Consider the following 72089-nt stretch of genomic DNA (forward strand, 5'->3'; position numbering starts at 1 on the left):
TTATTATGTAAATGATGTGCATGTTACTGCGAATGACCGAAATCGGTGGTTGTTGACTTTCACCGGTGAATGTTGACAATTACATAGTCTCTTTGGTGAATGTCCGAAATATCTATTACATCCAATTTGATATTAATTTATTCGTGGATATAATTACATTTATTCGATATTTTAATACTTACTGACGATAGATAGAAGAAACATCAGTGTTTGGAGTATCGGGCAAATACATACCAGGCAATGGCACTTGACCTTAAAGAAACCTCAGTGTAGGATATACCGGGCAATGGCATTTGACCTCAAAAAAACATCAGTGTAGGGTATACCGGGCAGTGGCACTGAACCTTGAAAAAACATCAGTGTGGGATATACCGGGCAATTGTATATCGGGCTATGGCCCTTGACCTTAAAAAATGTCAGTGTAGGGTATACCGGGCAGAGGCACTGAACCTTAAAAAAACATCAGTGTAGGATATGCCGAGCAAATGTATACCGAGCAGTGGCATTTAACTAGACCTAAGTATGACTAGACTTTTGGTAAATGTCTGAAATATATACTAGGTCTAGTTAAGTGCCACTGCCCGGTATATAATTGCCCGGTATACCCTATACTGATGTTTCTTCAAATCTATCGTCAATAAGTATTAAAATATCGAATAAATCTATTTATATCTACGAATAAATTAATATCAAATCGGATGTAATAAGTATTTCGGACATTCATCAAAGCGACTATGTGTTTGTCAACATTCACCGGTGAAAATCAACAACCACTGATTTCGGTCATTCACAGTAACATGCACATCACTTACATGATAACCTCATCAGGACATTTATTTCATACTTTGCCGGTTTCTCATTTGGCATTCTATAGAATGCCTAGGCAATGTGTAAAATATAAATCATTTCATCCTTTTCCGGCTAGTTTTAGGCATTATATAGAATGCCTAGGCATTCTATATAATGCCGGATTTCATACTTTGCCGGTAACATATACACTGAAAAAAAAAAAACAATTTAATAGCAAATAAGAAAAATTTAATAGTAGTAAGGTCGTTAACAATAAAGTTTTTATTTTTGATGATGTAGAACTAGATGACTTAGGAATATATGAAATACTATGCTAATGTGGACTGTAATACATAGAACAAACTAAAGGAGAAACATCGACGAAACGAGACTTGGGAATATATAAAATGCCATGCTAATGTGGACTGTAATACACAGCACAAACTAAAGGAGAAACATCGACGAAATGAGACTTAGGAATATGTAAAATGCCATACTAATGTGGACTGTAATACATACAATAAACTAAATGAGAAACATCGATTCAAACATCGGCTCAATGAACATCGAACCTTCATCAGGAACCAAGAACATCGTTTATCTATCGCGAAACACTGTGAAGGCCATAAGTTCGAATTTAATATCGTCTGTAAAAACTCTATTGTTTATGATCTTACTGCTATACTATGAGAGCCAAATATTTCGAACATTTTTACTCTTCTGTCATTTTATCTTTTAACTGTATATCTATCTCTTTAGTATGACGTAACCTATATCGGATTAATAACATCTCTGTCTTTACCTTTCCTCTCATTTATCGTACTGATGTATTGAATGATCTGGTAGTTTTAAAAATAAAACATAATAATGTATTGAAAATATGTATATTTATAGTTTTTTTAAATAAATTTTGAACGTTAACTTATCATTATAAAGTGTATATATATTACAGAAAAATGCATTAATGTGATATGAAATTTAATTGACTCTTATGCAGATGCTTTCGGTAACGTGTATTACTCTCTATAAATTCTAAATTTACTTTTTGACATAACGATTGTGTTTTAAGTATAATTTGACATTAGTTTTCTTTTCATCAAACAAAAGATAACGAAGCAGCGTTTGTATTCCTTATCTTACAACTAAATTTAGAAAACTTGCCCTCAATTACATAATAGTTTAATAAATGCAATTCACTCTCATTACTTCTTACGTGACAAATATTCCTGAAAATACACCTGCATATTGGATTCCAAAATTTAAATCTGAATCACAAATACAGTTTTTTTCCTGTGTACACAATTTCGCATGCACAAAAATACAATTAATCCACTTTATTATTCTCGATCCTGTCGCCTGCAGCTGGCAGAAATGCAAAGAGTTGAAATTTGACATGCAATAAGAGCCAATTTTATTCATGAATTTAGCAGGAATTTTTATCTCAAAATTTCAATCTGTTTCGAAGTATTGTTTTTAATTGCTTTTTTAGAGAACTATTCTCTCTTGTTTGTTTTTACTGTTGTTTATTGATGTAGAAAATTTCATTTATTTCGCTCAAAGCCTATTTTACATGTTTGCACACGAGTTGATATGGAAAATAACAACAAAATAATAAGAAAGAGAAATATTACATGCTGCCAAATATTACGTCTTGAAATTTATACTATTTTTTTTTTCAAATATAAAAAACTTAATCCAAGAAATCAAGAGAGAGATAAAAAAGAATTATTTCCAATTTAAATTAATGTAATAACGTAAGGTTATCGTCACGAATCCATAACGAGTAAAAAATTTTCTCTTTTATTTTTTCTATTTGTGTCACACATTCAGTTTTTTCAGTCTAAGTTTATTTGGGGCCGTAAACTTTAACTCCGGTCCGGAGGGGCTGGGGATCAATCCTCGACTCCGCTAAGACCCACCAAGTGCATGCAATATACGCTCTCGTAAAATTTGTGGAATCGAAAGTCATGTGGATGGTTTACTGAGCAGTACCATGGGTGTAGGAATCTGAAAAAATTTCCTTCCTCTTCAGATCTATGTCTAAATTGAGGAATTGACCTCACAATTTGTGATGGCATGTCTTCGGATCGTCCTCAGGGATGTTTCTTGGACTGGCTCCAATAGCCCATTGTGCGATGTAACTAAAGTACCTATCTAAATTTATTATTTTTTCTTTAAGTTCATTTTATAATTTTTCAAATCTATAAAATCATTATTTCGCTACGATTAACATATTAATAAAAATAACAAACATATAACTATAATAATTTAATTTTATGCTATAAAAATGTTATGTGTGCTATCTAACTACAAGTCCTTCTGTTTACGGATATAATAAAGCATTCTGTTGAATAAAAAAAAATATTTTATTGAAAATCCATTTACTTAAAGTAAGAAGCACTCGGTAATGTAATAAGTTACGTAATTGGCATCATAAAGCTGAATTTAATAACAATTCAATTGGAAAAGAAAACAATAAATCTAGCTTGACTCTTCGTCACAGCTGGTTCGTTACAATTAAAAATTTTATCAAGGAGAGTTAGCTTTCCGTGACATCATTCTTACGTCTGCGCTGATCTCTCTGTTGATAAGTTGATATAGCTCAACTTACTAGCTCAGGTGACCGAAAATTCGAATTAACAATTGACGAAATTATCGTTTTTTTTAAAATGTCGATTTAAAAACGATGATGAATGAAAAGCTATCACAGCTGTTGGTGAGCTAAATACCTGGCAGCAAAGTAAAGCCAGGTCTTTACTTTTTCGTCGCCATCACATCGTTTATACACCGATGGCCATCATCGCTTACGCACCGCCATCGCTTACATCGCCACCATCACTTACATCGCCATCATCATCGCTTTTACGTCGTCATCTTGGTGACTGTAACTCTCTTGTGACCTCAGCTCTTAATCTAGATTTACGGAGTTTCTATTCTTAACAGCGACTTTTCATTGATCATTATTTCATTTTCTTGAAGATAACTTTTAATGAGTACAAAGATATTTAAGATAAGTAAAAAGGTGTTTAAATTGTATTCAGTTTGATTCTGTGAAAGTTTTATATTTTATTAATGAGTAATAATGTTAATAACATATTTTTAACGAGGAAAATCCTTGCTATAATTGTTAATTTATTGAAATAGACTCATTATTCTTTTATAAAATAAAGCTAAGTTCAACTTTCTCAGTTCAATTAGTATAAAACAGATCGAATTTTCATGATAGACATTTCCACAGACATTTCGTTAAAACTAGAAAGGCAAAATTTCACAGAAGAAAACAAACAAAATAATGGGCAATTAAAAATATGACTGGACATTTTCTTTTTTATCCTTTTCTTATTATAAAATTTTATCGTACTTTGTATCATTTGAAGTCCATTCATCTCTGTCTGTCGAACTTTCGGTCGTTTTTTGTTGCGGTATCCAACAGAGGTAAGCGATATAATTTAAACCTAATTTTGACTTAATAGAACGCGCAAATGCGTAACTGCCTGTATAATTAATTTAAAAGTTTTAAACAAATGGAGTAAAAAGAAAAGCGAAATAGCAGATGGAGTGCAATGATACTTCATTTATACTAGTCAACGAAATGGCGACTGTTTACTCATGTGATGATCGGAGACAGCCAATCAAACTCGAAACTGCACAATGGTCGCTAGGAAAAGAGTGACGCTACCGAAATTAGCAAAGCAAGTAGCCTCTTTGTTTTGAAAAAAAAATTGTAAATGTATTTCTCTGTGCAATCGCAAACTAACAATTATAATAATTTACCCCTTAAATTTACCCTGTTCAAAAATTTACTCTAGTTCAAAAAAAAGAAAAAGAAAAAGAAAAAAAAAAACACGTAATATAAATATTTTTTAAATTTTTCAAGTAAAAAAAAAAAAATGTTTTTCCTAATACAATTTTGCTGTTCGTAAAATATATTTAAAATATGAGAGAACACTGAAAAAGAACTGAATAATTTTTTTTAATTCAACGCATTTGCGCATTACTCTAAAAAATTCAATAAAATGCACTTTCCTTTCCTTTTAACCGTTCCTTTCCTTTCAATACAACACAGTTTTAAGGGCGGCAACACAGTTCGTGTAATGCGATGTTATCAAGGAAACTAATAACATGAATTTTTAGACAAAAACGTTATTTTAAATAAGTCATAGGATCGGAAAATGATTTCAAATTTTTACCCTACCATCCCGTAAGACATGGTGCCCAGTACATCATTAAAGTCAAATATGGTGCAGGTGGGTGACCACTTTGATCAGCCTACGAAGGAACTAAGGGTTCCTTCTTTAACTATTCTACCGTAAAGTGCTTGAATTCGCGCTACTAAAGTTGGGAAGTCATCCAACACCTTCTAGATGGTAGAAGCCCTTTACGCGTATCACTTTAGTAGTCTAAAAGAACGAGCATAAAATGCACTGTGTTCTTACAAGACATATATCTTTACATTGGGACTACTGCACTTCACTGTGGGGGTATAAGAAAGATATCCTTACGTTCGGACTACTAAACGGACTGCACTGTGGTGGAAAATTAAGAAAAATGTTGCAATGTTCGGACAACTATACGATCAAATTTTTAATTTCTTGTGACCGTTGGGAAGACATACTCCTTTTTGGAGGATGTCGAGCCATCCTCTTTGCAGGATGATCAAAATTTGTGATGACATGTCTTCGAATCATCCTCAGGGATATTTCCCAGACCGTCGCCAATTACCCATAGTGCAGTTTGTGACATAGTGTGACATAAAAAAATTACTTCCTCTAGTGTGACATAAATAAACTACAACTTTCCTCCACCTTATGAAATTCTACCATGTAATAGCGATAAGGTAAAGAAATTACTGTGTTAAATTTCTCAGTGTCTACTCAATCAAATATTCAAAAGATACGTTTTTCAGGATTACCTCCAAATTCGTAAGGGTAGACTCGTTAGTACTCAATTAGTTAAGTACTATATAAATGTGTAGGAAACATCGTAAGTTGTTTTACTTTTTAGTTAAAAAGCTTACAAATTTTAAAAAAGAGAAGAAATCAATGAGTTTTTTTTATCAGTAAGATCAGTTCTAATCAGTAACAGTTCAAGCAATAAGAACAGTTCAAAAAAGATGTAGGCATAAAACTGATCCTTTATTTTCTGACAATAACAATGGAGTTCAAATTTAATTAGCAACACAAATTCTAGAGCAAATTTATAATTCTTGTCTAGAGACAGGAATTAATGTAAATTAAAGTGTTAAGTTTTCTAAAAATATTGTAAAAATATAAATTTTTGACCTAGAGGACCAATTTATGAAATTCGTTTTAACTGACATTTTAACTAACAATGTATTACCACCAAAAAAAAATTAATGGTGTCTAGATGTTTCGAAATGAAAATACGGAGATAAAGCTTAATTAGGCCGACTATTTGATAACATCCTTAACAAATGACAACGCTAGATAAGTTATATTTTACCGTGTGAAAGATTTTTAGAAAAAGTAATTCAGTACCCTTCTATACATGTTCAAAAATTAACGTACGAAGCTGCGCCAATATATTTTAAAAGTAGAAAACAAGTATTTGAAACTTATTTACCTATCCTTAAAATAATTTTTAAATATTTTTAAATATGTACTTAGGTTTTTATGAAATCTATCTGTATCAAAATGTCAATATCCTACACGTGAAATATTGAAATGTCTAAATATTGATTTATAACAAACGAAACGTCGATAGTTTTTCACATAAATTTATTTATTTAGTTGATATGATGTTTCAATGAAAAATGTTATGGTGTTATTCAATTAGAAAAGCATATTGCATAAGCATAGTGAATATTTAGCGCAATAAATATAAATATCAAAAGAATGACTGCTATAATCTTTTTTAACTTTCTCTCTTTTTGAAAAGTGCTATCAAGTATTATTTATTTTTGGCCCTGTGGCAGAATTTTTTCTGACTTTCTGCGACAAACCTAATTAGAACCAATATCTTTCTGCAAGATATTTTTATCGTTATAAATGTTTGTGTAATGAATTTATAATAATAGATGAAATTCGTGTTTATAAAATAAGTCTACATGCATAGAATAAAACTGTGTAGATTTTTTTTCTTAATTTCATAATATAAGTTTACATTTCTTAATAAGTTTAAATTGTTTAAGTATAAATTTGCATAATCTTCGATAATAACGAGAAGTTATAAATGTATAGATCTGCAGACAAAAATACTTACTAGAGCATAAATAAAGATTACCCAGAACCTGTAATAAGATAGAACTTATAGAAATAGCTAAGAATGGACAAAAAGATTAAATTTATAAAACAAGATAACTGAGTTTGAAGTATCAGTTTAAAACAGTATGATTTAATGTTTCATTATAGTAGTTATATCAGGTACAGAAACAAATCTGGTGAAAAAATTTATATTGAAGTTGAGTAATCAAAATAATAAAATAGTATTGACTATAACCGAATTCTAAAAGCAAAAAAATTAAAGCAATGTTTGTTTCAATTTTTTCTACATCTAATTAATTTTATCTAATTAATTAGATTAATATTGTACTGACTTATTGAAAGATTTTTTTTTAAAAAAAGGAGGTAAATAAAACTTTTTTCGTGATCAGATTAAGTTCAGAACGAAAACACTACACAGCGCTTGTGATTTCGCACTGTATTGTGTAAATATATAGCACTGATTCCACACGAAGTATGCAGAAGCAGTTTCCGACTCAATATGCTCAAGTCTATTCAACATCTCGAATAGTTTAATCCCGCGAATAGTTTAATCGATCATGAATAAACCCACTCATTTGACTGTTTTAAGAAAATACTTATACTTATCCGAATGCGCAGTTTGTAATACTGATATCCAGTTCTAATCTTGCAATGGTCTTGGACAATTTCAATGTTTTATTCAAATATGTTTTTTTTAAACATATCTCTTCAATTGTGAAAATTTTAAACATGTTTAAGTCGGAGTTGCATTCGGAATTGAACATTTCTACTACCAACTCCACAACTTTGATCATAAACTTTCTAAAGAGTTAGCTAACCCACCACATAAGAGTAAATTGAAAAAAAATTCCGGATCACATTACGGTATAAAATACTGATACTTTGGCTGCATCTTCCATTTTAAATCAATTTTACCGTAAAATCCATTTTTCCTTAAAATATAATACGATATACACTGAAGAGCCAAAAAAACTGGTATACTTGCATAATATCGTGTAGGGCCCAAGCGAGCACGCAGAAGTGCCGCAACACGACGTGGCATGGATTCGATCAATGTGTGAAGTAGTGCTGGAGATAATTGACACCATGAATCCTGCAGGGCTGTCCATAAACCAGTGGGAGTAAGAGGGGGTGGCGATATCTTCTGATTTTGGTTGCCAGCGGAAGTGTCTAAATTCAGAAGAGTGCTCTTGGATCCACTCCCAGACATGAACATTATTGAACATATTTGAGCTGCCTTGCAACGTGATGTTCAGAAGATATCCCCATCCCTCTTACTCTCACTGATTTATGGACAGCCCTGCAGGATTCATGGTGTCAATTATCTCCAGCACTACTTCACACATTGATCGAATCCATGCCAAGTCGTGTTACGGCACTTCTGCGTGCTCTCAGGAGCCCTACACGATATTAGGCAGGTATACCAGTTTTCTTGGCTCTTCAGTGTATTATACAGTAATATTTATGTAATTAAAATAATTCAGTGATTTTATGGTAATTATTATTCTAAAAATATCGATATATCGAATTTTTGGTTCTGTAGCATGCGCCGATAAAATGGATTTCATTGTAAAAAGTACCGGCATCCTGATTGCCGGTACTTTTTATCGTATTTTTTACCGCCGGTATTTTTACTGTACCCGGATTTTACAGTTTATAATACGGAATATCTCTCATTAGTTTAAAACGCATAGTGGAACTTTGAAACATTAAATTTTAACGTAACAATTAAATAAAAATTGTCCTCCAATGATAATTCAAAATACGCAACGAACTAAAAATTCAGTCAAAGATGGAAAAAAAAATTTGAAAATAGTTTTTGTTATGTTGTTGTAAAATGTAATATAATTTTACGTAATGTTAATGCAATGTACTGTAATGTAATGTAAATGTAATGCAATACTGTAATGTAATATAATACAGTAATGCAATGTAAATGTAATGTTAATATAATGTAATATTATTTTAAAATGTGATTGAAAAAATGGCAAAAATAAGTCACTTTATACATCAGTTAAGGAAATTACAAACATTTGAAATAGTTTTCTATGTACTTAGTATTTTAATTTGTTAATTAGCAGTTATTAATTAGCAGTTAATTGTTAATTTGTTAATTAGCAGTTATTTGTTAATTAATTTTGTAAATTAATTTGTTAATTAGCAGTTATTTGTTAATTAGTTAGTTTTTATTAGCACTAAAGATTTTAATTATTTAATTTCACATAAAATATCAGTCAGTTTGGGTTTTTTTAAAATTCAGTTTAGAACCTATCATTTTGAAAAGTTAATTGTTTTATAAAATTTCCTTCCATTAAAAGAAATGTTTCACATGAGCCGGAAAACGATAGAAAAATATTTTTAAAGAAGACTTAAGAAGTAACTTCTTAAGTGTCATAAAGAATAAAGAAAATGAAAAGTAAAACACATAACCATAAAAATAAAATAAAACTTTTCATATGAAATAAATGGAGGAAAAAAAATCGTTGTGTTTGTGAAAACGGTGCCTTCGCGAAAGAAATGGAAATCTTCAGATTTATATTTTCTGTAAAATAATCTTGTAGATGCTGCTTATGTTCAAAAATAGAAAATTATATATAAATAACTGCCACTTTCAGATGCCTTGAAATCAAGGACAATGCATGCTTCTTTTCTTTGCTCAGAGTGACCTTAAATATGTCTTTTTAAACATGATTGTGAAGAAGCGACATTTCTCGAGCGTGTTATGTCTACACAACAACAAAAAAAAATTCAAAAACAAAAGCATGAAAATAATCAATACAATTTATTGCCTCGTTCTGATAGAGTCAATATTTGTCAGTCGAGTTTAGTTTCCTGATCGTGATTGGCTCGACGCCAGACACAGCGTTTAGAGCAGTGCATCATTTAAAGTGGACATTAATAAAATATTCATCAAATTTAGCCTTAATTGATATATTGCTAATACATTACAGCCAAGGTTGAGAAACTCTGAAGGAGTGGAAAACTGTTCTTTTTCTAAATAACCGTGCTATTTTTCGAACATGTTTTTCTAATGGAATATATCTAAGGGAATAAGTACATTTTCTATGACGGTTGTCGAAAATTCAACTTTTCTGTCCATTGTTTATTTAATGAAACTAACTGAGTTGACAAATTTCACCCATGTATTGTTATTCAAAAAGGTAAGCAGTAATTTTATTGTCTCTGTTGTGGAGTTGGAGTCGAAAATTCTTTTTGCAGCAGTTGGTGCCGGAGTCGAAAAATTTTGCTCGACTGTAACTCCGGTTAGTAAAAAGTTGCTAGATTAAGTGAAAAAAGGTTTTTGATCTTATGAAAAATATTTAGATAAAAACTTACAGTTATGTGAAAAAAATATTTGTTAAATGATTATTATGGCAATTATATAAATTATGACTTATCACAAATTTTATTAATCAGGTTTTGAACCTACCTTTGATCGAAATATAATAACAATATAAAATTCGTTAATTATTGTTTTTTGATTCATTTGTTGCGGAACCAAATTTGTTTAGTTAAGATTAGATGCAGAATATAAATATAATGTATCGATTTAGTAGTTTCCTTGTTCATAAAAAACTCTTCTTGCAATAAGATGTTTGTTTATATATGAATGAACATATGAAATAATAACATTCATCGCCTTACTAATAATGTTTTAGCACAGTTACAATATTTTCTTTTTCAAATTTATTTCAATTCTTATGTTCAATAAAATGTAATTTTAATAAAAATGCTTTTAACTCTAATCATACGTATATAAAGAAATGTATAATTTGAAAGAGATAATATTTTTGAAGCAACTTATGCGGAAAGAAAAACTCTGGTAAAATTTAAGTACTGTATGGTAATGACGTTTCTAGTTTAAAAAAAAGCATAATTCTGGTTAACAAAACCAAAATATACTATATATAAACTATTTATTTGGTAATTTTTCTGTTCATATGGTAAAGGTTTATCTGAAATAATGGTTTTCTAAATAAGATTTCGTATAACCACACATCTTTAGTAAGAAATTCAAAACTGAAGGGTAAATATAACTGAAAAAATATTTTTTATGCCATACTCGAAGGTATCATAATAAAGTTACTATATTGTACCACATTTACCTAATTTTGTCACATATTATAAACCATATTTCGAAATTAATTTTACCGAAAAAATTAACAAATTGAAATGGTTAAAATTACCGAGATTTTTATTGTTCCCATAAAGGCAAAAATACGGTAAATTTTACCATATTGTGTTAGTTTGTACCATGTTTTTTTCTCAGTACAGGTGTATAAGCGGCCCCCTATTTTTTTTTTTAGATTTTTGGTAAGTCGGGTGTATAAATCGTCGGGTGTATAAATTCATGGATAAAAATATCTTAAATTAAAAAAATAAATAAAAAAAAACAGAATTCAGCACAGCTCCTGATAGTTGCTTTAACTTTTCTGAAAATATTTCCTGGTTAATGCTAAAGCTTTGACTTGCCACATTTTGTCTAGACTTGGTCCTCTATGTCTTAGTTAGAATTGTGTATCTTCAACATCGATTAACTGTAAATGACCAATCTAAAATGAAATAAGTTAATTTATGAAGTCAGTATCACTTCTTTATCATTATCATGCTTTTCGTCTTGCATTTTTAAAGAAAATTAAATAAGGTTCAATAGCTTTTGGCATTATTTTATAACCATCGTTGAACAGCCAGCCGAATTTTTTGGTTTATGACTACTAATGTTCAACTCCGAAGTCTAATAATTTTGAACCCGATCCAGAAGACAAAGGAGCTCCAGGATCAAGTATTGGATGAAATTTGCCTACGTGGCAGATTTTTTGGTGGAATTAACCAGCATTTGCGTTACAGTGTGAGGAAGACCACGAAATCTCCCACTGTTAGACTGATGGCAAGGAGACTCTAACCCATGATCCGGCTATCATTGAGGATATTTTACGTCAGCACTGTGTCCTAGCAGTGGTCGGTGTAAACCGGGTGCGGTATTCGTATTGACCAGCCACCGCTTTGATTCGAACCCGGTTCACCTCATTGGAAGGCAAATGCTCTATCCCCTGGGCCACCATTGTTCTTTTTGGCATTATTTATATGTATATCCGTTGTTGAACAGCTGACCCTATTTGGGTTTACGGCTACTAATGTGCAACTCCGTAGCCTTGTAATTTTGAACCTCAACCTAGAAGGCAAGGAAACTCCTTGATTAGTACCCCAAGAGATATGATTTGTTATGGGAACATGACATTGCCCCAGGACCCTACCAACCAGGCTATCACGTCCTTTTTTGGCATTATTGCATTTAACAGTAATTTCTGTTTTAAAAGTAATTTTTCAAGAATTGAGATGAAGAAGAGAGATAGAAATTTGGTCCTCAAAAATTGCCCTCTTTTGAAATGCATTATAGGATGTCTAAACAGAGTCAGGAAGTAATAACTTAGCTGGTGGTCATCTTACATCGCTTGGTAAAATTAAGATGTTAAAAATATATAGAGAAAGCAATCTTCATTTTTCGCTTTCCTATATTAACTAATACCAGAAATAGATTAAAACTTTTTTTGCATAATATTGCTTACTAAAATAGCCAAAATTGTATAACTAGTTAAAAACATGCAATTTTTGTATCCATAATTTTACCATTTTGTCGGTGATTTCGAAATTTTTCGAAACAGTGGACGTCACGTAATATACCGTACAAGATTTTACCGTATTACTTACATCTTAATAAACAATTGTATTTTGGTTCGTTAGAAAATTCCAGTCTTTTCCTTTTTTAACCATCTTACTAAATTCGTGATATTCGCTTGGTTGACCGTTTTTTTAAACTATTTTGAAAAAATATTAAAGCATTGATAAACATTAAAAAACGCTGATCATAATGTGCATCAGCATTTAAAAATACAGTAGGCAGTGCGTACAAAATACTATAAAAATAATACAATAAAATTATAGTTCTTAATGAGTTTTTCATTAAAAACAATTCTGTTTAAATAAAATAAAAAAATTTTAAGGCATTTTTGGTAACTAAATGTTTTTGTTTTTATTTATTTACTATTTGTTTCCTGCAGTTTGATCTAAAATGCATTTCAAGATATTTTTTTCATAAAAATTAAATGCAATGAAAGTTTCCATTATTTTTCGGAATCATCCGATGAAACCGCTGATTTTTTCGGCTTGATAATAAGCAAATACTAGGCTATTAGATATAATATCATCATTCTATCGTTATTTTAATCTTGTTAAGATAAGCACAATATGTCTGTTCACAAACCGCAGATAAAACTAATATTAAAATTATTTTTATTTTTTTAAACATGATTTTTCAAAGTAATAATTACAAAATTGTTTGATTTTATTCATTTAATCAACTAAATCATAACCAAGCATAGTTAAATAAACATCATTAATGACTACATTAAGATAGCACATACTTTCAACTTCTCGTATTTTTAGTACGCTATCAGAGTTTTAAATTTTAAAATTATGGTTGAATAACAGCTCAAGTCTGCGCATTCAATTAGCCGTAAAGTTTACTGTGAAGAGCATTTTTTTACTTTAACAGTTTTGAAACCGTTTATAGCTAGTATGGTTTAAAGAAAAAAACATGATTACAAAATATACGGCTTTTTAATCATTTACAACTAGCATGGTTTCAAAACCGTAAAAAAATTTAACTGGACTTTGGAGACAGTTTAGCAGCCTTGTGGTGCTGCTATCTATGGGTGAATTAAAGTATCATATTCTAATAGCCCAGGGACATAAATTGAGGAGTGCAGGACGCTGGAAACTCTTCATGTGTTGAACTAAATATTGCGGTGTCAACTCTGGGACTAAAGAACACTGGGACTTATTTATGGTTATTTGACTATTTTGTTTGAATATGGCAAAACAACAATTAAATAAATTTTTATTGCACTATTTTTTTCGAAAAACAGTGCGCACCGGAAAGCTGTAATTGCCGCCGGTACATTTAGGTTAGTTTACCCTGATTCATAATTACAGGGGATTAAATTAGATTATTACAGGTTTCATTCGATTTAAAGTTATTATCATAATACTATTTTTCTTAATTTATGGCAGATGGTGATTAAAAATAATCTTAATATAATTAAGTCATTATGATTACAATTATTTCATACTCAATTTGTAAAGAATAAATTTAAAATTTTCAAATAATCATTAATTTTATGTTGAATCATTTAAATAATATTAGAAAATGCGATTGACTTCTGCTCAGAAATATGATGCTTAGAAAGTAAAATCTTAAATTTGATGAGAAAAAAATTCACACAAAAAATTTGTTAATTAAATTAAATTATGGTATTAATAATTATTGACAATAGTTATATAAAAAATTATTCATTCTAATTTTCAACACTTTCTTCATATTCCAGGATGCTTTTAAAATGTATTTCTTATCATTATGGTCCTGAAACAAAAATCACAAAAACAAATTTTTTTTTAGAATTTTTCATTGTAATTGAAAATTATAAAATCATTACCTTTTTACATAAAAAATTACTTTGGGAAATCAGAAAAATATAAAAAGATACATAAATATTATTTCTTTTATTATAAATGTTTACAAAATGTTGACCAATATACTGGACCGTGGGTTTGAGAAGGATATTGCTCGCAAACAAAATACAAGAACATAGTTGCAGAAACTGGTGTAGAAATTATTGTAGAATAATGACAAGCAACAGACGGAATATGCTCAGTTAAGATTTTTTTATGTCATTACGTTTGAATCCATACTTTTTGAAAGACTTTCATGTACAAATTTTTTTATGCCGAACATTTTAAAATCACCTCGCTTAATACACAATTTTACAGTCAACGCCAACATGGATCAATAAAAAAATCATACATTTTTAAATAAAAATTAATGTTTGATTGTCACAAAAACAAAACAGAATTAAACATTAATAATGGAAGCAAAAATGTATGAATAAAGTAAAAATGGACATATTTTAGCTTCGGCTAAACTCAAAATGACGGAAAAAAACAAGAGACAAACATGATATATCAATGAGGAAAAGGTAACAAGTATGTACGGGAAGAGAACCACAAGTGTTAAGATGTAGAAATTAAATTAAAATAGATTTACAAACATTATAGGAAAGAATAGATTCTAGAAAGATCATGAACTACATTATTAGAATTTTTGAAAGTATAGAATGATTCTCAAAAATCAAACTCAGAAGTTGAATGATTTTAAAAGAAAACTCAAGCATATAATTAAAAATAATTTTTAATTAATTAAAAGATTATTTAATTTAAAAGATATATCTGAATAATATACCTAAATAATAATAACTTATACTAAATAAACATAATAACCAAATCATATAAATACCGAACAATATAAATATGCATAAATATACCATATGCGTCATAAAAAGGGGCATGAATGTACAGAAAACATTTTACTTTATTTTTTACAGAGATTACGTGACCAAGTCCTTTTTACCGACTTATTTTTTAATTTTAAATTTTAATTCATCCAAAAATTACTTAAGTTTAAAAGGCTCGTATGTAAAAGTTTTTCCTTTAAGGGCTTAAGCACATTATATTAGCATATAATATTTTTTATTGCAATGTTTGCACTGAAATTTTTCGCATTTTCCCCCATCTATCATGAGGTTTGGTTTATTGGTACAACATACATTTGCAGGTTTGTGTGATCAATTAAGGCTTATGAACCTTTGCCAAGTAGAAGAGCAGATAGCACAATACAGAGAAGGACATCACAAAGAATACATTCAGGGTTACGCGGGATTCGAACCCGCTACCTCCACGCTTAACAGAGCGTTTGGCGGGTGATACAGCTCTGCCAGGGAGGCCCCTATCATGAGAATTAGGTTATCAAATATTGTCACGTAGCTTAACTATAAATGAAGCTTTCCCTCATTAGGCAGACAAAAATTAAATCAAATCTGAAGTAATGTAATCAATGAAAAATGTAAGTCGAACATATGTTACAAGCTGAGAATCATTTTTTTTGGTCTTTAGTCATTGCATATATATAATAACATAAATATTAAATCTACGCTGTGGGTATGGTGGATCTACTTCGCTGACCACGACTTTTGACATGCTTCGTTTCCCTCATCTAAAGCTAAGAGCCAGATCGAACTACTCTCTCTTCCATTGCTACGATCTTGGGTTCATGGTTTCACAGCCAGGGAAGGTAGGTACTTTATTTACATCGCGCTAGAGCAGCACAATGGGTTATTGGCGACGGTCTGGGAGGCATCCCTGAAGATGATCCAAAGACGTGCCATCACAATTTTGATCCTTTGCAGAGGGGAGTGCTCACCCGGTTCCTTAGCCTGACGATCTGCACTTGAAGTTGATCACTTTACTGTAGAACAGTTCTACGAGGACAGATACCGCACACCCTCTGTCGCAAAGCAGGCTGATCAAAGTGGTCACCCACCCGCTTACTGACAGCAGCCAATGAGACTGGACTTCAAGGTTTTACTGGGAAGCGTGTTTTTACAATCAGCCTTCTGCGGGACCACAGGCATAGAAATACACACCTAATTGGATGGTTGAGGAGCGTAGTAAGTAAACTGGATTACTACTGCCATCATCTGCCCTTCAATATTAATTGTGTTAGAGTGCGCATGCTCCAGTATTGTTTCTGGATCGTCATTCAACTTCATCTTCGAGTTTGGTATCATTGGATAGCTCTTAAAAAATATTAAATGGGTCTGTTTTGTTGTTTTTTTTATACGATACAGATTTTTCGAGATATTTTTTGACCATTTCTGAACTTTTTTTACACCCTGTAAATTGAAAAGTCAAAGAAGATTAAAAAGCAAAAAAGAAATAAATATCAACTCTTTCATTAGTATTCTCTAAAAAAGATGAAAAAGTTATATTAAAAACGCCTGAGATTTGGGAGAGAAGTAGTGTCTTTCCACTAAATACTCTCAAGCATGAAAACAGCTGGTTCGATTTCTGCATGTATTGTTTATATTTAGTTCCTCTGTTAACACTTTATATTTTTAGATGCTCTTTTATTATTTATGTTCTGTACTTTTCAATTTCATAAAAGCTTATCAGACGATCTAACAAAGTCAGAAGATTTGTGTACGACTGAATAAGAACTTAACTCCACACAAATCTGCATATTTATAAATTATAAATCAAAATTTCGACGAATAATAATATTGACGAAAAACGATCTGTAAAAGATTACGAATAATTACGAACCAAGAATTAAACTTATTGTATTGTTTTTGAGCAGTTAGGGTTAATCCTTGTATTTCAAGCGTCTCCGTATCATATAAGGTCCCGCAGTGGACTGATCGATAAGACACGGTTCCCAGCAGATCACCGAAGTCAAGCATCACTGGCTGCGGTCAGTGTGCGGGTGGGTGACCACTTGGATCAGTCTGCGTAGGGACCGAGGGTGTGCGGTATTGGTCCTCGTTAAACTGTGCTACCGTAAAGTGCTCGACTTCGCGCGCAGGTCGTCGGGCTACCGAAGCGGGGGTGCCATCCCCTCCGCAGAGGATCAAAATTGTGATGGCATGTCTTCGGATCATCCTCCGGGATGTTTCCCAGACCGTCGCCAATAGCCCATTGTGCAGCTCTAGTGCGACGTAAATTAACAACAGCAACAGCAACAGTATCATATAAGCCAAGTAAACAATTTCACGTCCAAAATGGTTATTTTAGAAGAACATGATCGTTGCAAAACTGATTGACTTTTAAAACTTTTAATTTTGTTCCTTTGGCTATAAGTGAACAATTGAAAATAAGTGTTTTACGAAATAAAAGATTGGGATATAATTTTTTTTATCTACGTCAACAGAATTTTATCTATCAATATTTTGACAAAAAAATTCAATGGTTCAATATTTTGACAAGGTAGATAGGTTTTTTATTTACGTCGTGCTAGAGCTTCACGATAGGCTATTGGCGACGGCCTAGGAAACATCCCTGAGGATGTTCATCCACTGTTGAGGGGATGATCCCTCCACTTTAGTAGTCCAAATACCTGCGTGGGAAGTTAAGGACTTTATGATAGAACACTTAAACGAGAACCGATAACACCCTCGGTCCTTACTCAGGCTGATGAAAGTGGTCACTCACTCGCTTGTTGACCGCTGTCTGTCTATACATATGCAGGCCTGTGCTGTAATTACAGAAAAGAACTTATGAGACCTATTTGATTTGAAGAACAAATTATAAAATCTGTTCTTCAATGAAAAAAATACCTCAGTTAAGAAAGTTACTCTGCAAATGGGAGAATGCAACTTCATCATTAAAGCCTAAGCTAAATTTTCTAAATTTAGAAAAAGCACTGCCTATCTGACCGACTGATCTCGAAATTCCTCCAAACGCTCTGTAGAGTACTGCGGTTGAAGCTTAAAATATATTTTTGTGATGTCCTTCTCAAAATTGAACTATATGTTTTCAGCTTAATGCTTATAAATCGTAATTTATGCCTGCATATGTATTAATAACAAGATATAAATAAATATTAAAAAACATTCTTTTAAAAAATATATTTATACTAAAAAGCTCTGGGTAGATAGAGAACTTAAACAAACAATTTGTGAAATTCACCATTATTATTTTTCACCAGATTCTTAGAAAAATGAGCTTAAGGTTGGTTATTTTAACATAGACCTGAACCAATGACCTTCTCAGTCACAATCCAATGCCTCTATTCTTTATTTACAGGCAAGCATACAGACAAGCTTGTGTTCTAAAGTAGGCAGGTGATACTGATCAGATAGGGATACCCCCGATATCTTCATGTCCCGCAGTGGACTGATCGTTAAGACACGGTTCCCAGCAGATCACCGAAGTCAAGCATCACTGGCTGCGGTCAGTGTGCGGGTGGATGACCACTTGGATCAGTCTGCGTAGGGACCGAGGGTGTGCGTTATTGGTCCTCGTTAAACTGTGCTACCGTTAAGCGCTTGACTTCGCGTGCAGGTCGTTGGGCTATCGAAGCGTGGGTGCCATCCCTTCTGCAGAGGATCAAAATTGTGATGGCATGTCATCGGATCATCCTCAGGGATGTTTCCCAGATCGTCGCCAATAACCCATTGTGCAGCTCTAGTGCGGCGTAAATGAACTACAACTACAACCCCAATATCTTCATATTGCCGTCATTCAGATACATATTTTTAAACGCATGTAAACTCTTCCTTTTTTCTCATTCATTTATTCATACTACCCAGTTAAGAAAAGAAAATCACAGACTGTGGCACAAAACGTTGCAAGTTCGTACCCTACAAGAACAACTAGGTGAGCAAACTCTTAATTGATGAAAGGCAAGCTTTATAACGCAGAAATCCAAAGGCTTGTGCACTTCATCAAATTCTTTGATTTATTGGTAAAACATGCAGTTGCGTCTTGTGTGCTCAATTAAGGCTTAAAAATCATTGTTAAGTGGAAGGACATCAGGAGTATCAGCGGAATTCGAACCCGCTACCTCCACGTCACGAACATCATTTGGCGAGCGATACCACTGGTTCATAGAGGTTTCTTAATCTCTTTGACAGATCTAGAAATAGATTAAGTAATATTACGGCAATCCTTAAAAAAGTCCTCCGAAGGCAAAGTTCTCCCAACACTTGCTCTAGGAGTTCCCTTGCCTTCTGGATTGGGTGCAAAATTACAAGGTTACAGCGTTGAACATTAGTAGTAATAAGGACGTAAGCCCAAAAAAAGAGAAATAAATACGAACTCCGCACTCGGCTCGTCTTGACCACTGTGCTGTCGTAAAATACTCTCAATGGTAGACAAATCATGGGTTAGAATCCCCTTGCTGTCAGGCTAATCGTGGAAAGTTTTCATGGTTTTCCTCTCCATGTAACGCGGACAGTTCCATCAAAAAATCCTCCATAAAGGCAAATTTTTCCCAATGCTTGATTTAGGAGTTTCCTTGTCTTCTAGAATGGGTTTAAAATTACGAGTCTACGTAGTTAAACATTGTTAGTCGTGAACTCAAAATTGGTTCAGCCTTTCGACAACGGTGATGAAATAAAAATTTATGATGGTTTTTCTTTTCGGTTTATGTGGGAATCGAACCTGGTGCCTTTATAAGCCAAAGTGTTTGATTGAAAGAAATTTCCCTTCATCTACAGGGGCTCTTATTCAAAGTCTTATGAATTTTACCTCTTTTTTATCGCCATTCCACCAAACGCTCTGAAGCGTGGATGAAGTTTTCGAATTCCACCGTAGCCCTAGATATATTTTTGTGCGTCACTGTACTTTTGTACTTCGCGTATCTGTATCTGTTTTTCAGCTCAACAAAAGTTTATACGCATGTATATGTAATTAAAAAATAAATAAATGCTTTTCTCAAACTTATTTCACAACTCATCGGAAATACAATGATATGAAATGATTTTAAAAAAGCAGTATCCTTGGTGTAGTTCTAGTGAAAAATTCAACATTGAACTGGCTGAAGACATGTTTTTCTCAAAAGAACTGAAAAAACTGTTTAATCCGTCTGACATAGGTTAATCTTTTGAGTTGATCAAATTCAGTCAGTTCCAGTTTCATGATTAGAGTTGTGAGTTGGTAAACATCCATGCAATAGCAACAGAAGTGTTCCACTGACCGGAGAGTATCGTCTGTTCTACTTTCGCCTGCGTGTTAATTGGCTTATCAGATCTTCGCGCAGAAATCAAAACAGAAGTAAAGTTTACTTAAAATTGCAAGAATGAATGTAAGTAAAAGAAATATTTAAAATTTATGTTTCTCCAGTAAAATGAATCTATAAATAAATTAACGAAACTTGCTTTTAAAACAAAACACATTTAATGTTTCATTACTTTTACGGAAACATTTCATGCTAACTCGTATTAACCAAAGCATTAAATGCTTACTATTATTAACTTTTTTATAATATGTTTCAATTTCATGTTCGAAAAACTATTTATGTTTTTTGAAACTAAATATTTTTTTAGCGTCTTAGGTTTTATAAAATGTTGTATTTAAGAATAAGTAACTTATAACAGTAATCGTTAAACCAGGTTATTTTGTAACAAGTAAGGTGGTTTAAGAATGCTCAGATTTTCTGGAGTTAAAAGGCTTCTAATAATATTGAACGTAAAGATATTTTTATATATATATATATAGTATTAACCGGGTCCGAATCTCACAAAACGACAATTGAGAATTCGAATTTGTAATTTTAACTTAATGATTCGAATTTTTTTGAAATTAGAATAAAATTAATAAAAGAAATTATTTACCTGCAAAATTATTAATCTCTCCTTTAGCGGTAATTTTTTATTCTGTTTCACTGTTTAATTTTTTTTTTTTTTTGTTCGATCAGCAATAAGGGCATACCTTTCTTCAGCAGGAATGATTCGGTAACAGATTTCACCAAGGAAATATTAAAGCTCACTTGAAATAGAGACACACACAAAAATTATCAATTTTTTTAATTGTAAATTAAATTGCACAAATATTATGTGAAAAATTGCAATCTTAGAATGGGCTGTGTCTTTTCGTTTTCAAAATGTGAGGAGCTGTTCTGTGGTCCCTGGCTTCTTCTGCTGCCGACGGAAAACTTTGCAGAATCTCACCAGAAGTACAAATTTACGGTATTATTACAGATAACTTATCTAACGTATATTTTATTTATTGATTACAACCTTAACTACTTTTATCTTTTTTTTATATATCATGAAAACCAATAATTTTGCACTTTGGTGACTTAATGGCAGTTTTTAGTGAAGTGCTGATCAATAATGAAGGTAATAATCATGATTTAGATGACAAAAGGATGTAGCCAATGTTTATTCTGTTGTATAATAATAAGAAACCGTTATATCTCTCAGTTTTGCCCTGATAAACAATAATATTGCATTTTAGACAGACTTTTAGGCAAACTTTGGTTACATATTTATCAATAATGAAAGCAGTGATCAGGATAGAGAAAACAAAATAACCTATAGTCCATGTTCATTCTGATTTCAACACATTGGTAGCCGTTAACATAATTGAAATAACCTGAGCCGATGGATAAACACAAAATTAACAATGTTTTTCGGCATTTTTACTCAGTATCTTAGCAAATTGTACCCTAGGAAATATGTTTGCATCTGTTTTTATTCAAGCTAAACAATTGTAAAAATATTCCACATTGTCTAAGTTTGTTTGATAGAAGATAAATTTAAGTTTTTTCACTTCTAACTAAAATTTCGAATAATTTGTTCGATGCTGATTTCAATGTTAAAATAATAGTCAAATAAATAAATAAAATAATTCAAATAAATAATAAAATAGTCAAATTAAAATAATAGAAAATCAGCTTTAGGGTGTACAGAAACATTAATAATCTGTTCAAAAAAAAATTTCCATTAACCATTCTATATGCATTTTTGACAGAATAAATTATTATTTAATGCTTTTAGATAATACAAATTGTTTTTAAACCAGATTATTTTCAAAAAGTTTCTTTTTTATAAAATGCATAGAAAAATGAAGAATCTGTATCCAAAAAAGAATTTTGTGGAAAAGTATTTTAAGTAAATTATTTTGAGTAATGTTATGTTTATAGGCTATCACAACATGTTCTTAAATGTCGAAACAGAATATTTTAAAAATGCCATCTAATACATTTCTCTCATTGCTATTTGAATAGTTTATTAAAAGAACGTATTAGAAGAAATTTTAGTAAATTTATAAAAGTTAACTTTCGAATGTGTGTTTATAAAACATTTTATTTAGAAAAATAATTGCTATACGGCCGATATACAATTATATGTTTGACAATTTAATAACGTAGTAAATAGATTCTCCTCGAGAGTTATTACATTATGAAAATGTGCCGTGTTAAAGAAAGCTTTTCATGTCCACTAGTAAAATAAGCGTGGTTACAGTTTTCAGTGACATAAACAGTCTCCATTACCTGATCTTAATATTTCTTCTACTAACATCTGAAGAACTTAGTAGAAGAACATGTTAATTAACAATAAAGTGAATGATAGAATTCAGATTTAGAATACATAGAATTCTTAAGATTCTGCACAACAAAATCGAATCATCTTTTTGGTGGCGAACTACTCGATATAAATTTTTTCAGAATAAATTAATGCCATATGTCGAAACACTAAAACTTCTTATTATGTTTTTAAATCCACTAAGATTTTGAAGTTTTATATACGCTTTAGTGTAAGAATTATGAAAAGCTAATGCATTATTTAATATTTAATTTTTCCTTTCAGTGGCTAGTGTTTCATAATTATGATTACAGTGATAGAAAATTCGAGATGTCTAATCCCTACTCAGGTATGTATTTTGTTATAATACAATTTCTAAAAATAAAGACTTTCACATTACTTTTTTAACAATCATTAAGGATGAATCCCAAATCAGTAGCTCCTAAAAGGCGAGAGGGTTTATGGAAGGGGCCATAGGGGCTCCAAGACCCTGGACTTTTTCTTTTAACCAATTACGATTTTCGAAGCAATTATCTTTACATACTCCCAGTAATCCGTAATTCAATTTATATTTTGGTTGTTTATATGAAATTATTTATACGTTACGTCAATGAAAAGAATAGTAAAATTTTAAACAATATTTTTTTTAATAATATGTATACATCGAATATATTACGAAACAGATTTGCTTTAAAAAAATTTCATCGGTATTTCTTATTCGAATTTTTTCAAAATAAAATAACCAAATTAATAGCCATGTTTCCCTAATAACCATTCTCAATTTTTTTTCTTCGAAACCTATTATAATCATGTTCTGCTTATGCCTACATCAAGAATAAATTCATATGCTGCACCAGTATTTAATGACTATAGGATGAAAATATTTAATTCTCAACATTAAATATTTTTAAAATAACAAGTAGTTTTTCTTTGGTTAGTGCAGTGCGCAAAATAATAATCGACCAACCAGAATAACTTCTGGTCTAATGATCGGATTTTCACGTTTTAGAACTCAATCTTAAAGGTTTGAGGGGATGATCCCAAATATGCTTAGTAATTAGCGCAGATGATATTTTAAGTTACGAAATCAGACACAAAAATGCACTTTCTCTGAATAAACATACATTTTTTATTGATGAATTCGGATTTCTGACCCCAAAAAGTAGGGGGCGGTAATCTGGAAAATATGGTCCTCGTAGTTTGATCAGGAGAGCGATCCAAATTTTGAAGCTCTTTATGTTAAATTCTACTTTTTGGGTATTTCGCCAAATCTCGCGAACTCGAGCAAATAGAAAATATTTTGCACACAATTATAAAATTCGTTTATATTAATAAAATTTCATGTAAAAAATAAATTTTAGTAAATATTTATTACTTTACTTAATAACATTCACGACTTTTAATGAACTTTATTTCTTAAGTAGTTGTTCCGATAAAAGAAACTCGATCATTAAGAGTTCCACAGAAAAATTGGGAACCACTGACTTAGTAATTTCCTCAATATTTCCAATGGAATTCGCAATTCTTTTCAATATATCCCTAAAAATCTATATAAATAGTTTTTAATTATCAGCTTAATTAATTCATTTGTTTATGTATTGCACTAAATATTTCTTGGCTTAAATTCCAGCAAGATACTTTAAGATAAACTTTTATCTTAAAACTAGCCTCAAATTATGAAGTTCCTTATCTCTAAAAAAATCTTAAATAAACTTTGATCTTTTAACACTGCAATTATGATCCGCCTTCTCTGCTTCTCTTATCACTTTTTTGACGTAATGTTTATTACAGTTGTATTTCCAACAATATACATCAATTGAAGGATGAATTAGTTAAAGTCATTTCACCTGTTTTGTTTAATGTTTTTTTAAGTGCTAAATAATTTCACTGATTTTCTTGGTAAGTTTCTAATTACTCTATTTCATGTAACTTTAAACTATTCAAAGGTTACTTTTCCCCCCTCATTGTAGATTTAATTAATAAATCGTATGAAAAACGAGCAAGAGTTTCAGATTTAAGATATTTTTGATCGGTATAGTTCGAAAATTACTATTTTGTAGATTTATATTTTTAAAAGAAAATTAGGATCCCTTTGTAAAGTATTAACAACTTTTTTTAATATTATCTGTTCTCTACAACATATTGGTAGAATACTTCAAAAGTGATTTTTTTTTCATTTAAAATTACCATTTGGAAGAGTTATATTCTTAATAGAAAATAAAAATAAATAACTGTAAATTATAAAGTTACTTTATTTATTTAAAACTGTGTTTATTTAAAACTGTGTATTATCTGTAGTAAAGCATATTTTGAAAATAATTGCTTGAAAATTGTTTATCTTTCACATAAATTTGCTATTTTTAAGCTTTATTCCTTTAATAGAAAATAATAATGATTTTCTTTGCAATTTATGATTTTTTTGCATTGAAAATGCTCTTTTTTTTCAAACAGTGTAAGTCCATTTTGAAAAGAGTTGTTTGAGAATTATTCTTTTTCAAATAAAGTAACTAAGTCGAAGAGTTATATTTTTAATCGAAACAAACTACTTCTTTGTAAATGATAAAATACTTTTTTTTTAATATTTAAAGTTTTAATTGCTTTCTGTAGACATTGTGAAGTATATTTTTGAAAATATTCCTTGATTTTTTTTCAATAAAATTACCATCTTGGAGATTTATATCATTCCTAGAAAATAAAGATTCTTTTATAAGTTATTAAAAATTGTTTTTGAATGTTTCCTTATTTCATAAGTTGAAGGATATTTTTAAAAGAATTATTAGAAAAGTGTTTCTTTTTTTTGAATATAAAAGATAGTTTAAATATATTTTTTATAATTTATTGTTTAAAATGCTTTAATCAACATTTTGAATTTAATTTCTGCAAATTACAAAACTATAGCATATCCTCTATAACATAATACAAAATTTAAAATTAGTACTTAAAACATTTTTCAAGTTGCAAGGAATATTTTAAAAAATAGATAATAAATCGAAATTTAATTTATTTGTCTTGATCAAAAAGGCAATGCCCATTCTGCCCAGTTATATGGGCTTATAAATTAATATTTTTATATTACATATAATTACATTATATATAAAATTATTTGCATTAAATACAACAATGCTAATTGAATTGATTTAAAACATAAAAATAGCTTTTGTAAAACTTATCAATTCTTTGAAAAAAATTGGATTTTTGAAATTACTAACTGAAATTGTTTGCATATGTTATCAGTGTTTTATATTGCAATAGAAGTTTTAAATATCACAGAATAAAAGTTAAACTTGTTATTCAGAATTTAAAAATAAATTAGTGTTATAATTAAAATTATATTTAATGAATAATAATATCAAATTACTTTTTTTATTTTAAATAAATTAACAATATTATTTAAAGATTTGTTTCAAACCGGCCAGCAGTTTTTCACATTCTGGTAATCGTATTGAAATTTTCAAAACTACATATTTTATTCTTTAGCAGATGTAGAAGTAGATTTCCAGGTTACAAAAATGAATAGTAAATTAAAAATATTTGTGTTAAAAATGCCATCAGTTTTCTTTATTGAGGTATAAGTATTTTAAATATTACTCTAATCTTTATAACATTATTACATTATTTTCTTTATTTTAAAAGTAACTTAATTTAAACTCCTAGTATTAAAATTTCTACATATTGATATAATAATATATTCTNACCAGATGGTAAATTACTTTCGATTATCCTTAGGTCACTTTGTCACTTTTAATTACAAATCGATTATCTTTAGGTTTTCAAATTAAACTAAATCTTAAATAGTTTACAAACTAAGGTAGACAACGTTAAAGAGCACAAAAACATATATTCAAAAATATAAAAATATATAAAAATATAAATAAATATTTTTTATTTCTTAAATAGTTTGTTTTAAAAATAATTCAGCTCTTTTGCATTTTGTGATAAAGATAATATATTTGCAATTTTAAAGCTATTGCGCATTCTTTTTAAGAAATTGAACAAATTAGTTGGTGTTTTTAACTTTCTTATTTTTTATTACTTAATAAAATATATCTGAAACTTACGGAAAGAGCCTATACTAACAGTTCAATTACATTATGAAAAAATATATATTTTTAGCTACATTATAAGGTGTAAAATTAATCTTTGGTGTTCATTTGAAGTTTAGAAAGGAATCTTTTAAGAATTCAGTTATTAAGTATTGAAGTTTTTTTGTAAAATGCCTTTTTTTTCTCTTTTTCTAGTAATCTTTTGTAAAAATAGGCAAGATAAGAAATTGCAATTAATTTAATTTCCAAAATCATTTATTATTTCATGTATTTCATTCTTGAACCATCAATGCTTAAATAAATTAATAAATTAAATTATTATTTATCATGCCTACAAAGAAAAAAATCCAAGCAATTTAATAGTATAAAAAATTAAAAAAACATTAATTAATGAGAAATGAAAAAAAAAATTTAAAAAATCTTATTATTCAAGTGATTAAAAAAAATTTAATTTTAACTTTTTCAAAATTCAAGAAACTCGAACTTACATTCTTTCTTTTCACAAGTTGCACAATTTCTCAAAAAAATAGCAAGTATGTGAAACTGTTTCCAAAATAAATATTTTTTTATCAAACGCAATACAGTTAAATTACAATGTTCTTAAAAATAATTTTCTCAGTTTAAAAAAGAAACAAATTTTGTTTTACGAATTAAGAAATATATTTGAAGTAAACATTAAAAATACGTTATTAATAATAATTCACAAAATTTTTTTTAATTTTGAAACTGAGTAGTGTTAAATAAAATAATCTTAAACATTAACTTCGTTACAAAAATGATTAAAGTGCTTAATTTTGATTGTTTTCTAGTTCATATTTAAGAGAAAATAATACGTTACAAAACTAAACTATTTAATAAAACTTATCTAACCATTAGCACTTTCTAGCCATTAAACAATTAAATTTAATTTCCAACTTAATTCAATTTTAAGCTCAACAACTACATTTTTCTTAACACGATTTTTTGTTCTAATTTCATTTTGAAGTGTTTACATTCTAAGAGGCAATCAAAATAAATATCAAAAAAAAATTTATTGACAGATAATATTATCGTAAAAATTAGATGAATTGAAGATATATTTGTTATGACTACCAAAATATCACGTATTGCCATCTAGTGAACTATTTCGAAACTACACGTGTAACACTGTAATGAAAATAATTCTGATTTTAGTTTGAAATAAACTTTTAATCTACACATTAAAATACAAATACATTTAAAATTAATCTACACATTTAAGAATACAAATAACAAAAATACCTTCAATAGATAGTAATTCTTATATTTGAAGGAAAAAAAATTCATTTATTTTTATTTTCTTGAAAATCAAATTCAATAGATTTCCTCTACGTTGTGATAAATTTAATAAACAAAATCGGAAAAATAAAATGAGTACAAACTAAAATATAAGTATACAAATTCTGTAAAACAAACTTTCTCAGTTAAACGAGTTAAAAATGAATATTTAATATAAGAATAAATATTTGAACTGTCTGAAATAATTCTGTAATCAAGAAAACACTTAACATATAAATTTTTCACAGCTTTAGAATTCAAACTACAGTGATTGTTGATTTTAACGTAGAGTGCACGTAAGGGAAAAAATGAATTTAAATAAAAATAATAACCATAGAAATAAAAGGATTTTTATTATTGTATTCCATTATAGAATAAAAATGTAGAATTATAAAATACATAAATTTCAGATAATTTTAAACTTAATGAATTTAAACAGAATCAGTCGAATTTGACATTAAAGGGCACAAACTTCGGACCACTGTCCTGGTTGAACATTTAGAACTATATTTTCCATAATGCAGCCACGTAAGATTTGCGTAGTATATTTTCAGTGCCGAAAATGCAAAACTGACGGAAAAAAAACTCAAAAAACAGAACAAAGAAAAATAATTTTTATATCGGATTCTATTACTTAATTGAAAGTTAGCACCAATTATACTATATTTGACATCAACCATTAAAATCATTCAGATTTTAACTTAGTTCGTTCACCACCGCCCATTAGAGTAGCTCAAGTGTGACTTTAACAGCCAAAACCAAAAAAGCAACAAAAAAAAATATTTGCTGTTTTAATATACATAAATTTTTAAAAAAAATCGATACTGACGTCATTTTTTGGGTATTGTGACCCTTTAAAACACAAAAACAGTAGTATATTTTTTTTATGATTGGTATGTTTTCATAGTTCCTCATTTCATTTCAAATATAAGTAATTTTACGTATTACTATTATTGAATCTATACATTAGCTTGTTATTATAATTAATATATCAGGACAAAATGCTTACAAGGCATGATTTTGATTAAATATTTCATTGTTGTTTCAATGAATTCTATTTATCATTATTTTTGAGTTTTACAAAATATGTATTTAAATTATTTTTTTTAGATTTTATTTTTTTTATTACATATTCATAACATAATACATGTATAAAAATCTCTGTTTAATCTTTATTTTTTCTTCTTCATATTCCTTTTTCTTTTATGAAAAAATCTGTTACCACGAAATGTTGCAAACTCTAATTTACACTAGTCATGCAACCTCCTAATTTTCCGTTCAACGAATTTCCTACGGTAGATGTAAATCTCTCTTTCCCAGTTTTTTGTAGTCAGGATATCAATACTTGATTATTAATTGTAGTTTCATATAAAACTATTGAAATTCTAATTTCTTTCATTTTAAGAACATTTAGTATGTGGGTGTGATAATTAGGAGTCTGAATTTTAAAAAAATTGATTTTTTTTTTATCACTTAAATTTGTTTGTCACGTCGAACTAAATGACACTGGAGAACAAATTTTTTGCTGCATTTATAAAAATTCTTTATGCTGCGTTGTGTGAAAATATTAAATTTTAAATTAGTTTTGCTCCTATAGCTACAGTTTTTTATGAATGACATTTTTAGTCTATTTTTTGTCGAAATGTATAAGTTAAAACTGTTATATATTACAGGAGTTGCGTAAATGTGACAAATTCGTGGGGAGTTAAGGCGCATTTTTAATATTAAAATTGCATAAGAACCTGTACCTGGAAATGTCATCGTACGGGGCTAGTGGAGCTTCCTTGTTATAAACCGGTTCAGAAATACGCGAAGAAATAGATTATATTAAAGAAGCGCTCCTAGCGGCGCATGTCGATATTTCCAGGCATGGGCTCTTATGCTATTTTAGTCCTGGTGAGGTAAATTAAATCTTCTAGAAGTTTGTCGCAACATTTATGTGACCCTCTGCAGTGTGTAACTTTTATCAACAATAAAATTGACAAAAAATGCCATTTAGAAAAATCTGTAGCTTTGATAGAAAACCGATTGCAGATTTGGAATCATCGATACAAGAGTATCTAAGACTTGTTGAAAAATCTCATGCAATAGAAAACAAAACAAAAATGTTCCTAAGTGTATTAATTTATTGTACTTTAACCCCTGAGGAATTTACTTCAAATAAATACAGGTCTTAAGACCATTCTCACTCAAGCTATCTTGTTTTCCTGTACCATTCCCTGCTTATTTTATAATCAGGATTAGTTTTTATTACTGATTTGCTTCATTATTTGCAGTGCGTTAAATGATTTGATTTTATCATAGTTCAGCTGCTTCCATCTTTTTTTTTATTCAAGAAACCAACGTCTGTTGTCTTCACAATTTTAACTCATCAAGTTATTTTGTGTTTGACCCCTCCCTTCTTGTTCTCGTCGAATTAACTGAGTAAAGTTTCTTCATCACTTTCTCGTGCCGTGATATTTCCGTGTTGGAATGTTTTACAGTAACTCGCCAAAAATAATAAAACAAGCTATTTCTCATGCCTGTTTCTCAACTTTTACTCCAGATGGCAGTACCAGGCTGTTTGTAATGTGTTTAGAAATGGTTAATTTTAAACTTGATGACAGCACTCATCAAGCATGTAAGCTAAAATAATTGACTCCAAAATCAAATTTTAATCCATATGTTGCACAAACACTTAGTTTTAAATAGTTTTCATGCATAAAAAATAGGCACTTTTATGACTGCTTTCTTCAAATTATGCGCCCATTACTCGGTTAAAAATAAAATGCTTTCAAATTATTTTTTTTCCTGAGATGAAAGCTTCGGAAATATCATTTTACGTATTTTTTTTTTAATTTTTAGTTTATTATTTATAATAAATGTCTTTATCTATCAATAACTCTTTGCAATTATATATTTAATTACTTGTAATTCTTAAATATTTTTCAATTACTTATTAATTTTAATAGATTTTTAAATTAAATTATCAATTTTAAATGCTCATATCAATTAATTTTAAATATTAATTCTTTATTTTTAATTATCTTACTGTTGTTTTAGGCCCTTATTTAGGGAAGATGAATGCTGAAAAAGATGAAAGTGGTACGCCTACAGTTAGTGTGACTAATTCTGAAACAGTGGACAAGAATAAAAAGTTTACGGTACAGCTTTTTATTTTTTTCTTGTACCATACAGTATGTACAAATTTCTATCAGATTAGACTTCAACATTATCTTTCGTATTTGCCTCAAACATATTAAAGTGTCAAGTTGAACTTTCATTCTCACTTTCAATTAAAAATTAACTGAATTAAGTTCAACTCAGTACCTCATTAAAAAAGTTTTTTTCTCTTTTCATTTTTTAATAAGCTAAACCTCGTGTTATATTTACCTGTTTTATGGATTATTCTATATGTACTTACAAAAACTTATCGCAGATTGTAATGTAATGTAGAACTTAATTAATTAATGCAGATTTTTTTTCAATATGATATATTTTTAAATTGGCACATTTCCTAATAACGTTTGCGCATTTTTTATGCCACAAAAAAGTAGTTTTTTTTATAATATGTTCTAAATAACATCTCAAACCTTTTTATTCTGGACACAGCTCAAAATGCGTGTCAAACAAATTGGACACAGAAAAATATGCTCATTTTCAACATTCAACTCAAATTCAACAACTTAACGTGTAATTTTGTAACGTGTAATATAAAGTCAAATTGAAAAACATATTAGTTAATCTATTTTCAGACACTCTTAATGTCGTGTATCTAATACTATTCTGTTATGTACTTAAAGCAGCTTCTCCAAATATTAAAAAAGAAAATATAATAAACATCAAAATTATAGATAAAAGAGCTACCATTTTCATTATTTTCCCATAAAACTACTTACTTTTCCTAAACTTTATTTCGACCTTCACTGACTTGTTATACATGATGTAATACTTGTTACAAAATTTCACAGATTGCTTTTTGTCAAAACTGTCTTTGAATATGTATTTACTTTTTTTTCATAGCCATTTTGTAATCGTTTCAGGTCTACAAAGTTGTTGTAGAAGCAGCTGGTCAGCAATGGTATGTTTTTCGCAGATATAATGAGTTCAGTAAGCTTTTGGAAACGGTAAGACGTGTTTTATTTTCATTTCGTCAATTGATTATATTTATGTTTTCAAAGTAAAATAATAAATATTTTCTTTTTGTGTCATTGCTATTATATTAGGAAAGGTCATTAATGCTATCAACCACTTATTAAATAAAAAGTTACTTTTTATCAAATAGCCTTTTTGCATTTTTTGTTTATTGCTCATTTATAAAATTCTGAATATGTTTAGATGCTCTGATATTTTAAGGCATGGCTAGTGCAAAGACATGATTTTGAACAAAATTTTCAAAATTGAGTTCATTGTAAATTTAGAGTTCCTGGTTTTCAGCTTTCTAAAAATACTTTATTTTTATTTGTATAGTCCAATTATTTCCAAAGTTATAGCAGTTTTTGTGCGAAGGAGATAACAGTGGATAAATAAACGCATTTAAAGTCTTAAAATCATAAGTCTATCTCATAATCAGATTTTTTCACATTTTACATTACCTTGAACATGATATCTCATGTTGTTTTTAAAATAATTATCTACGATTTTTCATGAGTGTTCATGGTCATACAGCACATGTTTTGAACTACAAACTAAGAGAGAAAAAAGAGGTGTATTTTAATTTTTATGCATATTTTTCTCAAAGACTGGTTCAAATTTTTCAAAATTTGTGATCCCAAACTCTGTAGTACATGAATTTAAGATAACAGTTCAAAACATAGTTGATAGCTTTCTAAATAAAATCCTCTTAGGATTTTTTGCTTCAGGTGATAAAAAAAATTTTTTTAGTGTTTCGTGTATATGTGAAAAAACTGCTTTTTTTTCTAAAAATGGCTATTTAAAAAAATAATAATAATATTTTTTGTGTTTGTTTTACACGTTTTTAAACACAATAAAACAAATTATTTCGTTTTTTTTAAATTTTATAATAATATTTTTAAAAAAAAATTGTCGAAAATAGTCTCATACCTTAAGTACGATACGGTTTTCCGTAAAATGCTACAGTATACGAAAGGAAAATTTGTTTTAAGCTCATTTTATAAATATAATTATATAACATTTTATTTTTATTTTTAAGGAATCACTATAAACCTTGATATTTATGACAACTTATGGCAAATTTTTAAAATTTCTAAAAAAAAAATTATGTTTAAGCAGCTTATTATTCCAATAACTTCCTTTCTCTTCTCAATGCAAACCACAGTAATATTTTTCTAACTGTAGTTTGCTGCTTGTCGTTAAAATAAATAAATAATAGAAAAGTTGTTAAATTAAAACTCTCGTCCTTTATTTTTAGTTAAAACGTCATTTTACTTTTCTCATTATTTACTTTTACTACGGAATTTCAGCATTTATCCAAATAAATTGTGTCCAACCGGTGATTTGATAAAATCCTTCAATATGAACCATCATTTAATTTTTAAATGTCTATATCTTATAAAATAAAGCTTTTCTAATAAATTTTCAAGTAATATTCCAATAATTTTTATGAAACATTGCTTTATTGTTTATTTGATAATTTTAAAAAAATATCTAAAGATTAAAGACGCTGTAATATAACTCACATATTAACATTTGTTAAAGCAAAGAAAATTTCAACCGTTGAAATAGTTTATATTCTTTAGATAAATGCAGATTCAATAACTCGCAACATCTTTGAGGCCTTTCATTCTTTTTTTAGTTTGTTTTCCTAATTTTAATTTTATTTTCGTGTCAAAATCAGTTACCTATTTTTTTTTACCCTGAATTCCTATCAGGCTTACAGCAGTAATTTATGACTGTTAGGTCAAGTTTTGGCTGTCTCTTTCCAAAGCCCTATATGTTACTTTTGAAAATAGCAAAACAAAACGGTTTTGTGAAAATGCAAAAATTTTGTAATCTAATTTTTTTGATATTTAAAAAGTTATTCCAATGTGGCATTATCTGCGCTCAAAAAAATACGTTCAAAAATTCAGAATTGTTCATTGATTTTTTCACTTTTTTCTCTAGGTGGAAAAAACTCACAAATTTGATCTTTTTTTTAAAAAAAAATGAAAAAATTTTTATTAATTTGTCTGTTTTAAAGCCCAAATAATTTTCTATAAAAAGATGATATATATAGTTTAAAATAATAACTTATACTCAGAAATATGACTCTTTAACTGGGAAATTTTTTGAAGAAAATTAGCTTTCACATAAGGTACTTAAGTATATAAGCTTGTTAGTTTCAGAGAAAGTTACCTAACTGCAGAAAATTTGAAAGAATTTTATTGAAGAGATGGGTTGGGTGCTTTTTGAATAAGATTGATTTGAAAAGTATTTCGAAAAGATTAACTACATAATTGAAATAAATTATCCTCAAAAAAAATAAAAAGTAAAAATCAAAAAAGTTCATTCGTTTAAAAAAATTTAAAGTAGAAAAAAGTCGACGCGCATTGAATAATTTTGGTGAGTCTTGATAATGCGCGTCTATTTTTAAGCGCTCGATGCATGTCGACTGTTTCCACCTTTATAATTTTTGAACCATATAAAGTCCTTACATTATCAAATATAATCACAAAATTACTACTAAAGACTAGGGAAAAGCTCAAACTCAATAGGAAAAAGATTTTCTCAGCTTTATTTGAAGATTGCAAAAACTATTTCATTTATGAATTAGGTAGCTCAGTTGTTGTGCAATCATTTTGAAAATATTTTTAAAAGGGATGACATCTTTGACATATCCCAATGAATTGTTATCCCAATATTGTTTTGTCAGTAGAATGTTTGTTCTACTCTCGTGTGCCCTGAATAGGGCGGGTCGAGGTATAAATAAACAATATCCCAATGAAAACAGTGTTCAAATAATAAAATTCACATGTTTTTTGATAGTCATAGAAAAATTATGAGATTGTATATATTTATATTTTTTTATCGTTCAAAAATGAAAAATAAAAAAATAGTACTGTTGAAGTGATTATTCCTCTCAACAATTTCAAGTTATATTATTTGCAAGATAAATTCTATATTTATGACAATTTTTTCCAGCTCAAGCGCCTCTATCCTCATATTTCCTTGAAATTACCCGGGAAAAAACTTTTCGGAAGTAATTTCAGTTCAGATTTCATAAAGAATAGACGCCAAGGACTTAACGATTTTGTTCAGAAATTAGTTTCAGAACCACAGCTTTTAGAATGGTATGTGTTTATCTTTTATAAAGATTATTAAAATATCGAATTTGATAAATTCTAAAATAAATTATAATTCCATCTTAAACTACGGGATTTTCCAATCATTTTTTGCTCCATAGGTGATTATAATAAGGAAGCTACATAGAAATTAAGAAAAAAATTATTAGAAAACATCCCAATTTTTTTTTTTTCATTTGTTCAGATTAGATTTTATGGATTTAGGTACTGATTCTATCTTAATAAAGTTTAACCCTGTTCATTGTTCTCAGTTTCCATTACAATTGAAATCTACAAGAGTTTTTTATTTCCGATTAAATTTTCAGTTATTATCAAAGCTTAATTAATTTTTTCCGCACTATTTCTTTGTAATTATCAATAACTATTTTGTAATAATTATATAATTACCTAAACTGACCATTGAATGTAACATTTTATCAAAATAAATTATTTATTATTTATTTAATTACTTATTTATTTTTTAATCATTATAAAACTATAATTCAATACATTTATCATAAATTGATGCGATTACTACGCAAAATAATTAATCATACAAGATAACTTTTAGTTTTTAAGCTTTTTAAACTTGAATAATATTGTTACCCTGTTACTTTTTATTTTTATAAAAATGAAGCAAAGATAGCAAAATTTATAAAATGAGTTAAATATAAATAATAGTTGATGTTAACTTCAACAAAGGTTTATTAAACATCGAAACTAATATTAATTATTTGATTTAATGAATACTTTTTTTCACACAAATATAAAACTCACTTATCCTTAAACAATTCTAAGCAAATTTTCACTATTTAGAATAGTTTTTAATTATTTTATTTATTAAGCTTCGAAATATTTTTAGATCGCGATATAAAAATTTTTCATCCAAGCTATTCAAAGTGACAAAATCCAAAATTCGAACACAATCAGTTGAAAAATCCTTGCAAAATACGATATTAAAAATATGACGTTATATTTTTGATCTTAAAATATAGAAATAAAATTACATCGATTTCCTTTACGTAACTTAATATGAAAAATTCCAAAATTTTAACATAATCGGTAGAAAATGTTTTATAAAATTCATTAATAATTCAAATTTTTTTTTTCTTTATGAACAATTTGATCAAATCTTTCTCGAATGGCATCAATTAAAATAACATATTATGAAATGATAAAAATTTGTATATCTTGCACTTCAAATATGTTTCTATCATTTCTAATTTTAAAAAAAGGAGGTATAACCTGTTTTTAGATATATATTTGGCATGAAAATATCTTTGAAGAAACTAGTTTTACAGTTGTGTGCAAAAACTGTTTGATTTCACGATGTAGTTTCTGAAATTTTGTGGCTTACAGAAAAAGTAAAATTAACATTAACAAATTCAAACTTAACCCTTTCAATCACAGAAGGTGAAAACACCACTGGAACATAAGCCTTCCATCTAAAAACCCCTTTGAGAACCCTTTGTCTCAGCCCCCTTTCCCTAATAGCTATTTTTAATTTCATTTTAGCAGAATATGGTTATTTTTACTTTATACGATCTATTAAAGTCGTCATTTGTCTTTTAATTGAAAAAAACTAGTCTTGAAAGGGATAATAAGGCCTAACAACTCGAACCATATTTTTCAGATTTCCAATCCATTTTTTTTCTTAATATAACCGAAAAAGGTATGCAGACTCAGAACAAGTACGTTTTTATGTCCGATTTGGTAGCTGAAAATTATAGCGGAAAACATTTGTCTGCGAAGTAATTTTTAAACCATTGAGGTTGCATTCTAGTACCAAGTTCAAGTACCATAACGACCGGATCATTGTACCGAATAAACCGGATTGTTACTTCTCCTATTTTGTTAATCGAAATCCCCTCTCTCGACTAGAACAATGTTTAAACATTTAAATTTGTAAGGCTTTGTGGAGAACTCCTCCAGACTAAAAGTCTTGGACTGTTTGCTGCTAAAGTAACAAGCGAGAGCACATTTCTAATGGGGGTTCAATGGAGAAATGAAAGTGTGGATTGGTTTACTCTCACCGATCTCTGCCGAGATTAAGACAAAACTATTCACCACACACCCCTATTCGAAGTAACTTTTCCTCGTAACTATAGTACCCACCATGACGCGAGACTGATGTCAGAAGGAGTTCTTCTGAAAGCAGCACTATATGTTATCGCTTAGCTTTATTTTTTTTCTGATTCTCTATTTTTTGTTTTTAGTCCTGACGTTCGAGAATTTCTTAGTGTTGATAAAATGCTGGCTGCTGCCAGCAATGTCTCTCCTTTAAACAAAATGCAAGATCTATCCGAAAGCCTTTACTCAGTAAGTTTGTTAGAACCAATTCCTTAAAAAGTATCAATCATGGAGGAGTTGACATATAGAGCTAATAGAATATTTTACTATAAATCTTAGTTACTTACTATAATATAGATCCGAGAAATATTTTACTTAGCCTTTCACCCTTGCTAAGGAGTAAAAGAATATATGAAGCAAAATATGTGACAAAAAATTGCTAATATATGAATATATGCTAAAAAATAAATGACAAAAATATTTGCTGAACAAAGTTCCTTCGTATCAAATGTAGATTATTTTCATTGATATATTTAAATAATAAAATGCCTTATCATCAAAACTCAGTAATTTTACAAAGAAATAAAACAGCAAATTAAATGCCCTTCTTGTTTTTTCATTTATTCATTAAAGAATTGGAATTCTGAAATAATTTTTAATCTATTTAAGTGAAGAAAAATGAGCCAATATTTTTCTGTTCCGCTAATCTTAACTCTCCTGAAGTTTTTAAATTTCGTCCATAATCTTTGTAAGTACAAAACGCGAATCTACCATAAAAGAGAACTCGTTTCAACTGTCACACGAGGCTCTTTTTTTCTTTGCCGAAATCGCCAAGAGAGAAGGAGCACGTGACTGAAGGAAGTCTAAAGTTTGGGACAAAGAAAGATGGGAAAATATAGCAGCGTGCTTGTTCTACTTGTATTCCAGCTTTATGAGATAGCCCAATGGAAATCATTTTCACTCATCTTTATATGCCTGTGAAGGAAAACAATAACTTTTGCCTATTTCTTATCTAAAGAGTCAATATGTTACTGAAATAATTACGAAATATTTTAATTTCTAAATTTTAAGATTCTTATTAATGCAAATATCGAATATGAGAGTATCCTTAAAAGAAGATTTTAGATCGGAGCTACGAAAGCAGCTTCAATATCACATGAAATGTTTTTAATAAAACTCATGTAATGAACTATTTATTGATTATCTATCAAGTTTAATAAAACCACAGATACCTGGGATTAAATATAATTTTTGTTTTAGATTCCCTAATAATTGCTCAAAATAAAATTGACATCAAAATTTCATTAAAAAAATATTTTGTAATTTAGTGCATTTGTTAAACATATTAAGACTGTGAGCCTTGTTTTAAAAAAGGAGTAAAAAGAACATAAATTCCTTTTAAACAAAAATGAAAGTGATATTGAACAAGTGTGGTAATGCTGTTATTATCATTTACTATATTAATCAGCCTAAAAAAATATTAAAATATGAATTTATTGCCATTTAAAAAAGAATGGTTTTGTTTAAAAAAAATTGAACTAATTGCTCCATAGTAAAGTTTTTGCAATAATAATTAGCACCATTTCAACTGTTCGATAATATATTACGATTAAAATTATATATTACGACAACGCAATAAGGTTTCACTTAGGTTATGTGTATTCTTCTCGACGCTACTGTATCGATACATACAGATTAAGTTGTTTGGAAGTGATTTCCGATAGTTTTGTTTTTAATGAATTCAGAAAAAAAGTTTAATAAATAAGAAAATTATGGTTTTTTTTGGTATATATTTATCGCTAAAATACAGAAATAAGTTTTTATTCTGTATCTTTCGCTTACGTATAGATCAACTATAGGGCAATCCGCTAAAATGCCGAAAGTTGTTTCGAATCTCAAATAACCTTGGAAACATTTTTTACTAGGCATAAACTAGATACTTACTTACTAAAGTGAAAATAAAATCTTTGCTGGTGCAGTAGAAGAGTTTCTGTTAACTTAAATTAACAGGTTATACATTTATGTTTCGGTGTCTAAAACATCAAGCAAATACGACCAAAAAATTAAACAAATTAGTGGATCGAACCAACAATCAATCAATTAAAAACATCTAATACAAAGAATCAGATTAAAATAGCATTACCTTAAGAAAATGAATTCGCAGAACTACGATTAAAACACGCTTACTTAAATGTACTTTTGAACTTCAATAATACTTAAATCGTTAATAAGCACATTACCGAGGTATAAAAGGCGAAAACGTTTGATTCTGCTTTTTAGTGGATCGTCCTATTTAAATTGTAGATTAGCGAGGTAATATGCACTTTAACGTCTCTCATGTTTTATCAGTAATATTTCTATTATAAATTCGGTTACAACTTTTCAATAAAATGCAATATTACAATTTTTTTTTTTGTAGGAAGACAAATCTGGGGATGAAGTTGAAAAAGAAGAAAAGCCAGTTGATCTAGGGCCTAAGGAAAAGAAAAAGTATGATTATTTTTAATTTATTTTCTATACTTTTTTGTTATTTTATATTTTTATTTTTTTTTATGTTACTGATTTTTTAATTACTTTTTTTATTTCATTTTTAATGATTATTTCATTTTATTACTTTTTTTCTTTTATTGTTTCAATTTTTATTTCTTTAAAATTCCTTTTTTGTTTAAACACGTACTTTTAATTAGATCATGGGTTCTTATTTCTTACCAGTTCACGTTTCAGACGTGCTGCAATAGTAACAAATCTAAAATGGAAAAATTGGGTATTATTGTACTACGTATCACCTTTAATATCCAACGTTTCCTACTGGAAAAAAATGATCTTGATTGATTTGACCTGGTGTACAGTTATTCAACAGTAGCGTCAATGTATTTTGCAAACATTGACTATTATCTGTGTTTTTATTATACTAGCGAAACTTTTTCATTTTAATAATTCCTTTTAGGTTCTAATTATTTAGATTTACAAGCATAAATAATTATTTTATAGAGTGTAAGAAAAATATAGAAACCATCAAATATTTCAAGAAATACGCAATGGGTCCAAGCTCTAGTACGCGTGAGAAACATTTTCAAAAGATTCACTCAGTTGTACGAAATTTGTCCCCCACACTCAACCTAGGAAGGTAAAACAGGGGACTTTAAAATTTGAAATGGTAACCCCCATTTTATTGTAAATTTGAGTTCCCCTGAAGAAAGTACCACATATGACTGACATGTTGCTGCATTTACTGATGGCGATGTTATTGCAAAATGAAAATATGACCTGAATTCGAAAAAAATAAAAATAGACTTATTTAATATCTTGGAAAATTTATCTATTTGAAACCAAGCTCGATCCTTCACTCTCAAACTGAACCACATACATGCGCATAAGAAGCAATTTGACAGTCAGTAGCCACGTCACCTAAACTGGTTGTTAATTATGAATGCAGCCTCTCCCCATTTTATACTTCCGTTCTATCAGAAAATGTTCAAGCAGATATCATCAACATGGATGATGAAATGTATTTTTAAAGAAATATCTTAAAAAACAGAGCAGTATTGTTAATAAATGGTGTAAAAAATACAGCTGCAATCCAACCATTAATTAATAAAATAAAAACTTTCCTTCTTCCTGACCCCAGTAGTGGTTGTGATGAAAATGATTGCAAGATGAGATAGATACTCCTGTGCTCCTAAGTGTTACTTTTTCCTTTACATAAAGAGCCCGTACCAGTCCTTCAGGGACCAATTTACATTATGTCTACGGAAGTTATCCTTCTTTCTCGAAATCTGTGTCATTATACTCGTGCCTATGGGTTTTCCAGAATATTAAACCTTTTACTCGTGAATTTCTCTGACATCTCCATTTTAAGCAATTTGTACCACATTGTCAATTTTCGATTATATTTCCATGTGTGAACACATGCAATAACCTTTGACTCGAATTGGTGTACTTTTCTTTAAAACGTTCAAATCTGCAATAAAAATGTGAGGTTACTATTTAAAATATTTCAGTAGCCCTAAACGTCAGGGGGTGAGGATGAAGTATCAAGAAATGCATTTAGAAAAAATAAAAACAAAGGAAAACTTTGTTTCTTAAATTTTTGATTCAATCTTTATTTCTGAATATGTTCAACCATTTACTTACTTTTTGGATACTCTGTATACGTTTCAAAAACCTCATGTATTATTTGGCAAGCATTAAAGTTTTAAAATTCATTAGTCTCTAATCATCTTTAGGTATTTCATTTTTCGAAACTTCATAATGAGGGAATATTTATGGTCAGCTTTTCCAACTTTTTATTTATTTATTCTTATTAATTTTTTCTTATTTATTTATATTTATTTATTTATTTATTTTTATTTATTTATTTATTTTTATTTATTTATTGTTTTAAGAATTTTAAGAAATTTATTTCTTAACATTCTTAATGCCGACCATTTTTTTCAAAAAATGAAATATCAATTAAGAATTTATGAATCATAAATAAGTTTAAATGCTGTTTTATTATAATATTTTAGTCTCTATTAATTAGGAGAATTTCCAACTTATGTTATAACTTGATAAATTTTACTTATTAACTAATATTAATTATTATCTAAAGCTACGTATTGTTTCTTTTAGTGTAAAACCTAGCGATTTTGAATTTCTCAAAGTTATCGGAAAAGGCAGTTTTGGAAAAGTGCTGTTAGCTAAACATAAGGTGGAACATAATGTTTATGCCGTAAAGGTAAGTCATTCACAATTAAGTCAACTTTTTTACAATTTTTTGTTAATTATTTTTTTATACTTGGATTGAGTTATTCTGTAATTATTATTATTCATATTATTTGCCAGTTATGACTGGGATAGCCTGGTTGGTAGAGCGTTGGGCCCATGTCCAAAAGGTCAGGAGTTCCATTCCAGACAGCCGAAGTCTATCCGTGTAGTAAATGATGACTGATGCACGTTAAATCTCTCAGGTCACGAAGTCCTCCATGGTACCATAACAAATCTGGTGGTACTGAAATATCTACCTCTGTATCTGGGGGTACTGAATCTACCTCTGGGGGTTCTGATTTAGAGACTGATCGTTCTCTGATTCGGGTCAAATTTACGTTCTGTCGATGAATGGGTGTATGAAGTCGCTAAAGTCGCATTCTTAGTCATAAAGTGCGACACTGGAAAATAAGAAACGCACGCTCTGCCTTAAATTCGCTTGGTTTCTGGTATTGGCATGTGACATTAGCAACAACATAACATCTACCAGTTGCTTTACTATTCATTTTTATGTTTTAAAAATAACAATTGTCTTACTCTTAGTTTTATTTCTGGTAGCTCTTTTTTCATTCTCTTTCATTATTCTTAACTTACTTTAAAAAAATATTCAATTAAATGACAATTTGAATGAAACAGTTCTTCTTTTGGTTTTTGCATTTCTCTTTTGATTCATTTCGAAGCATTTGTGTGTAGGCAATTGGAAAGTGCTATGATTTAGGAAGAATAAAGTTTTACATTTAAAAAAAGTTATATATTACTGTGTAACCTAGTCCAAAACTGACAAAAAAAGAAAAAACTACTTCTCCAGACTCATGCACTCAGAGAGTATACGTATCTACGCACAGGACCGGGCAATTTTTCCCGTTAAACTTAATTTAGTTTTAAAATGCATATAACATATTACTACATTTAAATGCGCGAAAATCGACAGTTTTTTTATCAGTGATTGTACATAAATACACTGTTATAAAATACTCGCCATATTTGAAAAAAACAATCGCAAAGTCCTATTAAGAGAACTGCAAACAACTTGTCTACAACCACATAAAATCAATAAGCATTCCAGCCTCTTTCTTTTTCCAAATTGTAAACAGGAACCGAGAGCAATAATTCCCAATTCCCCTGACAGAGTCAAACGGGTGAAATTGTTACATGCTTAACATACCCTGGATAAAAATTACCCTGATGAAAATAATCAAAATCGATGAGTAATTTTCCTTTTTGCAAATTTTTGTGAACCCAGATAATGCATAATTGGAGACAATTTTTTTAAATGTTAAAAAATTAGATCGCGAAAGCTTTTATTTTCAAACAACTGTTATTTGTCTTCATGCTGACGTTTTATACCATTTCCGGAATTTATTTTGAATGCGCAGGCTAAAGATAAGCATAACTTGACCTAATAATTATGAAAAACTGTTACATGCTTACAGCAATTATGAAAATATTCTCAAAAAAAAAGAAGCATAGGTTTTAAAAGCAGCAATTCTGTTCAAGAGCTGCAAACTAATTTATCTTTTCACGATTTATATTACCGACGAATTTATATTATCGCGAACATTTGGCTCTTGCATATTTTATTTCCGTAAATTTACTGAGTCAATAGTGATCATTTTTGTGTAATTTTACAAAAAAATTGCTGTTTTTAATTCTCTGTAATTTTACAACTGATTCATGATTTCCATGGCATGTATTTTACCGGGAAAAAAAACATTTATTGTGAAATTTTTAATTTTATTTTTTCATTGATCTGCATACAATAAAATACATTTAATTGTAGTTACACTTTGTTAATATATAAGTAATATGCATTTTATTTTATTTTTTAGGTGTTGCAGAAAAAGATGATTCTGAAAAGGAATGAAAAGAATCATGTCATGAGTGAAAGAAATGTTCTTCTTAAAAATCTCCATCATCCTTTCCTTGTTGGTCTTCATTATGCCTTTCAAACGCCTGATAAATTATATTTCGTCTTAGATTATGTAAATGGAGGAGAAGTAAGACTTATATTTTATATTATATAAAACTCTTTTGTGTATGAATGGATGTGGGTACAAAATCGATTATATTACTTTTTCTCGCGTTGGCAACGAAGAGCTAAAGCTAATTGAGCCGTAAGATGGGCAGAAACTAAACATTGAAAGCGGACTGTTCATATAAATCAACAGATTCTGTTGTTATATTTTTTTTTAAAATACATGTTTAAGTTCGCAAAAATCCTGCAATTCTGTTCTGCTATTGTTGTCCCCAAGCTCCTAAGTTATAATAATACAGGGTGTTCCAAAATTATCTTTACATCACCTGGCTTGAAATTGATTACAGACTGGAAGTGCTTAGGACCACCAATGGTGCGCATGCTGAAGTGTACTAAACAAAACTTTATTAGTTGCAGTAATACATGCAAAAGACAGAATATATAAATATCTTGTTTATTTTCGAAGTTATGAATTTTTGAAGTTGTAAAGAGAACTTTGGAGCACCCTGTATATCTAGGAAAGATTTATAAATTCTCAGAATAGCCCACTTTTATGCTGCTGCTGTTAAATAAATAGAGAGATTGTGCAAAACGTTAAGATTCCCCCTAAACTCTGACATTAAGACTTTTTGATCTTCCCAGCGCATGCTCTGAAATTTCCCTACTCATCATTGTGTCGCTTAGGTGTGTAGAAAATAAGGTTAGCATTACTGTTAACGTAAGCTAAATTTGAAGCCAAAATCTTTCTAGCTTGAATCGGAGTTGTTCATCGATTTATTCAACTCAAATCATTCAATCCCGTATTACTACCTCTATTTTCATCTACTTTGCTGAATTTCCTAACTTTTTTCTTTTTTTAATGCATTTTACGAATTTACTTATGAATAAAGGGCTTAAAACTGCAGTGAAAACTTAAACCTTCGGGAAAAACCACCTCTATGTACCGACCTCCTCTATTTTCTTCCACTTTTGGGAGGTACGGAATATTTTACATGTGTTGAAGAAAATCTTTAGGAGAGGCGATCAAAACCTCTCCCAGCTACCGGAAAACCCTCTGCACCCAACGCAGACGAGTTCAAATAAGAAAACACTAAAAAATATCAAAATAAAAATTAGTAACAAAACAAATAAAGCAGATTAAAATATATTCAAAACATTTGTGTGAGACTCACGGGTTCATTTTGACGATCTCTGAAAGCGGTCTGCAACCACTTGTTACAGTCAGAGGGCATTAAAGACGATGCTATCAAAGATTTACTTTTAGAGTTGAAAGCTAAATTCGAAGAAAAAGCCGTTTCATAAAATAGCTGAGCATCTCAAACAAACGAACCTCTTCTAAATTTTTGAAGATAACAAATTTTTATGATATTAAATTAAATTCAAGCTTGAATTTAAAAAAAAAAACATAATTGTTCATTTATTCAGAAAAATGTTTGTCTATTCAGAGAGAGTAAACTTTTGTGACTTTTTTTCGTAATTTAAAATATCGTCTGCTCAAATCAATTAGCGTATGTGAAGTCACTCCTTTGAATCATGAAGATTGAGTCCTAAAACGCGAAGATCTGATCATCAGAACAAAAATTATTCAGGGTGGTACATTTTTTTTCCTGCGCACAGTACATAAGTTCTCTAATATGAGTTTGATGTTTGCAGCTATTTTTCCACTTGCAACGAGAGAGGTATTTTCAAGAGCCTAGAGCTCGGTTCTATGCAGCTGAAATAACAAGTGCCATTGGATATTTACATTCGGAAGGAATTATATATAGGTGATGTTTTTATTCCTTCATTATTAATATTATTTCGATGCCTTTTGCTATTTTTGTCACAAAATTCATAGTTTAATTGCAATAAAAAACAAATTGATGTTTGATTTTAATTGATAATTTAATCTTAAATCTATTTTTATTTTAAATTAAACAAATAAAGGTTTCTCTCCTCCTGGAAGCAGAATTTACGAAGTGAAACAACAGCAGTTATATTCAAATTTGTCTGCAAATTAACGTGGACGAAAGGAGATAATTTTTGTGAAAATTCAGTTCAGTCTAATATTAGCGAAATTTGAAAATAAAAATTAATTAAAAAATTACGCATGAAAACTTTGTTTGAAATTTGAACTTTATACCATAATACTAAAGAAATGGAATATACCGATATGCAGTTAGTAGGGCATATACCAATAATGCTAAAACGGATCGTTTTCAATGTACCTTTTCTCAGCATTTAAACAAGATATTGCTTCAATTTTTTTTCACCGAATATTTACATATACATGTTTACACTATGATAACTGTTAATCTATATCTTGGGCAGAGATATTTTTTAAAAAATTATGAACTGAAAAAAACTTCAAAGCAATATAATTAGTAGTTTCTTAGAAAAGGTACGTCGAAAAAGGCCAGTTTTAACATTATTGATATATGCCCTACGGACTTAAGTCTGTAATCAAGAAACAGAAAAAATATTCTTTACTTTTTTCTCTTTGCGGTGTACTCTGAATTCAGCTTTTTAACTTTTGTTAGTAGCAAGCTTAGAAATTAAAAAGGACAGGATTTTGTGCTATGTAGACAAAAGAAAGGAAGAAAGAAACGTGAATAAAGCACAAATAAAAGTAAAAAAATGGACGTACTATAGTTGCTGTTCTATTAACCAGAAACCAGTGCCTGATTTATAATAAGGCCTGATAAGACCAGGCCTAGACCCCAAAAATTTCTGGTGACTCCCTAATTGTTACGAATAATTTCTTTTTGTGCTTCTCCTTAAGCATTGTCTATTAGAATTTTGAGTTAACAAATATTGAAATAGATATAAACTCAAATTAACTAATAAATCTTAATTTACTTAAGTTAAATATATTATTACTTTCGATAATCTAAAAAAACTTCATTAATAAACAACAGGTAAATTTTGTTTAAAGTTGCGACCAAGGGCCCCCTGATAGTTTTATGCTTCGTACCCTTACATTGGCAGACCAAGCCCGAGAAATATATATTTAAGAAAAACTCCTTATGTTTAGAAATATTTTAAAGCTGAGTTTATAAAATTTTCTCAAATTTGTGTCTGTGTTTTAACTTTTTAAAAATAAAAATAAATTTTAGATAAAAAATAAAACAATCTGCAGACGTTGTAAAACACTGCACTGCCGGGATGAGGGATTTCTGCTAGCACGCCTATACGTAAATTTTGAAATTTTAATTCTTTTTTTCAGGGATTTAAAGCCGGAAAATATTCTTCTAGATTATCAGGTGAGCTTTTCATTTTGTTTAAAGCTAAAACGTTGCTACCAAACATGCTCAGTCTAGTTCAAACTATCGAAATAAAATAATTCTATTCCAGGGACACGTTGTTCTGACAGACTTCGGTTTAAGCAAAGAAGGCCTTGCTGAGAAAGACACAACCACTACATTTTGTGGTACTCCTGAGGTAAGAAATTGAATCTATGTGTGTACTAACAAATGTATTAACTATTTTAGAGACTCCCTGTGTAGTAAATGGGGACTGGTGCACGTTAAATCCGATGCGTCACCAAGTTCTCCACAATCCCATAACATATCACACCTCTGTAGTACTGAATTGGCGATTCATAGCTGTTTATGTTAAAATTACGATCTGTGGATGAATGAATGGGTCTGCCCATGAAACGGGCTGTGACACACGTCACATCGTCATGTCAAAAGTCTAATTCTTGGCTATAGATGGCGCCACTGGAAAACAAGAAGCCCACAGGCTTTTCCTTAATGGCATACGACAACAACTATTTTAGAGCTAAGCATTATTTACCAATGTAATTTGTTCGTATTTGTAATGTGTTTTAAACAAAAAGGTTTTCAGAAAATGATTGCCCATCCGATTACAATCATGTTTAACTTCAATTTTGACATAAAATATACCAAGAGCTATATTCGCGGCAAAGCTAATCTTTCTATATTACTAAACATTCAGCAGCTTGTTTACATTAACTTTTTCTGGTGGTTTTCTCATATAATTTTTATTTTACCAGGGCACATTTTTTTTAAAATTCTCTTTTACTTTATAAATTTAAGGGAATTCTATATTCTTCCTGATTAAAATCTTTGTAATTAGTACTATATAATCAATAGACTCGGTATTTGTGTGTTGCCTCTTCTTTTAACAAGATTATTAACAATATTAGAAAATGCATTTTACCCTGATTTGCCTTTCTCGGCTACTGTGGTTTTGCTTGTTCTGTTTTTCATCCGTTATCTCTCTCTGTTACTGAGATTTTTTTAGTTTTTTTTCTCACCTTAATTTTCCATTTGTTGTTGACAACTTTACATTTTATGTATCAAATAAATTTTGTTTCTTCTCATTCACGTCTGTCAAGACTTGAAAATGGGGCCCTGTTTTTAAACACGTGAAACATGAAGAGTGCTATTTCCAATTTGCAGGTTTTTGAAGCAAATGAAGTTTTTAATCCAGTTATATAAATTAGAATTATTCTATATTGGTGGCACATTACATATCGTAGTAAAAAAAGCGCTTAAAGGTTAGGTTTACAGAGAGTATAATGTCATATATACATCTTTTTACATAATAAAAACTAGGAAAACATAGTAAAGTTATTGAAAAGCACTTAAAAAAATTTGAATCTTGTCAAAACAAATAGAAAAAAAATATTTTGAAACGAAAGTGCACTCGCAACAGTCAAAAAAAGTAACCTATCGTAGTTTAATTAACATCACGTCCACTAACTACAATAATTCAATCCTTTTTAATGAAAGCAAAAATGTTTACAAACAGAAAAATATTTTTACTTACTTTTTTNTTTCTATATGATTTCTTACAATGCTACCTAGGAAAACATATTAAAGTTATTGAAAAGCACTGAAAGAAATTGGAATCTTGCCAAACAGAGTAGAAAAAAAATATTTTGAAACGAAAGTGCACTCGCAACAGTCAAAAAAAGTAACCTATCGTAGTTTAATTAACATCACGTCCACTAACTACAATAATTCAATCCTTTTTAATGAAAGCAAAAATGTTTACAAACAGAAAAATATTTTTACTTACTTTTTTATAACTACATAAAAAAGCATCAAAACTTCAAAATTTAATATATCCGAAGCTGATTTGAAATTTTAATTGAAGGTCAAATTTTTCTCTTTTCCCCACTGATAAGAGAATTATAGAATTAAAAATGAACAAAAAGTTATATTATAAGAGTACAGAGAGTAATTTTTTTCTCTCGTTAGTTTTGACTCCCAATGAGGTGAACCTGGTTCGAATCCTTGCATAGCTGGTCGATACGAATTGCACACCTGGCGTACACCGACCTCGGTACTAACGTAAAATATCCTTAGTGATGCACGGAACATGAGTTAGAGTCCCCTTGCCGTCAGGCTAACTGTGGGAGGGTATCGAGGGTTTCCTCTCCATGTAACTCAAATTCGGGTTAGTTCCATCGAAAAGTCCTCTATGAAGGCAAATTTTTCCTAATACTTAAACTAGGAGTTCCTTTGTCTTCTGGATTGGGTTCAAAATTCAAAGCTCTACTATGGTTATAAAATAGGCGATTTGCTGATTGTCAGACTTAGGACTACGCGTCTGCAAAAACTAATAATTCCTCTCTGAAATGTTTGCTTTGCTAAACTGCGTAACGTAAAAAAATATTCATTTTTGGTATTAAATAATTCTATAATTAATTTCTTCATGAGACAACTTAAAATTTTATAAAAATTGTACCTGAAGTTTTAGTGTAAGAATGTTTATAGGAAAGTAATAAAATGAATTTATAATATAAGCCTTCAATAATAATAATAAGCCTTTCAGAACATCAGTCTTTATCATTTTTTTCTTGTTTAATTATATTTCTTGCTTTAGATATCTAAATTTTTAAAAAAATTACTGTTTAAAATATTTTGTGTTTTATATATTCGTATTGATACTATTATTTTAAATTTAAAATTTAATACTTAAAATTTTTCACTGTGTTTTAATTTTGTCATGTCGTAACATTTCAAAATCAAGAGTAACAATCATATCTTTTTCAGTATTTGGCACCGGAAGTTTTGAGAAAACAAGCGTATGACAAATCAGTGGACTGGTGGTGTCTTGGAGCTGTTCTTTATGAAATGATGTATGGTTTGGTAAGCACAAAATGTTAGTCATATTTATCTCGCATCTATCGATCAACTTCCATTTAGTTTACTAGTAACCATCGCTTTTAGCGATTCCGCTCACGTGCAACAGCGGTCAAATACTCAAAGAATCGTTGAGGAGCAGCCAAAAAAAATTATGATACGCATTTCTCCTTCATGCAAAAGTTGACAGATTTAAACCAAGTTTTAAAAAAATAAATTAGATACAAAAACAATGGGTAATAGTTTACAATGGGGTCACTCTCTTATTTTTGTCGATTTTTCTTAAGACAATAATAATAAGTTAACGCAAATAGTAATAGGTTTTTATGATTTTTTTCCTCAAATCTTTTCAAACTGAACTAAATCTTTTAACATTTAGTTTAATATTAATATTAAATTATCAGCAAGAAAATAATGATATCAGCATACATGAATAGCAAAAAATAATGTCAACAAAAAATACTAACACTAACAAAATGTTGTAACTTATAATATTGATGTTAATTTATCAAAGATATAGAAAAACATCGATATAAAATAGTTAGTAAAACTAAAATTTTATTTTCAATTATCATTTTCTTACCTTTTTGCAAAGATCAGAGAAGATAGCAAAAGAGCAAGCAATGGTTAATAAAAATAATGGCGGTTAAATTTTAGAAATCATCAAAGATGATATCAAAGATTATTTAAAATTGAACAATAGAAATTTATCGCCAAAAAGAGAGGACCCAGATTCAACTTCTTAACAAAACGATGCTTCTTACTAGAAAATTTATGTGAGCAAAAGGTTAAATGCTAATGTAAAAAAAAGAAAAAGCGTGAGAATAAATTTGAAACAATTATGGTGGATTTCAGCTCCGGTTTTTGCAAGTGATGAACATAAAATCAGAGCCCTGTCACTGTAAAATTAAAAATGGGAGAGTTATAAATTCGTACCCGCTTTTATTAAAACTGACTCAAATTTGAATATCCTAGGTAATAAGGACTGATAGCTTTCAGACTATTGAAATAATTGAGTTTAAATCACCAGCTTTCATCACAAGCTATTTTCAAATCATCACGCTATTTTTTCAATTTCTGTAAGATATATATTACAGTCTGCTTTTAAATTTTGTACAACTACAGATTAGAAACGAGTTTTATATAACATTTCCTTCGTGTTTTACATTTTGCCATCATGTAAGACGTTAAATGAGAATTTTAAAAAAGCGAATTTCGGGAGGTTCGAAATGCGATACAAAATGTGCTATGTCTTGAGATTAAAGATTTTATATCATATGTTTATTTTAACAAGCAGAAAACTTGATTAAAAATATTGGACGCTTTATATCTGAGTTCAGCCACAATCATGCCAAATCATGATAGAGAAAATTTCATCGAAAAAAAAAGTTTCTTGAAAAGCAAGAGTGTATTTACCAAAGATGTTATTCCATACATAACCTCAACTCTTTCATTAATTAAATTAAAAAATTGAAAAATTGAAAAATTCCCTAATGAATAAAAAATAGCATTAAGCTCCATATGTAATACACAATAAAAAGTTAATTACTGGTATTATATCGAAACATACAATCTAATAAGTGCACTGTTTCTACAGCCTCCATTTTATAGCAAGGACACAATGGAAATGTACCAAAATATTCTCAACAAGCCACTACGTTTGAGAACAAATATTTCAATTCCAGCTCGGAACTTACTAGAAGGGGTTCGTATTTTTTTAATAAAAATCATAAAGGTATTGTTGTCCTATAAAATATTTTTGCATCCGTATTTTAAGAGTATTACCTGAGATATTTATTTTTCTTATTCTACATTACTTTTTATTCCGTTTTTTAGTTTGATTATTTTTAATTTAAGAATTTAGTTTCAAACTAATATAGTTGCACATAGTGAGTATAACGTGATTCTGTGATATAACCATATAAAGTTGCATTTCACTTTGAATGTGTTAACATATTTAAACCTGTGTCAAAACATATTAATCGTTTTGCAAATATTATTTTTTGGGGCAAATTTCTGTAATATAATATTATAAACTAATTTCGTTAAATGTTTAAGAACTTAACGATCTAAGCACAATGTAACGCTTGTTGCAATGTCTATAATTAGTCTGATTGGGAAGTGAAAAGATTAAATAACGATTATAAACTCATCAGATTTGTTATAACAATATGCCTTTAATTTTAAATAATATTTCGAAACATTTATTACCAAGCAAAATCGTTCATGTTCACTAATTGATCTTAATAGAATCGTAACGGAACCACGTTTGGACGTAGGAAGTGGGGGGGTCACAGGTGAAAGCAAACAGAATTATTTTATTACATATATTTAAAATGCGTAAGAACATACCTATACCCTTAAAGAACAAAACAATAACATAATTGGAAATCAGTTTTAAATGAGAAGACGAAAGGAAAATACAATAAGCCTCTGGTCTATGCACCCTGCTCTTTGGAGCTGCCCAACCTCTAAATCCAGAGTCCCAAATCCCTCTCTTAGCTTTTAAGTATCTGTAGTTTTAAAAAATTGGTGTTTAGATATGATCAAATGACCAAGCATTGCTAGATAAGATCCTTTACAACACCACTTGGTTGAAAAATAGGAGGTTCGCCTTTCTATCTAATAAACAATATGAGATGGGGGGGGGGAATTTAATGGGAAATTATAGAGAATCATTGATTCAGCATAGACACCTAGTAATGTATAAATAACATTGGAAAAAAATTCTCAAGAACTGCTTATTTTTCTATATGATTTCTTACAATGCTACATGCCATTGTAGAAACACATTTAGCTAGTTATCACCTAGATTTTTTTGTAAAGAGCACAAAAAAAAAACAGAGCACCGTAGTAACTTTTGATCTAATGATATGACTGTCTGAAACTAACGTGAAATTTTAATGGCTTTAGTGATTTAAAATGCGTAGTAACTTTACTGGGCCAAGATAGGCTTTTAATATTTCAAACCAAACAATACTCTTTTAGTTCTATTGTGTATATATATATATATATATTTAAAGAAGTATATGTAAAGCAACCATTGAAATTAGCTTCTTAGTCATTCCGTATAATTCTGTTATTCTAGCTATTGCAGAAAGATAAAAATAAAAGATTAGGTGCTGTTTCAGATGTAGAGGAAGTTAAAAAGCACGATTTTTTCCGAGCAATCAATTGGACGGATTTAGAAGCTAAAGCAATACCTCCTCCCTATAATCCGAACGTCGTAAGTAAATTGTTTTTTAAACGTACGCATTTTTATTATGTTTAAGTTGTATTTTATATGACCGGAGTTTTAAAAGAATTCGAATCTAACGTTTTAATTTTTTGGAGCATGATAATCGGCCATTAAGTATATTTCATTTATTTTGATGTTTTTCCTTACTAACTGTTCTTATTGCAGCACTGTTTCGCTTTTGTCATGCCAAATAAGCTATTGCATCGATAGTGTTGATTCTACACTGTTAGAAATTTCTCGGAAAAAATGGTTAAATGGCTACTAATTTAATTGTTATTTTACCACACTCAAACAAAACAGTCAAATAACTATGAGCAAGATCCAACTTTTGACTGTGAGAAAATATTGTTTATTATCTGCTACTGTTAAAACTAATACTGTTAAACAACCGGAATTTTATCGCACCAACTACGCCCACCTAAGGAAGCTATTTAGCTCCTCGCAACTGCGTACAAATAACCGAGAGGGCTAATCTGTTCGACAGAACTAGGTATCGTGTCCCACCGTTGACACCGCAATATTTCCTGTTTTCTCTTCAACACATGAAAAGTTTGTGTTCCGCATTTCCCAATTTATGTCCTACATTTCCCAATGTCCATTGCCTAACGAAAAGTCGAGCTCCTATTTCCAGCTAAATTTCTTTTTCACTGTTTTTAAACTAGTTGCGGCGGCCCGGTAGTGCGCTGGGCCCATGTCCGAGAGTTCGTGGGTTCGAACCCCGCCGGTCGAAGACTCTCCGTTTAGTAAAGTGACTGATGCACGTTAAATCTGTCAAGTCACAAACGTCCTCCATGTTCCCATAACAAATGAATACCTCTGGGGGTACTGGATTGGAGATCGATCGTTCTCTGATTCAGGTCAAAATTACGATCTGTGGATGAATGAATGGATGTAAGAGTGGGTCAGCTCTATAAACGGTTGCGACGTATGGTGTGGCAGAAGTCGAATTCTTAGTCATAGATGGCGCCACTGGAAAACAAGAACAATCGCACCCCCTCTGCCTAAACAGGCATACGTCAACAACAAACTAGTTGCTAGCTGTAAATGATTGGGGAAAAAACGCATGGTTTTATAATCGTACTAGTTGTTTAACGGTTTCATAACCGTAAAGGTAAAAAAAAAAATTATCTACTGTACTCTTTGCGGTTAATCGGATGGACAGATTGCTGCCGGTTATTTTTCTATGATCGTAAAAGGAAAATTTTAACAGTGTAAATTAGTTGTTTGAATAGCATAAATTTAGAAATCTTGACATAAAAGTTAAGTATCAACTGCAAGAAAAATCTTTTTTTTTTCGAGATTATCTTTTAAATATGTTAATCATGTCAGTTTCCGATAACATTATTATAAAAAATACATTTATTTTCTTCAAACCAAAAACATCTTATGGGCGTGTATTTTTAACAAAAATTATGAGTGTGAAATAGAATAGAATCTGCTCGAACAAAAACTTACAGTGAAAATCCGTAAGAAATGTGACGTCAGTATCGGAAAAGAGATTTAACTTGTTGTGTATTTGTAAAAACGGTGCTCAATAAAAGAAAGTAAGAAGAGTTTGAAAAAAAAAAAAGCGAAAACTTCTTTAAAACTTAACAATGAAATCAAACCTAAAAACTTCAATAAAAGCACTGATAAAATGTTTACTTAAAGAAATATTTATTTTATTTTTTTCGTTTTATTTTATTGTAAGAAAATTTAAAGGCAATATCTCAATTGGTTGTTTTGTTCCTAGTTTTATCAATGGTTTTTATTTGATTTATGTGTATTTTAATATTTATCTTTTTTTTAGAGAGGAAAAATGGATCTGAAAAATATTGATCCAGAGTTTATCAGAGAACCTGTACCAGGTAAAAAATATTTTTAACATTAAGAAACAATACACAGTATACTCTTGATATCTCAAAGTTGAAGGTAACGCTGACAAAGTTCAGAGCTTATTATTTTCTGAAAAGTAGACAAATATAGTCTAAAATATTATCTTGAAAAGTAGAGTGAAGAAGCATAAGAAAAACTAATAATAATTAATTATGTAATGATAGTAATTCTGTAAATCTAAATACAGCAATGATAATTTTTAAAAATAAGACAAAAATAGTTAAGCATTAAATAGAAAAGATTGGTTTAAAATAAACTTACACTGCGATTTTCAGAAAATTCATCTTCAATTTCGAAAAATATTCGACCTAACAAGTTTTTGAGAGGAAACTCTCTCTCTTTCTCTGTGTGTATGGGGGGGGATATAAAAATGTATTTATTAATGTTTATATGAGCTAGTGTGTTATTCTGAACAATGTTTTACGAATTTGTTCTTTTATCCTTCAACTTTTCATACCTCGCTCGACAGTGTGCATTTAATCGAAGAAATGCTAAGAAGTTATCAAACACTTGCGGTTTTGTTATGCGTTTAATACTCTTTTATTTCCTCTACGAAATAATGTACAGTGCGCAAAATAAAAAACAGACCACTCTGATTAACTTTCGATCTAATGATCGGATCTTCACGTTCAATAGTTTCAATAGTCTTTTTAGCATTCATTAAAAAAGGCCTTTATTACTAAACCAACAAATCTTTATAAAACATTATCGGTAAAAATGGGAAAATTAGAAATCGTTTCAGAAAATAATGAACAAAAGTTTGAAAAATATTCTGTGGGAAAATGAAGAGACAAAAAAGAAATAGTAAGCATTATAGATGATGATCTGAACGAAATTTTCATTTTATTACCGTTTAATGCTGATAATTAAATATTTTTTATATCCTCAAATGCAAGGATATTTAATATATTGTAGTCACAAGTTTCATAGTGCGTACTTTAAAAAATAGTCAAAATACTAAATATAAAAATAAAAAATATATATATTTTTGATACAAATGTATAATTTAGTTATTTCATAGAATAATTAACTAATTAAGTAATAACTAATTACAAATGTGTAACTTAGTTATTTCATTGAATAATTAAGTATTTCATTAAATAACTAGAACAGTAGTCAAAGTATATAACAGATGAAAAATTTCATACTTTACCTAGTAATTCTATGGAATATGTTCTATGAATTACTAATATGAGTATTCTAAGAAATAACTAATGATAACCGTTGAAGTGAAAGATAAACAATTTCAAAGTTTTTTTAATGAATTAAATGGTTATAAAGAGCAAAAATCTCTAAAAAATACACATTTCATACCTATTTCGGATGATTAATTGATAAATAATAAGGAAAGGCAGATGATATATTTTATTATTGCTCATATTAATAACTGCGTCTGAAAGCAATGGAATGCGGTGTACACACACATACGTCACTGCAAAGCAGCTATAAGCTGTTCAAAACTGACTAAAAGTATCTAAAACCGGTTAAAAAAAATTTCAAGTGCAGTATTTCATCTTCATCCGTATTTCTTTAACGATCAAGTAATCATTTTAAGTAATCTGGCTACCGGTTAATCACCAAAAAGGCAGGGAGAATTTAATATAACCCTGTAACTTTAACATTTTTGTGATTAAAGAACAAAAGCATCTTAAGGAAAATAGAGTTACTAAAAAGATATTGATATTCGAATAGTCGGGACTGTGAATTAATGAGTTATAACACTTGCATTGAATTAAAAAGTTAACCGTCACATTGATTCTTAAGAAATGAATAAAATACTTATAATCGCTTTTTAAAAGACGCAATTAAAATTAAATAATTGCTTTAATTTAATTAGAATTGAATTAAGAATGAATAAAAAAAATAATTTATGAAATTAAAGAGATTTTAAAAGCTAGGAAATATGTATTGCCTATAATGGCATCAGAATTCATTTTTTTAAAGATGCTTTTCCAGATGTGTTCGTATAATACGTTTTTTTAATCTGTGTACATTGTCTTACATATGCATTTTTGAGCTATATTCAAAATAAAAATCTCACTGATCACCAGGAGTTGGCACTTGGCTCCGCCTTCATCACGTGGTATCCGACGATACTATATCGCTATTTTTGGGAGAAGGATGTGAACAATCCTGAACAAGATTGCTATTTGGCGATCGTATGACAAAAATATTTCTTCGCAGTCTCCATGTGCGATTTTTTAACGTTCAATATTTCATAAATGTGACAATATTTCTCTCTTTTGAGTGAATAGTTTGTCCTTTTTAAGACATTTTGTTGGGAAAACAACAGTTAAGTTTAAAATATATTTAATTAGCTAGAGAAACGAAAGTTATAATAGCAGATGATAAAGAGAACTAAGTGATTTTATTTTAATAACTGTCGTTGAACAGCAGACTCAACTTTGTGTGTTTACGACTACTAATGTTCAACTCCATAACCATGCAATTTTGAACCCAATCCAGAAGACAAGGGAACTCCTGAACCATGCATTGGGAGAAATTTGCCATCGTTGAGGACTTTTTGATGGAACTAACCCGCATTTACTTACAGGGAAAAGGAAACCAAGAAAAACTCCCACTGTTAGCCTATCGGCAAGGGGACTCTAATCCATGATCCCTCTGTCACTGAAGATATTTTACGTCAGCACTGTGGCCGGGGCAAGCCGGATGCGAAATTCGTATCTACCAGCTATTGCTGGGATTCGAACCCGGTTCACCTCATTGGAAGGCGAACACTCTATCTGAGCCCACGGCTCCGAAGTAAATGATTGAAAAATAATTCACTGTTTGAGTTTGACACGCATTAAGGGTTGTCTCATTTTCAAGAGCGGAGATGTTTCTCCTCTTACTCCCGCACTGAAATGAACTCTGCTTCCGAGGAAGTGGTGACAAGTGCCACCTCCTTTGGAACGAACTACTATATTTATTCTCCATGTAGAACTTTTTTCTTTGTTTTTATGCTTGTGTCCTTTATTTTTTTTAGCTTCACTAGCACGTTCTCAGAGTTTAAGTGCAAGTGTTCAAGATGCTGATGTCTCATTTGTTGGATTTTCATACGCTCCGCCAAATGAACTTTGAACTTTGTTTAAAAAAAAAGAGATAGTGCAATTGTTTTTGTTAAAATGTGTCCTAAAAGTGTCTATTTGTTGAAAATGTAACAGTATTTAACTTTATTTGTATTATTTACTGAATACATAATTGTGGGCAAAGGAAAATTCTAAGACATATTTAAAGAGATTATTAAGGAGTTGAAGTAAGGAGATTAGTTAAGTTACTGGAGAAGCATCTTAATGCATTAACTTTAGAAAACGCCATTTATAATTATTTTTGGAATAAATATTTCTAAATGGTTATCAAAATTTTTAAAAGCTTAACAAGTTAAAATATTAAACATCATATGGGAGCTACTTAACATTTTAAAATTATTTTTTTATACAGTAAGTAATTTTTTATTAACAAATGTACACAATTTTATATAAAAAAAGAGAATATTTATTTTTATGTTAAATAATTTATTGTATTTTGAAAATACTCAACTGTTGAATTTATGTTGAAATGTTATATAATTAAAATTATCCTAAAAAAGCATTTCAGTTGTGTTCTTTATTTTTACAAAATATACTTATTTTAAATATCATAAAGAAAATAACTAAACAGTATGGAATATTAAGTTTAACATTATTGCCGTTAATGAAAATAATAAGAATAAAGACTGAAACAGCAATTAAAGTAGAAAGTAAGCAAGCACTCAGGTATGCTTTAGTTGCGCTCTTGAATGTAATTAGACTTCAAATCGGAATTCTTTAAAAACAAATGATAAAAAAAAATTGAATTTACCACTAGGACATTCATTAGCTACAGAAAATGTTTAGAAATAATTTTGCGGCACTTTCATTTAAAAAATAAGCGTTCTCTGTTAGATTTATTTAATGATCGTCAATGAACTATCCACGCAAGTAGATTTAAGACAGTATGAAGTATTTTGAAATTTTGAGCTTTCCTTAATACATAAGATAAATACTCTTTAGGCGTGAATTGTTCTTTAATTAAACGAATCTGAATTTGAACTATATTGAGAAAATAAAGATACTAACACCTCCCCACTGTTAACCCAACAATAATTGAAATCTAACCTATAGTCTACACCAGCGATTACCTAAAGGCATTCCTCTGAAACCTAGAAAAATTACAGCGGTTCCGAAAATTTGAATTTTTAGAAAATTATATTTTTAACCAATCAATCATAATTTAATATTTCAGCTCCATCATAGTTTAATATTTTTATATTTCTATTTCGTTTATTTTTTCATATTTCTTGATCATAATTTAATGTTTTAACTAATTTTGTAAAAGCCATTAAAAAAGTAGCAAACTTTAAAAATAAATAATTTTTTCAATAGCAATATATTGAATAAATTATAAAAATAATTTGAAATTATAAAAAATTCAATAAGTGTTTCTCATCGCTCTTTTAAATTCAAACTAAAATAGCTAACTTCAAGGAGAAAAAATTATGCTTCCTAGATTATAATTATCACCGTGTTATCATTCGTTTTTTTTTTAATATTAATATTTCAGCCAATTTTATTCATTTTCAACATATGCATATACCAAGAACAAATGTTTCAAATTAAATATTTCATTTTATTCACATTAAATATTTTCAAAATAATTGGGGTTATTTTTTTTTTTTTTGGCTAGAATATTAATTTATTCACAGCTGCTGATGAACCTTTTTTTTTATAATACTGGGGGTTCGCTACAGAAACTAGATGATTACTACTGACTAAAAGAATTAGAACTGCTGAATTCAAGATGTGGTGATTGAAAATTTCATAGGGCTGAGTGGAAGACTATCAATCATCTGGATTTGAACCAGTGTCACTTTTTTATTAAATGAAAGGTACCTGATGTGTGCAAATTAAACTAGTCCCGCAGTGAACTGATCGTTAAGACACGGTTCCCAGCAGATCACCGAAGTCAAGTATCACTGGCTGCGGTCAGTGTGCGGGTGGGTGACCACCTGGATAAGTCTGCGTAGGGACCGAGGGTGTGAGGTATTGGTTCTCGCTAAACTGTGCTATTGTAAAGTGCTCGACTTCCCGTGCTGGTCGTTGGACTACCGAAGCCGGGGTGCCATCCCCTTTGCAGAGGATCAAAATTGTTATGGCATGTCTTCGGATCATCCTCAGGGATGCTTCCCAGACCGTCGCCAATAGCCCATTGTGCAGCTCTAGTGTGACGTGAATGAACTACAACAGCAAATTAAACTACTTTTTTTAATACAGTCTGCCTTTTTGGTTAAGCATTGATACATTTTAACCAGAGTTGTACAACCAACCGAATTCCGAGTTCATGGCTATCAATGTTCAACTCAATGCCCTTGTAATTTTGAGCTCAATCCAGAAGACAAAGGAGCTCTTGGATAAAGCATTAGGAAAAACTATCCTTCGTGGAGGGCTTTTTGATTGAACTAACCCGCACTTGTGTTAGATGGAGAGAAGAATCTCCCACGGTTGGTCCTCGGCAAGAGGATTTTTACCCGTGATCCATCTACCGCTGATGCTATTTGAATGTCATCCCATTGTGGTTGAAGGGAGCCAGTAACAGAATTCGTATCGGCCAGTCATGACTGGAATTCGAACCTGGGTCAACTCATTGGAGGGCAAATGCTCTATCCCCTGAGCTATTTGCATTGGTTGCAGATACATAAAATATTGAAAATGTAAGTAAGAGAAAAAGCGTTTGAAAGGAATCACAAAAATAATTTTGCTAAACGCTTGATAAATAATATTTTTCTAAAAAAAGCGTTCAAGATTTACGTATTAAAAATGTATTTCAAGCAATTTATCTTTAAAGTTCTAATTTCCTTAGTAAATTGTTAGAAAAAATTCCTTTAAAATGCAAAATACTGCAGAAACTGTAAAATTTGTAATTCAAAACTTAAAATCATTTAGGCTTTTTAAACATGAATTAATGCTGTTTTTCAAAGACTTTGACGTTACATGAAAATACACTTTTTTTATAATTGATATATTTTCATACCTGTTATAATTAGCAAACAGCTATTCATGACTGTTATTTTCAAGTTTAGCTTATTTTTAACCAGCGCCCCCTGAGCCAGTACATAAAATCGAGTAAAACGTTAAGACTTCATTTTCAAAAACGTCACGGTAAGCATTAGGAGCAAAGCTGCTGCTTTGAGAAAATATAAAGCGTTTGATATAATTCTTTAATGATTGAAAAGTTGCTCCAACCAACACTTAGAATAGAGAAGACCTTCGCATGGATTAATTTATTCGTATGGTTTGTCCGAAAGAACAAACACAAACTGAACGGTGGGGGAAAGATGTCACAACGTTTAGACTATTAGGATCGGTTTTCTCGTTTTTGGTAACCCTTGCTAAGGCTTTTTATTTTATTTTAGTAGATATTTCTCCAACTTTGCTTTGTCTGGGATCACAAAAATCTGCAAAAATTAAGAATTAATCATTGATTTTTGATAATTTTCAGTCAAATGGAAAATCTTCCTAAATTGGTGATTTTTAAAAAATGTTTAATGTATTTTAAAAAATGTAAGTTTTTTACCGTTCTAAAGCCCAAATAATTCTTTTAGACAATATGGTTTGCATAGTTAAAAAAAATAGCTTTGCCTCAAGTGTGAGCTTCTGAACTGTTACCTTGTTATTTTCCTTGGCTAATGGCCGGAATCTCAAACACCTCTTTATATAGTTCTTTCGCCAAGGAGAATAAAAAAAGCAACAGTTTAGGTGCCTTACACTTAATGCAAAGCTATCATTTTATACTTTGTCTGAGATCTTACCGTAAAGAATTATCTGGACTTTAAAACGGATAAATAATTAAAGCATTTTAAAAGTTACTTAACTTTTTTTAAAAAAAATAGAAATTTTTCCATCAAAATCAATTCCTCATTATTTCTTTTTGTTGCTTCTTACGCCACTTGCCAAATATTTTATTATAACTTGTACGTATACATGTATATTATTGTGCTATGTTTTATGTAATTAACTTGTATGTAAATATATATTAACTTGTTATGTAATCATGGAGGACTTTGTGACCTGACAGGTTTAATGAGCACCAGTCACCATTTACTACACGGTGAGTCTTCGGCCGACAGGGATCGGACTCACGACCTCTGGGACATGGGCCCAACTCCCTATCAACCAGGCTATCCCACTCTTTATTTTTCCAGATAATGCAATCTTGAAGAAAGGCTTTAAATATTGAAAAACTTAACCACAAATGCTTTTTCTTTTCTCAAAACTGGTCTTTTCTCCTGCTTTGTGCATTTTCACCTTAAACATAGAGGCTGCTGGCTAAAAATAGGCTAAACTTGACCTAACAATCATGAGTAACTATTGCAAACTAGTAGCAGTTATTAAAATAGCATATTATTGGCAAAAAATCATCATATCATGCAAATACAGAGTCTTCGAAAGACAGCCTTGCCTTTTTCATCCAACGATGCACTTCATCATGAATTTAACGCGAGGGCGTATTCAGGATGAAAAGTGGTTACCTACAAGTGATGTCACTCTTGGGTAAAAAGTGGCATTTGCTTATGCCACGATTCAGCAGCCTATCAGGTAGTTTCTGAACATCTAATTAAATCTGCTCTGAAATATGATTCAGGGTGAAAGCTAATAACTGTAATGTTAACGCGCTAGGGACAACTACGTGGTTAGGTCCAGCCATGTGATTTCAGTGTTATTCTTCCCAAGTTGCAAGCATCCAAATGTAGTTTTTAATTATTTATAACCTAATTATTACTTCTTTAAAATTGGTAAGATAAATTTTATGTATCATTTCAGAACCTAGAACATTAACTTTAAAAATAATTCAGCCTGATTGGAGTGTGACACGTCGATTATGTTCCTTGTTAGCATAAATACAGTAATATCTCATTAAGTAGAAAAAGTAAAAACATCAAAAGAATTATTCGTACCTACGCCCAATATGCTTAAATTTATTATCTTGAATATTAGATAAATTAATGTACGTTTGGGATATATCAAATAATTTGGAATGTGTTTATTAATGGATGATATATAAAGTTAATAAAGGAAAATAAAAGCTGTTTTAATAATTCAGATGATTATTCACCTGTATTCAGTTAAGGTAAATATAAATTATTATATCAACATGCCATTAATTTTCTATTAATTTAAAAACTTATAAATTTTTTATGAATTTTAAGTTATTTAAAACAATTAATGCCCTTAATGACGTCAAATGTATTGTTTTTTAATTATTTGTGGCTATGAAAAAAATACAATTCTCTCAGGTTTCTACTATTTTATTGAAAATCTTCCAATTTTAAGGTATCTAAGTCCCTGTTATAGAGATTATTGCCGTACCCACATTTTCCTCTAAGTATCTTAGGTAACTTTTGCCTGTAGATCCATTTCAGACTTTCATCGCAAACAAATCCTTGATTTCCTACAAAATTAAATAAAAGTTGTTTTTATTACAAAATACTGTATTGTGCGAAAATTGATCATATTCGTGAGATACAAATTTTTTATGTATTTCATTATGTACAGTCCGCAAAAAAAAAACGAATCACCCTGAATAACTTTCGTTCTAATGATCGGATTTTCACGAACTAAGTGTCAATCTTAATGGTTCCGGAGGGTAACCTCAAATATGTTAATTAATTAGTGCTAACTNTTCTTTATGTACTTTTACAGCACAGTTTCCGAAAGATAACACATTTCTTAATATTTTTTTCCAATGCCCTCCTCGAGAATGACCTTTCGTCATGCAGGCATCTGAAGGGCAAATTTGTTGGCTACTGTTTCAAGGGCACCATATTAGATGGGTCAAAGTTGCTCACACGGTAAGGACAGATAGTACAGAGAATGAAAGAACACTCATGCCTTGCCTGGGATTTGAATCCAGAGCCTTTCTGATGCAAAGTCAGTTCCCTGACCCCTACACAGGAAGGTCGGCCATTTTTCAGTAAGAAAATGATTATAAAAAATACTGTATTGGGCAAAAATTTATAATTTACGTGAGAGAAATATTTTTTGTTTTTTATTATATACTTTCACAACATAATTTTCTAAAAGATAATGCATTTTTTAATTTGAAAATGATTTTCTTTGCAACTTGCAACGACTCACTTTTGAAATTAAAATTGGATATTTTCAATTCAAACATTTTATAAAATTTAAAAATATTCTTTAAGTATTTCTCAGAAATGGAATTGTTTTTTTTATAAGAATTCCAATCGATACTGAGTTTTTGCTGCAATCAGGGAATATTTTTTTAAACATGAAAATTGTTAATTACTTCAAACAACAGTTTTACTTTTAACTAAGATTAACAGCCAATTTTTAAATGATTATTAATTAAAAACTCATTTTACAATAATATTATATTATGTTATACAGCACACATCATAGAAACTTCTTGCTTTTCTCTCTTCAAATTGAAAAATAAATATGAGCTGCTGCTTTTTGGTGTTAAACCTAGCACTTAAATTTTGCTTTGTATTACATTTTATTTTACTGAGCAAGCAAAAAGACTTAGGAGCTTGAAATTAAAGGGTTATGTAGAAAAATAAACATGGATTAAGAATAAAAATTTTTAATTTTGCGTAATAGGTTCCAGAATGACTAAACTGTAAAAAAAAATTACCACGTGGAACACTCTGCAACAGTCAGAAAGAAATAGTTAAATTGGACGTTCTGAATGACATACTTTTATTTATGAAGAGTTTTTTTCTATGAATTTTTATGAAGAGTTTTCATAAGAGTTTTTTTTTCTTTTTTTTTTAATTCCAATTTCCTTCAAAAGTTATTGCTTATAAGCTTATTAAAGTTATAAGTTACTTTTTAGCGAAATTTTTGCTTTTTTTTGCTTTAAATAATGACTAATTATCCATAGTTTAATAAATATTTATTTATCTCTTTCAAGATTTTTATTTTATAAGTTAGTGCTGCAATTAGCTAATGTCAAAAATAAAAAAAATTCAAACAGATTTTTATGCATATTTTAAGCCGCACAATCCTCTCAGGTATATTGTTAGATTTCGATAACTTCTTTTTTTTTCCTTTCATTGCTTAATCTCATGCGGTAAAATGTTGGCATAATAAGACCACATATTTTTGACAATGATATAAAATATATAAAAGTAGTAGTTTTTTTTTAACCAGCATGTTTTTTTTTTCAAAAACTTTAAATTTTGAAAATATAAGGACTCGATTTCTTCCTTTTGGACGTGCATACGACGGATATAATTTTATGACTGTTTCATAAGTCTCTCAAATGATTTAAGATTTGGCGAACCATAATTTGAAAACTTTATTTTCGATAAGGATTTTAGAGACATAAAGGTGATCATTACGAAGTATTCTGTTGCTATTTAAATGTACTCTCCACCTTTCGCGAGAACTCCTCTCGATCAAACGTTTGAGGAAGTCTGCTACCATAAAAACAAGAGTAAAATCATTTCTAAGGAAGAGGAAATGAGTTTTAAAATGACTCTCTTAGCTTAAATCAATGAGCCCCTTTACCCCTATTCGCAGTGACTAATCTTCGTAATCACCGAAGGCAATCTAACATCTGGAGGAATTCTCATGAAAGTGAAATAGTACTTAAAAACGCAAAAAATAAAGAACAAAATATGTGATTCGAGTGAAAACGAACACAACACAAAATACTCACTTTCAACATACACTTCTTCTAGCTGACTCCATACTTTTCCCCAAATACTTTCTGGAATTGTTTTCAGTTTGTTTCCTGCAAGATTCACTGTTTTTAAAGCTGGAAATCCTTCGAAAAAGTCTGCGGGCAACTCTTCAATTCCGTTGAAGCTAAATCACAATTTTTAATGCATAAATTAATCAGTTTTGGCTTAGTAAAAATATTAAAAATGAAACTGTGAAACATAAACATTTTCAATACAGTCTAAGACCACTCTCTTAACTTTCAAACATATATAGATATAAAACTGATGTTTAGGTATGGTAAAGCGGCCCTGCAATTATAGATAAAATCTCGTAGATCATCACTCGGTAAAAAACTAAGAATTTATTGTTCTTATGAAGAAAACAGCACAAAATATGCAGAAAAAATTGAATGCGAAATTGCAGAGAATAGATTTAGCACAAATAGACGGTTTGTTAAACATAGACTACATAAAGGGAAAGTACTTAAAAAGTGCCTTTGTTTTTTTTTCATAATTTCTTACAATGTTACATACCAGTGTAGTAAAACATTTTGCCAGTTATCTTTCCAGTTATTATCTTACCAGTTATCTTTATTTATAGTAATGCGGAAGATTAAAAACAGAGCATAATAATTTTTGATATGATTATCAGAAACTAATATAGAATTTTAATGGCTCTAGAAATTTAAAATATGCTGATTAGTTTGAACAAACGTTACTTGAAGTTACAAAATCAGACAGAATGAACACATATCTTTTTTCAGCGGAATTTGTTTCTTTACCCTCGAATAGGGGGGGGGGTAGTAGGCACAACCCAACAACATGATCTCGTTGGTTTAATCTGAGGCGAGAAAAAAGGTTGCGGACTCTAACGATCAGTGCAGTTCATCTATGGAAAGATCTCCTTTCGCCACAAAGTCAACGACCGTCTGCTGTTATGGAAACAAGAAACAGCGCATTTAAAAAAGGGAGCTTCTCTCTCCACTGATTCCCTGTCTCTCACCGACCCGAACCAATATCTGCCTTAAATATTGACCTCCTAACCATAGTCTCCGCCACTGCTCCAAAAGAACAGTTCTTTCAATAGACAGATTACAAGTATGCTTCTTACCTTATTTCTATCAACCACAACTTATTAGCTGGGTTTGGAAACATGGATCTGGACACAGTTCGGACACGGTTGTCACCTAACCATAACTGCTGAAGATTGGTCAGAGTTGTAAAAGCTTTGTCTCCCAACTTTTCAATGTCATTTGCCTGCAAGTCCAACTGCTCCAGAGCTTCTGGTCCATCTTCAAACCAATCGTTTCCCAACTGGACAATATCGTTACCCAGGAAAGAAACGTCCCTCAAATGCTTCAGGTGACTGAGTGGGAAAGTCTTGAGATCTTTCCTTCTTTTATCAACGCTTCCATAAATGTAAAGTTGTCTCAATGAGTTCTCAAGCCCACTGAATGGTTTGTCGCCAAATGATCCAATTTTGCAATTTTCAAAATGCAAGTTTACTGACTGGTGTCCTTTGAAAAATTCGGAGGGGATGTCACCGAGATTGGACCGCCAGAATGCGAATGATACGTTGTGCCCTAAGGTGTTCTTAACGACAGGTTCAACCTTAGAGAGACTGCTGAAGCCTTCACAATCTACAGAAGTCAGCAAACCATCATTTTCACATGAGCAAGGATATACTTTATCTCTAGGAGGACAGTCAACAGCAAGTGATGCTGCAACAACTGTTAGGAGGATTTGACCGAATAGAAACATCTTGAGTAAGGAAACCTATAAAAATAAAAAAAGCAAATATTTTACTTGAAAATAGCAACTTATTAACGCACATCATTGAAAATTATTCAAGAAGATAATTCTTACTCAAGAAACTATCTAAATGAATAAATCAGAATGTATGTATGTATGTACCTTATACAAACCTTACCTTATGTACCTTATTATTATTCTGAACTAATCCTGACCAAATTTTGTGTATATGTTTGAAAACACAATGAATTTACTGTGAACTTATAAACTCTCTCCCATCACCAGTCTACGAGCTACATCCCAACGAAAGAGTTTGTCATGGAATTTCATGAATATTTTATAAAATGAGTGATTTGTTAACCTGCCACTCTAATTGATCAAACAATAATTTTATCGCATGTTTTAATGAATAATTTAACTTTAAATTCCTATGTTAGGTTATCACAAGTAAACTAAATGTTAACATGTTCGCAACGTATGGTAAAGATGACCGTTACCGAAGCGTAAAAAGTATAAGAAACCACTATTGATACTTACGCGTTTAAATCTGTCTCTATGATCTTAAATAATAGAAATTCAACAGGAACTTACAAACAGGAAAATTGCAGTAAATTCTGAATATCGAAGGTTAAATTATAATAATGTTATTAATATTTCTTTTAGTGAATTGAACTAACTCATATTATCCTAAATCTAATTGCATAAAGCCTTACTTAAATATACAACAACTAACAAGAAAATAAAGGTTGTGTATTAGATGCCAAGAAAAAATAGTATGGTGTTATTAGGTTACTTATCCATTACGGAGGGTGGTAAGAAGGATATTGCCACAGTACCTGTATTAGACACCTTTATTCGTACAATTTGTTTCCATAATCACATCACCTATAACGACAACTCTAGTTGTATTTAATATCACATTCAATTAATTCCCTGGCATCAAAAGAAGTTCGGCGATTTTCTTAGCCTTCGAAGTAATTGGTATTAGTTCGCATCGTATATGGGAACAGTAAAAAATAGCTAGGTGGTTCTTGACGCCAATTGTGCTTAATTTATTTTGGTAGTAGGTACCAATTGAAATTTTAAAAAAAACAATTGCATTTAATATCTAAATTTATGAAGAAACGGTAACTCTTAATCTAGGAAAACTGTAAGAAAATGAAATTTTATCATTTACACTAATGACGCTTTACTAATTTTGGTAATATGTATTACTGGTATTATGTTAACTAGTTTTTTTAATAGATATTAATTAAAATAATAAGTATATTAATAAAATAATATTATTGGTACCAAGATTCCTACTATAGGTGTTGGGAAAATAGATTTATTGATTATAGTAATTTTTTTCTTATAAGTAATTGACTTTGAGCAGTAGCATTATACCAAATGATACTGAACATGCTGAATGATACTGAACTTAAATCTTTATTTTGATTGGTTGAATTTCTAAGATTATGTTTTTATTAATCTATTAAGGTAAGGTCACTGAAAAGGGCAACAAATAAAAATAAATAAATAATTGGAATTGCTTAAGCTTAAGTAATTATATCAGTATATGCCTTTCAGTTTGCCGACCAGCCTGTGTAGGGGGCAGGGAACTGTCCTTGCATCAGAAAGGTTCTTGGTTCGAATCCCAGACAAGGCATGGATATTTCTTTCTCTCTATCTGTGTTCTATGTCCTTTCTCCTTTGTGTGTGAATGAGACCTGCCCTATAAACGGGTTGTGGTAGTGTGACGTGGGCGCCGCTGCTCCACCGCCGTGGATTCGCCACAGGTGCTCACTGGGTAGCGAAAAGAGAATTAGCAGTTCTGGCACTTTCTGTGGCCAATGAACAATAGTTCCAAGTGCCCGCCATTAAATACAAAAAAAATGCCTTTCAGTTTTTTTCTTCCTTTTTCGCATGATTTCCTAATGTTGATTAATATTGCTTTCTTGATTATTTACTTTTTTTTCAACCAGTACGAAGAACGAATATTCAACAAGTAAATAATATTTTACTTCTATTTTCAAGTGAGACACTCGAGAAATTAACAAGGAAATTATTAGCATAAAATTCATAATGTGAAAGGTGGATCTAAAAAAATTATTCAAAAAGAGGTTCGGGGAGAAAAAGTACGCTACATTCTCTGCGATTCCAGGTAATTTACAACACTCAGTACTGCATTGTATAGCAGAATGAGAAAGTTGATTCCTACGATTGTTGATTGGGGACATCAAATTTGGGAACAATTTCACTGTTTTTCCCAAAGCATATGCTTTAAATTTTCAAAGTTTCTAATAAATAGCAGTATTGTAAAGTACTTAAAAGTTAAATGATTTTTCATAAGCTAAAACCCATGGCTAATGGTTTGCACGTCAGCGATTCTTTCTGGAAACAATCTATTTTTTGAAATATAAAACGCAGCCAAAACACTCTTATGAAAATGGGAGAGTTAACACATCTGCTGCGAGAGATTGGACATAGTTCATATGCTGGGAGTAACAGGGTTCCTTTGCTAGGAAAAATGGGGAGTTGCTTCCTATTCTAGGAGAGATGAAGAATTGTTCCTATGCTAGGAGATATAGGGAGTTGTTCCTATGCTAAGAGAGATGGGGAGCTATTCTAATGTTGGGGGAAGTGGGGAGTTTCATCTAATCTAAGAAGGATGAGGAAGTGTTCTTAAGCTATGTTTTTATGCTATGGAGAGTTGGAGATGGGGAGTTGTTCTTATCCTAGAAGAGGTGAGGAACTGTTCCTATGTTAAGTGAGATGGGGAGTTGTTCTTTTGCTTAGAGAAATGGAGAGTTGTTCCTTTGCTAGGAAAGATGGAGGGTTGCTCATTTCCTAGGAGAGATGGGGAATTGTTCTTATACTAAGGGAGATGGGAAGTTGAATGAAGTTGATATAAATATGACAACTAATCAGATATGAACAAACCATCAATTTTTCTGATTCTTTTATTTTTTCTATAATTTAGTTCCATCCTTTGTTTAATTTTTGATTTTTTTCCAGTTAACATTTTTTAATTTTCCTGATTCTTTAAATTTTTAGTCTTATTAAATTTCTTTCTTTTTTCTTATTTTTTAATGTTTTCTCCCGTTAACATTCCTTACTTTTCCAATTTTTCACTTTTTTTCTATTACTATTCCTTCATTTTTTTTTCATTCCTTAATTTTTTTCTATAAATAACATTATTTCACAGTTCTGCTTTTTAATCAATAAGCTGAAATATTTCCTCTTAGGACTACGGTATTTGTTTACAAAAACTTCACTGAAATGAAATTATTATCGTTAGCGATTTAACTGTAGTGTGATTCTAACAATATCTTTTAACAAAGAACGCAGATTGCGTAAAGAACTTTCAACTTTGAACTTTCATTACAACTGTAATAGTAAACTGAAACATTTAACTGAATCATTAACTTGAAGAAAAATATCAATAAAAACACATAAATGTAGATAATAGTTTAGAGTTTGCAGCTTTGGCAATTAGTCGCATATTTTTTTAAAAAGGAAAACGTGATAATATTCTTAACCAATCGCAGAAAGGTTTTTTTATTAATTTTAAGAACAATATGTAAACAAAAAAAGAAAAAATATTAGATCCCTTCTAATTGCTTACATTTTGGCATTAATTGCACCTAAATCACTTCTGACAAAACAAATTCAATCAAATCTTCTTGTTGTGAATTGCAATATTCTGAATTTATCGAAATTATATAAAAATCTAAAGTCAATACACATTTGTTATTCTCATTGAAGAAAACAAAACTCTTTTAATCGATTACATTCCTCAATAGTCTTCGATTTCACGAAGTATTTTTTTAACCCTTCCCCCAATCAAAAAAAAACCAGTTTACCCCGAAATATTAATCAATTTGATAACATTCAATCAACTTAAGTACTTTCCTGACATTTAATCTATTTAAATTTAAGTTACATAAAACAATCATTTTATTCATGATATTTTTATTTTATTTGTAACCATTGAGAGTTTTGATTAAAATTTATTTGAAGTAGATATTAATAAGTATTGTATATAACTTATTTGATAGAACTTATATGAGAGAAATAAAACAAAAGTATTTTAGTAACAATCAAAAATGTCTGAATTCATTTTTTGAATATAAAAACACTTTTCTGATATCATTTAAAT

At 29.9% G+C, this 72089-nt stretch overlaps 2 protein-coding genes across 7 annotated transcripts in view; one reads left to right on the forward strand and one right to left on the reverse strand.

Moving 5' to 3' along the window:
• Positions 1 to 9810: 9810 nt before the first annotated feature.
• On the forward strand, positions 9811 to 59085 carry LOC107442867 (serine/threonine-protein kinase Sgk2). 5 transcript variants are annotated; one of them, XM_043050317.2, is made up of 17 exons: positions 9811 to 10174; positions 23219 to 23282; positions 31315 to 31415; positions 32295 to 32378; positions 35353 to 35501; positions 37709 to 37811; positions 39982 to 40052; positions 42174 to 42279; positions 44138 to 44305; positions 45937 to 46049; positions 47489 to 47525; positions 47617 to 47703; positions 50292 to 50387; positions 51979 to 52086; positions 53470 to 53607; positions 55409 to 55466; positions 58481 to 59085. In XM_043050317.2, the coding sequence occupies exons 1-17, from the start codon at positions 10079 to 10081 to the stop codon at positions 58573 to 58575; spliced, it is 1674 nt and encodes a 557-aa protein (XP_042906251.1). In that variant the 5' UTR covers positions 9811 to 10078; the 3' UTR covers positions 58576 to 59085. The 5 variants fall into 5 exon arrangements, with proteins under 5 accessions (XP_042906251.1, XP_042906252.1, XP_042906253.1 ...); XM_043050318.1 differs by lacking the exon at positions 9811 to 10174 and adding an exon at positions 16087 to 16197; XM_043050319.2 differs by lacking the exon at positions 9811 to 10174 and adding an exon at positions 20218 to 20709.
• A 4711-nt stretch (positions 59086 to 63796) lies between these two features.
• The window catches only part of LOC122270931 (toll-like receptor 13), an 8825-nt gene continuing 532 nt past the window's right edge, over positions 63797 to 72089 (reverse strand). The window contains exons 2-4 of one of the 2 annotated variants that reach the window (XM_043050320.2): positions 67308 to 67972; positions 66193 to 66341; positions 63797 to 63960 (exon numbers count right to left, since the gene is read on the reverse strand). In XM_043050320.2, the coding sequence (XP_042906254.1) occupies positions 63818 to 63960; positions 66193 to 66341; positions 67308 to 67957 (942 nt within the window). In that variant the 5' untranslated portion in view covers positions 67958 to 67972 and the 3' untranslated portion in view covers positions 63797 to 63817. Of the gene's footprint in view, positions 63961 to 66192; positions 66342 to 67307; positions 67997 to 72089 lie in introns of those variants that run through there. The other variant, XM_071177213.1, reaches the window with a different exon arrangement.

Source organism: Parasteatoda tepidariorum, chromosome 2, assembly GCF_043381705.1.
Source record: "Parasteatoda tepidariorum isolate YZ-2023 chromosome 2, CAS_Ptep_4.0, whole genome shotgun sequence".
NCBI classification, from domain to species: domain Eukaryota; kingdom Metazoa; phylum Arthropoda; class Arachnida; order Araneae; family Theridiidae; genus Parasteatoda; species Parasteatoda tepidariorum.

Coding starts and splice junctions, on each gene's coding strand:
- LOC107442867 (XM_043050316.2), top strand. CDS start 21,482: ATGGGCTGTGTCTTTTCGTTTTCAAAATGTGAGGAGCTGTTCTGTGGT. Junction 23,283..31,314: donor GATGTCTAATCCCTACTCAG/GTATGTATTTTG, acceptor CTGTTGTTTTAG/GCCCTTATTTAGGGAAGATG. Junction 47,526..47,616: donor ATATTCTTCTAGATTATCAG/GTGAGCTTTTCA, acceptor ATTCTATTCCAG/GGACACGTTGTTCTGACAGA.